Below are 72,089 nucleotides of genomic sequence, written 5' to 3'. Positions count from 1 at the left end.
AACCTCAACTTCGCTGGGCGCAACAGCCCAGCCGTCTCTCCTGTAGATGCGGCTCCTCCCTCCCTGCCCCCTCCGGGCCCTCAGGAGCTACCCAAAACGGGGACCACTATCCTGCCTTGCAACCTCAGTCCTTACCTCAACTGCTCCAGGGCCAGAACCGCCTTGAGAGGCACTGGGGAGACAGGGATGCCCGAGTAATACTTCTTCATCAGGTCCTGCAAGTCCCAGAGAGACAGTGTCAAAGTGGGCAAGGGGCACACGAGAGCTGTTCCACCCGGCCCCGAGACAGGCACAACTGCCACACACCAGCCCCATCACTTTCCCATGGAAGCACTGCAGAATGCAGCAGCTGGTGCACCTAGCCCGCTGCCCAGCCGCTGCCTGCCAGCACCCAAGGTCCCCACCAGCTGGAGACGTGTGGCTGTTGGACACCTGTATGCCCCCAGGGAAGCGAGCCTTGTGGTGCAGCCCAGAACTCCTCTGCAGACAGCCCTGTCTCTAGGCACTCACCATCAGGATCTCCAGCAGCTTGCTCTTCAAGGAGGGGTTAAAGCTTGCAGAACCAGCCACAGCTTGGAAGGCACAGCTGCAGTCGGTGATGCTCTGCAGCAGCGCGAGGTTGTTCTGCAAGTCCTGAGGAGCAAGAGAGAAGAACATGCTTTGAACTGCAGGAAGGGACAAGGGCTGCAAGAGGGACACGGGGAGACAACACTAAGGGAAGGGCTTGGATCTTCATGTGGACACAAACCCTTCCCCGAGGGACTTTGGAAAGGAAAGGCCCATCTCAGCATCCCCCCCCCCCCCCCCCGTGGAGGGGTTGCAGCGGGGCGCTCTGACACCCTGGCATGCTTCTTTGAGCTCTCACCCGGCAGCTGCAGCTGTAGAGCATCAGGATGTTGCCCACGATGCCTCCCTCCAGGTGGGCAAGCAGCTGCTCCTTGGAGGCACGCAGTGCCACGCTGCCGTGGGCGAGCATGAGAGCGCTGCGTGTGGCATGAGCTCTCGTGCTGTCCAGCTCCATCTGTGTGGGAAGAAATGCCTTGAGACACTCGCTAACGGCCCCCAGTGCCCCGCGATGCACCTGGGCTCCCAAGGCAGGAGCTGCAGGGAAAATAAGGCCGAAGAATGCCAAGATGGAAACCCGTAACGCTTTACCTTCTTGCGCCTGGAAATCCTGGCATTGCGGCCTTTGCACAGCCTGGACGCAAACATGGTGAGCGTGGCCAGGACTGTGTGGAAGTTGTTCTCAGCAGCATGGCTGAGAAGAGAGATGATTCCCTGCGCAAAAGAACAAGGGGCCGTTGGCACAGGCCTGAATCTACAGCTCCTCTCCTGAGCAAAATGGCAGCAGTGAGGAGACAGAAAGGCCTGGAGCAGGGCCAGGAGAAGGCCTCTGCCCCAGGGCCAGAGCAGGGATGCTGGCTGGAGCTGGAGGAGAGGAGAGCTCACCTGGGCCTCACGTGGCTCCTCCGCGTTTGCCTCCTCCAGGTGCTGCAGCAGCTTCTCCTGCACGTGGAGGACTCCCTTGCAGGATCCCAGCACTGTGCCCAGAGCCTTGTACAGGAACGACTGCATGGGAAGGGAAGGAAGAAGCTGAGCTGTGGCAGCAGCTTAAGCTGCTGCGGGAGGGCCAGCTCCCACGCTGGGAGTCGCTGAGAGCAGCTGCAGGGCCCAGCTTTAGCCATCCCCGGGCAGATTGCAGGGAAAGGCCTCTGCGGGGCACAGACTGGGAAGCAGCATCAGCATCCCGCGTGGGCAGAGCAGCAGCCGCAGCCCCAGCCCCAGCTGGACACCTGCAGCTGCACCGCTGGGTAGAGCCGGGGGAACTCACCTTTTCTGCAGAGCTGCTGGCAGAGCTGCTCAGTCGCCAGCTCAGCTCACTGCTCAGGGCCTCGGTCCACGCCTCATCATCCACGGTGTCCACTGACGCCCTCAGGAACTGTTGGAGAACAGGAGAAGACAATGTTCCCTTGCCCTTTGCCTCTTCCCTCACTCCCAAGTTGCTGCAGCCCTCTGGGGAGAGGTGTCAGGAAGAACAGTCCCTCTCCCAGCTCCCCCAGCGTTCCCTCCATTAAAGCCACCCGCCCTCTTCTCCTCAGACCCCCCTGGGCTTGGGACAGAGCGGAAGAGGCAGCGCCACAAAGGCGTGCGGCCGCTCCTCTCCGCAGCAGCGCTTGAGAGGCTGTTCCTGTCCCACAGTGGCTCATGGGGGAGCGGGGCTACTTGGGGCAGGCAAGCACTCCTCTGCACCGCGCCTCCCGGCAATGCTGTACCTTTAGCAGACGGCGCTCAAACTCGGCAGTGTCCGGGAAGCTCTCATCTTTCCCTGCACAGCAATAGGAAGAAAAAGACCCTGACTTGGGATCAAGGCACAGAAGAAGAGCTGCTGCAAACCTGGCTTGGCCTGGGCACTTGACACAGCCTAGCTGGGACCCGCACCCCCTCCACAATGACCTGTCCCTCCCCACAAACACTGCCTCCACAGGAACACAAAACTAAGTGCTCCAAGACTGCCGTCTGAGGGGATGTGAAGGGCCCATCCCTGTCCTGGAATGGGCAGATCTCTGGTGGGATAGGTCCCTGGGCCTCGGAGCTGACTCCCAGGAATGGGAACAGCAGCAGAGCAAGAACTGGGCTGCAGGCAGTGCTTCCCCTCTGCCACTCTGCAGAGCTGCATTTTCACGCACCCCCTTCCCTTCCCTGCCTCTGCCTCTTCTTCCCCACCAGTACTTTACCTTCAAGGCACTGCAGCAGCAGGGGGATCTCAGTAGCCCACATGGCCCCCACAGCTCTGTGGAACCTGCTGTGGAGGTTTTTCATCAGCAGTAAGGCAGCGGCTTGGAGTTGGCTGCCTGCTACAGGGCTGCCTGCCACCACCTGAGCGAGAGCAAGGAGAAGGGTCACTTCTGCAGCAAGAGCAGCTGCTTCCCCCCAAAAAGGAAGCAACTTGGCTCTGCCCTGGCAGGCAAGGAGCAGCCAACAGCTTTGCCCATGGCCACGCTGCTTCCTCCTGGCTGCTCGTGGCACCGGCCTCTGGAGCATCTACTCACCAGCAGTCGTGCAAGCAGTGTCTGGGGCGTCAGCAGTGGGCCTGCAAAGAGAAAAAAGTGCTGAGTAAGAGTCCAAGACACTGCGCGCCCAGCCATGCACATCTCTACTGTCCCTTCTGGGTGCTACCACAGGTCAGCAGAGCTCACTGCGGGAGTTTTTGCTCCTACCTTGAAACATGGAGCTGACAAAATGGGGATCCAGGTGTTCTATCGGCCGTCCTGTCAGCTCCTCTTTCTCAGCCAGTGCACAGACACAGCGGGAGACTGGGATCAGCATGCCTGTGTACTGCGCTGGCACCACAAACAGCAGCAGCCGTGGCCACAGGAGCTGTAGGGAACGAGGCAGTTGAGTAGGTCAGCATTCCTGCCTCTGCTCAGAGAGGAAGAGGACTCTGTGAATTCACTCGAGTCCTGTGTGCTTCAGAGCACATTGGAGGAGACAGTTGGGGTCTTGGAATGGGACGAGGAAGACGTGGTGCAAGGGCAGGGAGCAGCAGCAGGGCAGAGCGTGACTTACTTTGGACATCCCTCTCACAGAGACGTCCAGTGATCCCAGGATGTCCATGCACAGCTCCTGCAGAGCTCCTTCTTCCTGGGCTTCCCGGGCAGAAAGGTCTCCGGATGCCTGCACAACAGTTGTAATGAAACACTGGTTATGCTCAGTTCTCAGGAGGCTCAGGTGTGGCCCCAGCGGTGCTTCTGTGCCACCCTCCGAGCAGCACGGGTCTTCCAAAAGAAGATGCTGCCCACTGTCCTTACCCTTCTTGCCGTGGTGCGGCTGAACTCCCTGAAGATGTGCCCCACCACATCCCAGGCTGAGCAGCTCCAGGTGTTAGAACTGAGCAGCTCCTTGATGAAATAAAGAACAGCCGTCCTCACCTGCAAGGGGTCAATTGTGGGTGTGATTTTCCTGGTCAGAAGGCAAAGGGAAGCCACCTGCTCATCAGGGCAGCCCTTTGGGCATGAGCAGAGAATCAAGAGCAGAGGAGAAGCTTTGGCTTCTGACGTGAGGGCCAGGCCTTAGCGCCAGGCTGTGCGCTTTCCAGGCACAGCACAGGGACCTGCCCGCTCCACTCTGCCTGCTCTCCCCACAGGAGCCATCAGGACCGTGTGGCCAATGCTCCAGCACCTCTCTAGTCACCCCAGCCCTGCCTGTGCTGGCAGCAGCATCACCACCCCAACAGCACTTTCCTTTCCCAAACCAGCTCACCCGGATGCTGGGGTCGCTGCACAGACGCTGCACAGCCTCGACGACCTGGGGCAGCTTCTCTGTCATCATGGGCTCTGCAAGAGATGCACAGAAGCATGAGCGGAGCCACAACGCAGATGGCAGAAGGGAGCCCTGGCAGTCCCAAGGCGTGGTACTGAGCAACCCGTGGTACTGACCATCAGAGCGAGCCAGAGCACGCAGCAGACCCAGGGCTGCCGCGCATCCAGGCTCCCAGTCATCGCCCAGCTGCGACTGCAGAAACAGGATCATTTCCTCTGGGCAGATCCGGGCTGCAGGGAGGAAATCCCACACCATGTTAGCAAGAAACTCACACCCATTCCTGAGGTTTGTGAGAGAGGTTTTGGCCAGGGCACCGCCAAGCATGGCCAAGGCTCCTCTCCTTACCCTGCAGCATGATGCAGTGGGTCAGCTGTGCACGAGCAGCCTCGCTGTGCTGCTTGCTGTCGTCATAGAGCTGTGGGAACAAGGTCCATTTGAGAAAATCACATCAGCACTGAGGACGGAAAAGACACTGTGCTGCCCGCTCTCGTCTCCCTGGGCACTCTCGGGAAGAGGACAGGCAGACAAAACCCAGCCCGCCCCACAGCATCCCCGGGAGTACATGCACGGCTCTGGAGCAGCCTTGAGCATGCAGGAGCTAAGGCTGAGCCGCCTTATTCAGGGGCTCGGAGCTTTGCAGTCCTCCTGAGACTTAGCCACGAGGGAAACTGCTGTGGGCGCAAGGATAGGCTCCCCTTACCTGGTAGAACACGGCACTGGTGACGTCCTGAAACTTGTCCCTTGGAATGACAGACTCAGTGCCCCCTAAGGCCTCCAGGAAGACTGTGAGGCTCTGCAAGAAACCAGGAGAGGAAGAAAGGGATGAAGCCACATCTAGCCACTTGCGAGTGGAGAAACTGTTTCCCAATTGTTTCTCTGCAGGGAGAAGCTCCTGCACAGGCGTTCTTGTTTATCCCCCACCACCCAGCAGCACCAAGAGAGTCTCTCTGCTCTCAATCGAGCCGTGTTTGGGCATCATTTGCAGGCATTTCCCACCCAGCAGCCCACTTCTCCCCCATCAGATGCAACTGCCTGTGGTCCCCTCCGTTGTTAGCACACAGCTCCTCAGGCACTCAGAGCCCCACCACCCAGGTGGTGGTGACGAAGTCTCCCATCCCCAGGAGATGAGCCCCTGTGAGTCTTGGCTCCCTCCTGGCTCTCGTCCAGGCCATTCCTTCTTTGACTGAAGAGCTCAGGAAGCCTCAGACCTCCCTTGAACACCCATCCCTTCTTTCTGCAAGGGCTCCCCACCTCCTCCCTGCGTCCCCCTGACCCCTCGTGGCACTTGCACGGGCCCCACGTCCACCCTGAGCCCTGCACAATGCCTCACCTTGGCCACCCTGCAGGTGTCTTGGATCTCCTGACACGGGTGAACGAGCCAGAGGAGCTGCTCCCAGACGTGCTCTTGGTGCCGCTCCTCTTGCAGGAGAACCTCCAACATGGCAGCCACAGCCCCAAGGACGGCCTGTTTGTCCTGGAGAGGATGGCAGAGGCCCGCTATCAAAGACTGAAGGCCTGCCCTTCCTACACAGAGGGCCTTCTCTTTCTCTTTCCCTTCCCCTTCCCCACACCCCCACGCCCAGCAGGAGATGGGCTCGCTCTGGAGGGCAGGCAGCTTTTCCCCATACCCTCATCCCCAGCTCTTCCTGCCACAATGCTGTCACATGCAGCTGCTCCCTGGCACACAGCCACTTCAGGGCCCTTTGCAGAGCCAGCCCACTCCCTCTCATCACCCCTCAGCTCTCAGCCCACTGGGCACAGACAGAGCTGCCGACATGGGTGCCCCTGCTGCCTTCCTGGGCTGGGAATGCAGCAGTGCTCACCTGTTCCTCCTGGCAGTCCTGCCAGTTCCACATCACGGAGAAGAGCAGCTCACGAAGGTTTTCATACATCTGCTCTTTCTCCATGGCAGGCCAGGGGCATTGCATTCCTGCGGACAAGTGAATCTTCACGCCATCCAGCCACTGTTTCACAACTGAAAAAACATGACAAAATACTTAGACAATAGTAAGAATATTTTTTTGAAAAAGGGAGTGAGAGAAAAGGGAGCCTGTGAGAGTCTGCAGCAGGGTGAGGTGCAAGGGCTGTCCCGAGGCCCCCTGCTCTGGGGCCAGCACTCACCAGCACAAGCGATGCGCAGGATCTGGCCACTCTTCACCTGGCCCACCACACTGCGCAGGCCTGCCAGCATCAGCCACACAAAGGGGATGCACTGTGGAGCTGCAGAGAGGAAGGAGAGGGCCACAGTCAGAGTCCTGGCAGCGAGGGAGGAGGGGCTGCAGCCCTGCATCCCCCAGCTCAATGCAGATCACACGCGGAGGGCAGAGACCCCTTTCCCTCCCGGTTGTTCTAGATGTCAGCAGGTTGAGGGTACTCTACCATAGGTGCTGAAGAGTTTGCTCAGGGTGACGAGCACCAACTCCTTGCACATGTCCCCCGTGGCCTTCAGGTGGCTCTGGAGCTCAGCCATCACCAAGGTGAAGTGCGTCCGAGCCAGAGCCACCAGGACATTGCTGGCAGCTGTCCTCACGTTGCTGCTCACGCCCTGGAAGAGAGTCACTGGTGACACGCGGCACAGGAGACTGCCTGAGGCCCTTGCAAGAGCTAAGCCACCACCATCCGCCAGCACAACACCAGCGTGGGCAGGCGGTTCCCTTTGCCTTTGGGAGGGAGCCCTCACCTGGGCTGCCGTCAGGTCCCGGGACACCTCTGCCAGCAGCCGGTTCACCACTCCGCACGGCGGGCGGCTGCTGTCTTGGCACAGGGCGCTCTCCAGCTCACAGTACGCCTGCGCTCGGTCACCCTGGGGACAAGGATCAGTCACGCTCGCTTTGCCCGCTGCCACCCATCGCTCTGTGGATGCGCTGCCGGGCCTGGCACCCACGGCACCGTGGCCCTGGGCCAGGAGGGCAAGGGTTGCTGGTTGGATGCCCCCAACTCACCTCCTGATCTTGCAGGCGCTGAAGCAGTAAGGTCGCGGCGCAGGTCGGGACAGGGCTTGACACCCTGCTTCTCTCCCTGCGACGCATCCGTCTGGGCACGCAGCCCACACAAGCAAAGAGACCTGGAAGGAAAGAGCAGAGCAGCTGCTGCAGGTGTTGCTTGGAGCCAGGGCCGAGCACCCGGCCAGCTCTGGGGGGAAAACGCTCCTCCAGCCCCACAGCGTGGGGCTGCGTGTGCTTGGCGGGGGCAGGGGAGGGAGCTTTCCCCTTGCTGGGGTGCTGGGGAAACCACGGTGGGCAGCTGCACTGGGCAGAGCAAGGACAGTGCTGCTGCACGTCCTAAACAGACACTGGAGGCACACGTGTGCTCGGGCAGCGTCGTGGTGTCCAGAGAGGTGGAGGGACTCACCTCGAAGGGCTCTCAGCCTCTCCATGATAGCAGGATGCCTCCAGATAGACGCAAAGCTCTCTCTGGTTCCACTTCCTGCGGGTCCCACAAGCGGACTGAGCCACCGCTCCCACCGCTCCACAAGGGTGGATGACGCAGCCACTGTGACACCACACTGCAGTGTCACCTCACAGAGAATGAATGATGCGCCCCGGGCTGGGGGCCAGGCAGGTCCCCAGGGCAACCCTGCAGGCCCTCAAACACAGCACGTTTTTGTGACGCAATCGGCTCTGGGGTTCCGGTTCCATGCTGACGCAGGGAATCACCTCAGCAGGTGATGGAGAGCCCCTGCCAGGGAGCAGCTGCTGGGCACCGTTGCCCGGCATTGTCTTAGTGACTGGGGACTCCATGCCGGGAGGCACTGAGGCCCCCATCTGCTGCCCGACAACCTCTCCACAGAGCTCTGCTGTCCACTAGGGGCACATGGTGTCAGAGACATTAGAGAGACTCCACCGCATCTGATCAAACAAGAACACCACCATCTGCTGATTGTCATCCAAGTAGGGTCATGGGAGGCTGCCACGAGGAAATGGCCGAATATCAGAAAGAGACTTTGCATCCCATGGAAAGACACTAAAGGGGTTGGGAGCACCAGGAGTGTCCTCCTCTGTCCTTCTGACTGGAGGCTGCGTTCCAGAAGGAAGGAGGAGAAGAGAGGTGGTAAATTATTGGCTGATGACTGGGATGGTGTTGGGATCAAGGTTTTGTGTACCTTGATCTTGGCCAGGTGTGTGGGCATGATATGGAACACAACTGAGCCTGAGTTGGGGCCAAAGTGTTCTGGAAAGCAAGCTGGCTAGATTGATTAAACCACATTTGATGGAGGAATGGAATGGAGTTCCTTGTGAAATGAGGAAAATAAGTTAGGTTGGAAGTTCTATGCCTTCATGAGGTGCTGAATTGGCAGCTACAGATCTGACCTTTCTAAGCCAGGTTTTCGCTGCCGATAACAGATGCTTTTATACAGACCTAGAGAGTTAGTGCGGACAGCGAGTCTCCCGTTTCTCCAAATAACACTGTTAGCTACCCCATCTCTGGAATGCAAGGCAGCAGGCTGGGCAGCAAACCACAAATTAGCAAAGAAGCAGTGGATGAAGTTGATGCTGATAAGAGGACCGTTCAGAGCCAGGCAAGCATCCTCCAACTCCACCCAGGCCAAAGAGTACACAGCCAGGAAGACAACGGCCTTCATCAGAAAGACCACCAGATGACCAGGGAGAAATGCCTCCCATGCATCAAAGAACTGAGACTCAGGGCGGGGAAAAATGTCAATCATTCTGGGGACTCGCGGCAATAAAACAACCTTTTCTTCGACATCCAATGCATATGTGAGCAGCTTGCTCTTTAGGCATGTGCCTTTCTTGACCTCCCGTACGCAGGCTAGGAGGCAATACCCCCCTGCATCCAGCATAGGTGCGCAGCTCTGAGTGAACATGCCTGCTTTATGACTGCTCTGTGGTGATAGCCTTTGATTCCGCATGTCACTTGCAACAGAGAAGGGCCTGGGAATGATGTCTTCTAAGTAAACTGTGGAGAGAAACCTCCAGTTGTCCAGTAGGATCTTGTGAGGACTCCTCAGGGAAGACAACATTGCCAAGAGCCTGCCTTAAACCTTCCTGCATCCCTCTAGAGATTCCTGCACCCTCTGCTTCCCTACAGTGCCTGTATAGCAATGCACGCTGCGTGGGGAATAAACAGGCAGAACTAGAGATGTGTGCGTGCTTCCAGGGGTGTGATGTCATGGCAATCACACATGAGACATGGTGGGACCTGAGTCTGTTCATCCTGGGGAAAGGAGGGCTGAGGGGGGGATCACACAAATGCTTTTGAATATTCTGGGAGTCCTGGTGGATGAGAAGTTGGATATGAGCAAGCGTCATGTGCTTGAAGCCCGTAAGCAACTATATGCTGGGCTGCATTAAAACAGGGGAGGCCAGCAAGGAAAGAGAGATGGTAGTCCTCCTCTACTCAGCTCTTGCGAGGCCCCGTCTGGAGTACTGCATCCAGGCCTGGAGCCCCCAGCACAAGAAATATGCAGAGCTCTTCTATCAGGTCCAGAGGAGGGCCGCTAAGATGATCAGAGGACTGGAACACATCTCCTACGAGGAAAGGTGGAGGAAACTGGGCTTGTTGAGCTGGAGAAGAGAAGGCTCTGAAGAGACCTCACTGTGCCCTTCCAGCTCTTGAATGGAGCATATCAACAGGAGAGGGAACAACATTTTACATGGGTCGATACGATAGGACAAGGGGGGGTGGTTTTCAACTAAGACAAAGGAGATTTAGGTTAGATATGAGGAGGAAGTTTTTCACACAGAGGATGGTGACACACTGGAACAGGTTGCCCAAGGAGGATGGATGCCCCATCCCTGGAGGCATTCAAGGCCAGGCTGGATGTGGCTCTGGGCAGCCTGGTCTGCTGGTTGGCACCCTGCTCAAAGCAGGAGGCCTGAAGCTATGTGATCTTCGAGGTCCTTTTCAACCCAGGCCATTCTATGATCTTGAGGGAGATGGGAGGCATATGGATGAGGCCAGGCTCTTCTTGACAGTGTTTAGCGATAGCACGAGGAGCATTGGCTTAAAACTTACCGTACTAACATGCAGAAGAACTTCCTTATGGTAAGGCCCCGAGACAGGAACAACTGCCACACACCAGCCACATCACTTTCCTGGAGTTTCACAGATGTGAGGGCGAACTGGCTGTGACATCTTTCACCCCATTGACTGCTAAGGCTGATCTGGCTGGCTTGGTAGGTATCTTCTTCCTCTCCACTGTTCCATGCACATCCCTCCCAAAGCTGCTTACTTAGTGAAAGATGATGACTTTCCCTGATGGAGACATCCCATTCATTGCTCAAGGGTATCTGGTAGCTGTGTTCCCTTGCTAGAATCTCCAAACAAGCTCAGGGTCCATTTGTAGAAGAACATAGGGTAGTCAAGCTTCTAGGACTGCAGTGCATCCAACTGAGGTACTGTATGGGGCAGTCTGCCATCATTCATTAAAAATCATGTTGGGTATTAGAAAAAATTTTTCTGTGAAAGAGTATTCTAGTGGTGGAATGGGCTGTCCAGCGAGGTGGTTGAGTTACCATCTCTGAGGGTGTTCAAGAATCATTTAGATATTGTACTTTGGAACATGGTTTAGTGGGAAATACTGGTGGTAGGTGGGTGGTTGGACTGGATGATCTGGGAGGTCTTTCCCAATCTTGGTGATTTTACGACTCAAGAACCTGAATCACTCATCCACTCATCTTTACTGATGCTAGTGCCCATCAGCTTGAAAAATGGAGACTCCCATGATAAATGAGGCTGTAAGATTGCCACTTTAGGCACTGGGAAGATGTGTCCTGTTTCACCTGCAGATCTACAGAGGAGACCAGGAGCACATCTTGATAGGTCAGGTTGCAATAGCCATGAGTGTAGGAGCTGTGTGGCCTCCTGACAAGAGGAGAGTTCTTGAGGCAGAACAGATATAGTCAGTAGGTCAGCATCTGTTGGTGCAGCAATGCAACTGCAATTCAGCTTTCATTCAAACCTCTAAGTTGGGACATACAAATATCATAACACAGGCCAGTAAGCTGGGTGCATTTTATACTTCACTAATGCCTGTGTGGTCAAAAGGATTTTTATTTGTACTACATCTTGGGAGGCCCCAGGGCTGAAAGTAAAACTAGGCTTTGTTTGGGTGAAAAGAAAGAAAAAAGCTTGCCACGGTTGAAATGGAGAACACAGACCTAAAACATCCCATCTTGCTGCCCTGGGTATTCACCATTGGGGCTTCTGTTTGCTTCAGTGGATCAACAGCAGTCAGTACCTTCCACTGCAGAGGAGGGCAGTAATGGGCTTGGCGCAGAGCTGACTTCAGCATTCAGGGCTGGTCAGAATGAGGATTGCCCCGATGGCGAACGCCAAAGCACAGGGCTGCATTCCATAAGCCTTCCAGGGACCGTCTGCCAGCCTGCTGAAGGCATCTTGCCATCTAGTACACCTTTCTATTCACAACTTATGCTCCTGTGTAAGATCAATCATCCTGCTTGTGCTTGTATCTAAATAGCAAGCTTTTTGTTCCAAGTTTCTAACAACCATGAACATCTGCCCACTTTGTAACAGACCACGGCTTTTGTTTGGCTCTAAACTGAGATTCCTGTGCAGTCAGGCTCCCCTCTCCATCATCTTCCACCAGCCATCTCCTGAAGGCAAATTGCTTGTGTTGTTATCTGGGCTTCATGGACACAGGGACAATCCCAACAGCCCTGCTGTGCTCTGGCCACATCCAGATCTTCAGGTGCACAACACACAGGTACAAGTTACTACCCCACCACAGCCACGGCATACACACCTGCAGGGTAGGGCTGTACTTAGGGAAGCCCTCCCTGGCTACTCTGTACGTATGGCACTCAGGCAGCGCACGACACCAGCTTTGACGCCACAGGGTTGACAGTATGTGCACACAGTTACAGATGGCACACACAACCGGCTTTGCTGAACACACACTCCTTAGCTAAAGCATTTCTGCTCAGGACATCCCCAACATAGGGGTACACGCTTGAATAAGCAGCAGCTGCCTGCACACACTGCTTGTCAGGTGAGACCAAGAGCCTTTCCATGCTAAGCAGCCACGTGCACCCTGTGGACAGCCCATAGATGGGTGCAATGCAGCATTAATGGGGCACCCATCAGCTACTGCAGCACAGCATCTACGCAATACCCACGCAAGGTTCTCTCTCAGGCTCGCAGTTCGGTGCCAAAAGCTGTACAATATATTCCAAGTGAAATAGGATCTTTTAATATCACATATCCAAACAATAGTTCTCATTTCAAAATGCAAAATAGGTCTTTTGAGCGTCAGCCGCTCCCAGCCTGGCCGAGCAGGGTGCGGTACAGCTGAGCGGCACAACTGAGGTCAGACCTCATTTCTTTGGTAAAATACATGCCATGAACAAACGCGAATGCAGGCTTGTACCAAAAAAAAAAAAAAGCGTCCATTTATAAGACTACTCGTTACTCCACGTCCCCTTATCATAGATTTGCACTTTAAAACAGTCATATACATTAAATAGCTCTCCAACTTCTACACGGCGAACATCGGAAGTAGCACATCTTCTGCCACCCCAGCGTCTTCTCAACGAGCGACATGTGTGGGAGCGCAGGGAATCATTAAAAACAGGCTGTCTGTCTCACACAGTTTATTTAACAATAGGTAATAAGAAATCAATTTTTAACAGTCTATACAGTGATCGAAAGTTCGTATTTATAAGTAATCAACTTTAATTGCATGATTTACAACATTTGAGGGTTGTTTTTTTTTTTTGTTTTTGTTTTTGTTTTTTTTGCTTTCTATTTTCAAGTTTTACAGAAAGTGGGAAGAGGGTGGGAAAAAGGGCAGAGGAGAGAGAAAGCAAGCAGAAAGAAGAAACCCCAGGGACTTTTTCTCAGGTTAAAATCATCCCGTCGGAATTGTTTCTTACCCTCTTTTTTATTTTCTTTTTTCCTTTGTTAGATGTAAAAATAACAACAAAAAAAAAAAATTCTTTCAAGAAAACAGAAACCACAATATATATACTACATCCATTTGGCAGCTGCCCCTGTGTATTTGCAAAAAATGTCGTCTTCTCTCTACATGTACAAATTTTAATACTTGAAGTTTTTATTTTTAAGCTCAGACTCTTGTATAGAAAATTCTTGGAGGACAAAAGTAGACTTCAGGAGGGGACTGAGTTATTTAATATTTTTACATTTTTTTTTTTTCTCAAAGAATTGACATATTTCCAACCGAAGAGGAAAAGATCGGTATTTACTTTTATATATATATATTTATATATGTAATGTATTCTTAAAGCAACATTAACCCCTTTTGTCCTCCGGCTTTAGGAAAAGTTTCTCCTCTGGTGGTTTTTTTGATGTCGTTTTTTTTCACTGTGGTATTTTTCTTTTTTGCGGTGACACGAAGAAAAACCAGAATAGGGAAAATGTTTACCATCTGCCTCAGTAAATAATAACTATCAATATTACATATTTTCATTAATTTAAAAAAAAAAAAAAAAAAATAAAACCTATTGGAGGCAACGAGTAGGGCGTCCTTTGGCCAACAGCCAGAAGATCACCCTCTTCCCCCGACCTCCCCAACGCACACGAGGAAAAAAAAAATAAACAAGAAAAAGGACTGGTTATGATTCCAGCCATAACAAAAATATATTCTTTGTACTCTACTGTCCCTCAGGTTCGTTGTTGGTTTGCTTTGAAAACCACAAACTACTGCTGCAGAGTTCAGATGTGTCCAGGGAAAAATGTTGTTTTAGCTAAGAAAGATTCAAAAAAATTCGTCTTCAGTACAAAAAGTCTTGAGAAAATAAGTTTTTTTCTTTTTTCTTTTTTCTTCTTTTTCTTTTTTTTGCTCCCAAAATGCTACAATGTGTCTAGTGTATGTCTAGTGTACTCTGTGAAAGATTTGAATTCAAGTCTGAGTTCTCAGAGCTGAGCCCCAGTTCTGTGGCGCTTGTACCATGGAGGCCTGCCATACCAGGATTGCTAGCAAGCTGGGAAAGCATTGCACTCTGGTCCGGGCTGGCAAAGTGCCCTTGATCCATGGGATTAGCCTGTGCAGCTACCAGTCCTGGATGTGGGGAGCTGGTCTGCGGGGAGACGTGGTGCGGAGAAGGCTGAGGCTGCATCCGGGGGGATGGGCTGGAATGGGGGGGCTGGGACTGGGGGCGTGGGGAGGGGACAGGCTGCGGAGAGCGCACTTGATTGGTGAGCGACGAAGGGAGCTGCTGACCCTGTAGGTGCGGGGACTGGGCCTGGTTGGGCAGCATGTGCTGCTGGGGGCTCATAGGATTGGGCTGAGCCGGGGACCCCATCTGCTGCTGGAGCAGCCTCTGCTGGAAAGCCTGCTGCAAACTGGCTCCTGTCTCTGCACTCATGGCCTGGGGAAGCTGGCTTATCTGTCCCATGTTTCCTTGCTGCATCTGTTGCATGTGATGCTGCATCCGTTGCTGCTGCTGCTGTTGCTGCTGCTGCTGCGGATACCCGACTCCCTGGGGCTGCTGGAACTGGTTGTGGTTGGCCATCCCTGGCCCCAGCGCCGGTCCCACTCCTTGCTGCTGCTGCTGGCGCTGCTGCTCCATTATCTGGTGCCGCCGCATCAGGAGGTCTCGGAACTGAGGAGCCATCCCCGAGTGATTCATATTCATCTGCTGTGCCTGAGGATTCATCCCAGCCATGGCTTGCTGCGGCTGCTGTGGCGGCTGCTGCTGCTGTGGCATGCTGGGCCTCTGCACCCCCCCCTGCATAGGGTTCATGTTCTGCATGGCTGCGTTGGGGTGCACCCCTGCCTGCTGCCCCTGCATGGCCTGCTGCGGTTGGAGCCCCGGCTGGCCCTGGGGCATGCCAGGCTGACCAGGCATCCCCTGGGGGTTCTGGGACCCCGCGTACTTGGCGGCCCGCTGCTTGATGAAAGCAGCCAGCAGCTGAGGATTGGAGTGAAGGATGTTAAGCACCTGCTGCTGCTGCATGGGTGAGCTGGGAGACCTGAGTGTCCGCAGTAGGTTCTGTAAGGCCGCCTGGGGCAGAGGTGGCTGTTTTGGCTGGGCAGCGCCAGGTACCTGGCCCATTCCTGGCTGAGGTGCCATATTCATCGGTTGACCTGGCTGGGCTACTGACATCATGGATGGCCTCTGCATTCCCGGCTGCAGTTGAGCTTGGGGCAAGCCACCCTGCACCCAAGGTGGCTGCTGCTGGATCCCCGCCGGCCCCATTCCTTGATCTATGTGACCACCAGGACCCCTGGCTATCTGCGGAGGATTCATTCCCATGGGCGGCATCTGGGGCATCTGGTGCTGAATCGGCCTTTGGAAAATCTGAACCTGCGCCATCTGTCGTTGGGTCTCCGCCGCCCTCTGGATCTGCATGGCCATTTCCACCGCTGCTGGAGGAGGACCCTGGACTGGCGGCTGAGGCGGCTGGGGTGGAGTCGGAGGAGTCACCTGGCCGCCTGCCTTGCCCTGGGACACAGCGCCGGGGGGCTGAGTTCTCGGCATGCTGTAGGGCGGCATGCTGTTGGGAGGCGCGGGCTGAGGCTGCGAGGCGGGCTGGGGTGGAGGCTGGGGCTGGGGAGTTTGCGGCGTCGTGGGCTGCTGGCCTGTCGGAGTTGTCGGGGTGGCTGGCGTTGGTGAGGGCAGCCCCTGCTGCTGGCCCACCACACCGGTCCGCTGCATACTTGCCATCCTCCTTCGGAGCATCTGAGCTTGCTGCAGACGGTGCTGAAGCTGCTGTTGTCGGAGCTTGTGTTTGATGTTGAGGCAGAAGGGCACTGGGCACTTGTTCTCCTGGCAGTGCTTTGCATGGTAGCAGCAAAGAGCAATGAGTTGCTTGCAGATGGGGCACCCTCCGTTGGTTTTGCGTTTGCAGCCTTTGGTGTGTTGGACAACCCGTTTCATCTTCTGGCAGGATGGCAGCGAGCAGTTGGCGTTACGGCACTGGCAGGCATGGACCAGGGACTGGATGCAGCGCTGGATGCTCAGGCGGCGGGAGTCACCTGGGCTCTGGGTGGTTGCAGTCTGCTGGTTGTTGCTCTCATCATCTAGACCAAGGCCTAATTTCTCCATCTTATGGTCATGATTCTTAGTGTTATAGCAGGTGATGCACAGGTCATAATCCTGGAAAGACAACGAAGGTAAAGTTATCAGTGTTCCTGTTACTCCCACGCAATAAGCAAATGGTGTATGCCATCTCAGCACATTACTCCCAGACTGTTCTGAGCAAATTAATGCTTGGGGGAAAAAAAAAATAAAATAAAATAAAAAAAAAAATCAGTCTTTCAGGCTACGCTGAGGTAGCAGAGAGGAATGAATTGAAACTATAGCCAGGGAAAGTGTGCAGGAATATAAAGGTGTCTGAAGTTTACACAAACGTGTATCTTGAATAACAAGTTTGCTCTGAGTTAATAAGTCACAAGTGATTCAGCCAGGCTGAAAAAAATCCCTTTCTTTCCTGATTTAAAAAAGGAGAAGAAAGGCAAGGATCAAACAGCTGTTGCATGCTGCTTTTTCAAAAGAAGGGGTACCTTTCCTACCACTCTTACTCAACTTTCGAAGAAGGAAGAACGAAAGCTGGGCTGTCAGGTGAGTTGAACCCAAAAGTGTGCTGATAGAAGAACAGAATAGCATTTACAGTCTGTAAAAGCAACAGCAAGAATTTGGGCTCAATTTATTTAAGATGATCCAAGTTATCCAAGGGATTCAATTAATCTGTAAGAAACGTAGAATTTGTTTTCCAATACCTACTTCAAAATGAGAATATAAAAACTTAATCAGAACTTTTCAGAAACAAATCCACGGCAATCATTTACTTCTAGCAGGCTAAAAAATTAAGTTACAAGACAGATTTAAGATTCTTCCAGATTCTGGGAACAGGCCCACCGGGCTCGGTCTTCAAACACTGATACTGCAAACAGTTCTGAGAACAAGTATGCTGTTTGCTACTACAGAGTGACAACAGAACAATCACCCAAGAACAGAAATCTGTTTTATGGTATAGCAAAACCTCTGTATCAGAAAACTGACGGAGAGCCCTGTTTACAGAAATACTGCAGCACCACAGTTTGGAAGAACGAACACATTGCTCTTCAGAACAATCAAGTAATTACAGCCCAAGCAACCATTACTTTTTCCAGCTGTTTAAGCAGCAGCACTTTAAATGAATTACAGGAAATGCAATTCTGCTACTTCAGTTTTGAAAGCTTGAAAGTAGAAGACAAAAATTTCACTGAGTAGCCAACTAGTAGTACTATCTGATAAGAAAAAACATCCTTCTTTCCTCACCTGCCAGAAGGTGAACTGTACAGATCTTTTTTGTAACATTGAGAAAACTCTGGGCACAGAAATATAGGGATGCCAGTAGGGAAAACTTCACCAAGCGTACCTCACACACAGTGCAGTGCCATCTGGTCTCCACGTGATGCTTGCACTCGTTGCAGGTGTAAACAAAGCGGTCTTGGCTCTGCGTGTGCAGCTCCACCAGCATGCACATGGTTGACCACTGAGCTCTTCGCAGTGAGGAGAACTCCAGGTGCTTGTCTCTAGCAAGGGTAAGGAAAGCATCGCGCCCATCCATCAGGTCGCATGGAATGAGTGGGTCAGGCTCAACGATGGGGGGAAGGGAGTTGGCTGCAGGGCCAGCAATGAGACGGATGACAAAGAAAACCTGAGAATTGAAATAAAAATAATTAATGCCAGCGCTTATCAAGACTTTTTGTTCAAACTCCAGTGTACATTTCTAGGCCCAGCTAACGCCTGAATGATGTGCTGCTACAGTAGTGTGTTCTTAAGAACTGGGAAACTTCAAACTTCTGAGTGTGCTGCAAGTTGGTTTACCTTCTTCATAGCAAAGAAAACAACCACTTACTGGTACTTAACTCTAGTGTACCACCCAACTCCCCAGTCAAACCTGTATGATTTACAGCACACAGTTCTGCCAGAAGGACCAAGGTTTTGAACATCTGTATACTTCAAAACAGTATTTCTCATCCTATCAACTCTCACCTCTTTGTGTTTCTCCATAGTGGCATACAGCTTTTGGGAAAGGTCATTGGACACATTCGGCATGCCAGGCTTCTTCTTATTGCCACGACTCAAACTGCTCTTGTTCTTACTTGTCTTCTTATTGTTCTTCTTTTTGGCATTTTTGCTGTCTCCTTTGCTCACCTAATAATTTTAAAGGCATTTTATGTCAGGTACCTACATCACACCACACCAGCATTTTATTACTTTCACACCTCTAATAGCATGACTAAACATACTTCACAGGCACTTCAAAGACACTTACTGGGGTTCCCTGAAAGATTAAATTAATTCAATTGGAATTACTCTAGAAGATAACAAGATCCAGGTATGGTTGCAGGAACACTAAAAGCATAAATGTTTAGGAATTATAAGGGATAAAGAATGCTAAATGATATTTAGTGAAACCCATCTGCCTATGATATTTGAACACTGTAGAATCTCCTGGATAATTACCAATGTGTTCAGCAAATGGCTCTTAATGCAATTCAAAACTAAAAACAACTGAAAAGCACAACTGATACTGCACTAACCAGAGGTAAGGCAGACTTACTCCACCTAGATTTTGTTTGTTACAGCCCTCTGCCCAACAGATTGTATCAAACCAATTTTAACAAAGTTTTTCTTCCCAGTCCAAAAAGCCTTAGTAAGGTAATTTCTAGTATGAGGACATGATAGGAAGGTGCAGCAGTTAAAACAAAACAAACTTCAACTAACTTAGTTAATGCAAATTTGGTATCAAGTTGCCTAGCTCCCAGATGGCTCATAAACTTAAGTCTATTCAAAAGCCTTTCAGGAGATGTTGCAAGGACAGCAAAGGAGAATTACAAATTCTAGTTGTAACAGGCTTTTTTTGATGCAGAAATCTTCTAGACAACAACTCTAAAGCAGAACAAAATTCTAATATCTGTATCTATATCAGTGTTCAGAGCTAACTAGCAAGTACTACTGTGTGGGCAAAACTTCACCCTGGATTCACCACCTATTCCATGAAAGCTCAGAAGATCAAGGAAACAATTTCTGCATCTGTTCATTTATGAATTTGTTTGTGAAAAGGCATAACTCTTTTTTGTTCTTTGTGGAATGTGAAAGCACATTTGTTGTATGCTCTCCAAAAAGAAAATGGCACAAACAAGACACCAGCAAGAAATTGTTGTAGCTTGAGTAGCCCTACAACAATTCAGTCTTATTTTGAGCTTCAGATCTTTGATGCCTGAAAACCTCCTACTAAAAAAACCCAAAACCCTATGCTGGGTGAATTACTAAATCAGAGCTGTGTTTCTCTGGTGCTCTGCTAAGATCATTATTATAACATCCAGGTTATTAAGGAAAGAGTCACTGTTCAAAAGCGAAAGCTTAAGGAAAAAGGTTTCCTAGCCAGGCCAAAGTTGCAGCACGAATCTTGATAACAGTTGAATTTCGGTAACAAAATATTCAACTAGCAGCTGTTTCATTTTTAAAAATGTTGGTAACTAGTTAGGTTTACAGCCATGTGAACAGCAACCACTAATACAAATGTAGAGGGTATTTTAACAGCTTTAACTTATAAAACATAAATTTGAGTTTTGATTAGAGCAAAATATGAAAAAGCCAGCTCAATGAAGAGCCTAGGCCCTTCTTCTGCTTCACTTAGGAACAGGAAATCACAACTTTTGCATGACGTCATGAAATAACAGAAGCACTCTTACATCTGTGCTTTCATTACTAGTGTTCTCTTCTCTCTTCCGCTCTTCCTCCTCTTGCTCGAGTTCCTTAATACTCTCCTCCAGAACATTTGGCCAGAAGTCCCCTTCAAAGTAAGGTAACTCTTTTGCACTTGTCAGACGGTCTTCTGTTGCTTGCTTAAATATATCCTAAATAATTAACACACCTGGTTACCACTACAACAGTTGAAGTGAGTAAAGGTAAGCTTTTTGATAGATGATTAAAAAAGGCACCAATAAATCTGAATTAAGTTTGTAAGAGTATGGTCTATATACAGATTAAACACTGCATCATTTACAGAAAATTCCTCAGACACATTTCAAGTATTCCCACTCATGTAACCACCTCATAGACTTCAATGCACAAACTTACCCCACAGCTATATTTAACACAGGAATAGTAGAGATCCCATAAGTTCTTTCTATTAACAAAAGCGAGGTTTGCTCTCTTAAACAGCATTCCTCAAGAATTTAGTTTGTTCTACCTCATCACTTAAAATCTCTCGCTAGCATTAATTTTAGAAGCTATATGCATTGAATAGGATTGTTTTTTAACTCCAGGATTTTAGTGATCAAATCCCTTAAATGTAGCACAATCCCAGAATCAGACAAAGCATAGGCAAGGAAGAAACCAAGATGAGGCTGGTCAAAACCAGCCCTTAACACAGACAGTCATCCAACAGACCTTGTAGTCGTGAACAATGCGCTCTGACACAGATTTGTCCAGCATCTTTTTGTACCACTCTTGCAGTCGTTTGGGTTTGGGTATCTTTTGGTCAGGAGGATGGCAATGGAAAATGTAGTCATCTCCTTCGCTTGGTGGGCATGCCCAGATATGTCCAGTAGTATACCTAGCATCATTAGATAAAGAACAGTATATGTTGGCTCTGAGTTATTAATAGAACTTGCTTTCTTCTCTGCCACAAGATGGAGCCACCTCAAAGTTGGCTGACATTAACAGATGGATAATAATAGCTCTCAAAGATTTAATTCTAGTGCTCATTCCAGCTTAACTCGCATAGATAATGTTTGCATTTTTTCACTGACTTTCAGAAATTCAGCACTGTATGCAGAATAAATCACAAAGTGAGCATGCTTTCCAGTCAAGGTAAAATCTAAGCCTAAAGTAGACCTGCAAGTGCCACCTGATAACTAATGAGAACGTGGAGACAGCATAATCATTCACTACTTAGGAACATTTAAAACATGCGTTTACTTGAACAACTCATTTTTCTACTATAGTTCCTTTTTAACTTTGAAGACCTGTTTTAGAAGGTTTCACCATTATATCCGAGAATAAAAAAGGTAGTCACTGAGCTGAGTTGACCTCAGCTACTGGGTATACAAACACAAGTACTATGAAGACAAATGGCATCCAGATAGTAGCAGCTGCAGAAAATAAAATACCATGAAGATCACTTCTTCATTCACAGTTCTTCTCTATTAGTTTAAAAAAAAAAAAAACTCCCATTGGAGGAATGATCAGATCTCAAGTTAGAGAAAAATAACCATCCTTGGTGTGCTAATTAACAGCATTACCTATTCCACAGAGAACAGCATTAAGTAGAATTGAGGCTTGAGCTCCATGCAGCAGTTTTACAGATTCCCAGGTCAGAAATATACAATAAAAAGTGGTAAAAAAAAAAAAAAAAAAAAAGTCCAAAGTATGCCTTCAAAGTTCACACATTCATCATTTCTCTGCAGTACTGAAAACAGTACAGTACCACCTGCCTCCATTCTGACTCTCCCAATTTTTCTCGTGCAACTCATCTCCCAAAATTTCTTCATGAATAACTGCCAAATGATACCAGATACCTTTGACAATAGATTGATGCTTATTTTACTGGCTTTTCTACTTGAGTAGTCATGATCATTTATGATCATTTCCACCGTTCTTATTTCACCTGTTCTGTATTCTCTTTTGCGCTGCCTCATGCATTTTCTGTTCTTTTGCACTGTCCTGTGTATAATTTCCTTCCCCTCCTCCAACTTCTCAGTTTTTCACAATTTGAACTGCTCTTTCTGCAAGAGATTTCTTAGCAGCCTTGCACAACTGCAAGAGTTAATCAGTGCGGACAGAGGAAACTTACCTCTCTCACACCAACAAGCATGGGTAAGAACTTGCCAGCCCAAAGGAATGACCCAATTGAAGCAGTGCCATTTCTCAAGTACTGTACACAATCAGCACAGCCACCAGAATTTCATAACCCAGACAGAAAGGTCAGTTTTTCCACTTAGATTTAAGGAAGTTTAACATCAGTCTGGAAACTCTTTATATACCTGAAGTATGTGAATGAAGCCTCTTCTGAAAGGCCTGTTAATCTCCTTTCTGTCTTTTCTCTTTCTCACCTGTACACAGGTATTACCAGTTTACTCTGTCACTTGGTATGATATTTGGCACCACATTCTGCATAATAGGTATTAGTAACTTGCAGTGAGAGCTATGGAACACAAATCTGCACAGAAGGAAACATTTAAAAAGAATACTTACCCTAATTTCTTGACATATTCTAGATATCCAATTAGGATTTCATGATAGACAGCAGTCCTCAAGCATTTAGGGCGGAAGAAATGAACACTGTCAAGGTAAGATATATACACTCGCCTAGAAAAAAAAAAAGAGGGCATGATCAGAAACAGATTTTAAGTTAGTTCTAAATTTTTTTTTCATGTTTTACATATTTGAAAGATCCAGTACAACAGTCCTCAAAATGTCTAATCCTAATTTATGCCTAGAAACCAGCTGTTAATATACTAGCCTCCTCTGTCTAGAATCATCCAATCTCTTCTCTTAGAATACTGACAAGTGATCCCAAAGTCAGCGCTGTCTGCCAGCCAGCATCTCCAGTAAAAAGTGATTCTGAAATATGTCCTCCAGGAACTGTTTTGTTTTTGTTTTTAGAGTAGCATCAAAGCTTTTAGAGCTTTGTTTCACAAAGTTTCACAGAACTGAAACATTCCCAAAATAAAATTAGCAGTTATCAGACAGCTACTCACCTTTGATTGGGTGGGGGACAGTCTGAGCCATACTCCTGCACATGCATCCCAAAGAAGCACAAATCTACACCGTCAATCTCCTCAAAGGCAAAAAGTGCTTTTGTTCGATAGGGGAAAGACTCAGCCATCTCTCCATTGTCTACAAATCTGCAAAGTAGAAAGTAAAAACAGAGTGTCAAATATATTCACGTTAGAAAATACATATCTCTATGTCAAAGGAACAATGAGGGCTACTCCAAGTGTAATTTTTGTGTAATTTTACACTTAAACGCTTACAGATTACTGAAATATAAATGCATCCACTTTTTGCTACAAAAAAAGAGGACATGACAAATAATGGAAGTTCCTGTAACACCTGTTCATCAAGAACTGTTTAGTAGTGAGTTTTTAAACTCAGTAGTCTTTATCAGCTTCTAAAAGATAGCATCAAGTAGCTTCCCCACCTTCCCCCACAGCTCCTCCTCAAAAGGAACCAAAACTGGAAATGGACAGAACATACCTTGCTTTCATTCCTGGCTTTACTTCGACAGTTTTGTCAGATGCATGTACCACCCTAACTGTAACCTCTCCTGCCTCTGGGTGATTCTGTCGCTTTAGGAAATCATTGACTCTGTTCTCTAAGAAGGTACCAAGTCTTGTAGCCGGTAACCCTGCAGAAGAAGTAAAATCAGTTCTAAATACATACAAAATGGAACTGTTCAAATGTGATTGTGTGATTTCTCTATTCAGGTGTCATACGAAAAGCAAATCAATGCATGCAGTTCATTACTATAAATTAAATCATTACTGTTGAACGCTACTCTTAGATAGAGATGAACTGTCTTTCACCTACAGGCACGCTTGTAGTTTAGACATCACTCAAAAGAAGAAAGATTCTGTATCTCAAACCAGTTCTTATCTATCTTACAAGTCAATTGCAATTAAGGCTCCTCCTGAAAAGAAGCGTTTAAGCTTTTAATTACTTAAACTAGATTACAAAACATTGCTTTCAGACACAGGAGAGAGCAGACATCGAAGTAAACTCTGCCACAGTAGCCAGCTTAGTCTCTCCAGTTACCAAAAGAATCTATGTTGACAAATAACTACTAAACATGGCTGACTGCAAGTAATGTAGTTTGTTCAGAAGTTTCTTTTTTCCTTTTTATTTTTTTTATTTTTTTTATTTTTACAGTTGGACTTGATGATCTTTAAGGTCTTTTCCAATTCTATGAGCAATTCTATGATTCAACCAAAATTTGGACAACAGAGCAAGCATACAGGTAACTGACAAAAACCTAAAGTTAAGAATGAGTTTAAAACTTATGGTGTAACAGGGTTTGTCCCACTGCTATTCACTACTTCTGTTAGTGTTACATGCCTGTTAATCAAACTCTTACATTTTACAGTTTAGCACTTTCCAGCAAAAGCATCACTATGTATGCTAAGTGCGCAACACATGCAGATTGCTAGAAACAGAACTTAGTAGGTAACATCCACAAAATAATCCTTGCATAATTCCAATGTCCTCAGTGAAATCAGCAAGTTTTGATTTTGGAAAAAGACACAGACTTGAAACCTTTGAGTTCTTCACTTTCCATTTTGAGAACAATCAAAGAGAACAGGGTGTTTGACAGAACTGCACACCACCTAGCAGTCTCCCCCCACATTTCAAGACAATTTACAGAGTTGGAAAGACCCCCTCCTCTTTTCCAAAGCAGCTCCTTTAAAAGTACTGTGTAACACTAGTTGTACTTATGGTTGAATCTGTATTCAAACATAGTGATTTTCTAGGGTTGTTTTTTTTTTTCCTGGAGGGGAAGGGATGGAAAGGAGGAGTATGGCAAATATTAAAAAAAAGTAAATAAAGAAGTTTTTGAAAGATTCTGTCTGTAAGACAGGTTGATAGTAACTGCACAGATTTCCTCCTATATTACCTTCAGACCAGCTACCTTCATCATGAGGAAATACCAAGTTTTGTGTTCACATGATGCAGCTTTCCAAGCTTTCAAGAGCAGTAACACAGTAATAAATGTGTAATCGTAGAATTAAGTTAGACTGTAGTCACACAACTAATTCTCAGTGATGTTAATTACATAATAAAAAGACCATGCACCTTACACTAGCAGGACCCTAACACAGCACATAAATCCTGTACAAAGGCAGCATCTGGGAATGCAAACATTCTCATCAAGAACTCTTGGACCAAGCTGGCCAAATGTATACACCAAACTCAAAAGACTGAAATAAATGCAGGACAAGCACAGAAGACATCTCTTCCCTATTCTTAAATGGAGGTATTGTGGTGCAATTACAAGAAACTTACTTTTAGCAGAGAATTTGTTCTCTTTCCTGGTTCGCCCTGTTTTCTTCAGGCAGCCATCGCAGACAAAGCTGAAACAGAAATATGAGAATGTGAAGAACACCCCAAACCAGACCATAAATCCCCTAGCATATTAAGACTGGAAGCAAAATCTTTCACCAGATAAGGTCTGGAAAAGACCTTAACTGACATTTGAGCTGAAAGACTGCAGAGAAAATAGTGCCAGCAGAAATAGCCCATTTCTTAGTTGCAGTTGAGTAACTAAACATCAGGGGGAGCAGCTGCTGTCAGCTACCCCACCACCACCTGCAAACTTCAGCTCAGAAAGCAAGGGTCTTCTCTGGCAGATCTGACAATATGTCTAACTTAAAGTATTCCCAGAGCAAACAGTCTCAAATTGGTGTCTCTGATGAAGATGAAGTACCAAATTACGTAAAGCAAAAGCCTGATTCAAAGACGACTAGATTGTTTTTTCAGATTTAATCTGATTACTGAGGCCAAAAAACAAGTGAATTTGTCTTAAATTCTTTAGTGGTTACAGAATTTGAAAACAACAAAGCATTCTGAGTTATACAGAAAATAGATTGGTAGGAAATTATTACAGGAACTACAAGTATCTTTAAATGTAAACAAGGCTGAAAGATTCTCTTCTCTACATGGGAACATTCAAAACAACTTCTCATGTAACAGTAATATATAATTTCTGAATTCAAGGTTACTTTGAAGCTTTGAAGGTTACCTGTAAGCTTTTCAGGTGAATGTGCAAGTTTTTGCTTGGATAGGGTTTTATCAGACAAATTTTACACATGCACTAACTCTAGTAAATCTATCTTATAGTCAAGGAAGAGAAATTCCTCACCCAGAAGGCCAGATTATCTCATTGTGAAGAACACAGATCTGGTGCATTTTTCTTCCACACTCTATACATTCAACAAATCTGTAGAAAGAAAGGAATCAAGGTCAGTAGTACCATTAATTGCTTCTGTGTTTTGTATAATTGTCAGCTCAAGTCTATGCAGGGATACATTATTACCATTTGCTTCCTTTACCTCCATCCACCTCGCTCATTTCTTAAAAAGAAACCCTTCTAATGATCAAACCTGTGAACTGCTTGTTGCTATAATAAGGAAGAAAATTCATTCACTGTGTGAGAAGCGAGGAACCAGGAGAAACAGTTGTCTATTATTCACCCCACTATGCCTGAAGCCTGAGGAACACTGCACATCTACTGCAGAAAAGTGGGAAAGAGGGAAATAGTAGCAATGTCCAGATATCTTCAGATTTCTAGAGCAGATTTCGGGACGGCTCTGAGCTAAGTTACACAGCTTGCTTCACGAAAGTCAGTGAATGTAGTTTTCCTAAATACCTAAAAGTTGTTTCACGTATCAGGACAATCTGACTCCTTTTGAACACATCTATTTGTAAGTCGGATTTAGAATGAATAGTCGTTGTTTATGTAGGGCACAGAGCATTTAGGCTTGTATTTTAGTGTTGGGCTGCATCTCCACAACAACAAAGGGAAAGACAAGTTATGAATCAAGTTATTATTCTCTTCTTCCCACAGCCCTTGAAAAATAGAAGAATTGGCTGACCCTTACATCCTCATAGAAAGATGGTGTGGGAAGAACATGCTTCCTTTTTGCTCATTCATTTGAGAATGAAGACAGCATTTTTCAGAATTGCAGCATAGGTGTATAATGAAGGAGCATAAAGTAGCTTTAAAAAAAAAAAAAAAATCTGGAAAACAAAGAAAAGCAGCTGAGTCACCACCATCTTTATCAAATGCCTACAATTCTGCTTCCAGAGCAGTGCAGAAGGACCAGATTGAACAGATCTTTTCCTTGTGCTACAGCAGAGCCCCAAAAGCAGCTATAGCTAAGTGACCCAAATGAGTTCTGAGACGTAAGCGCTTGCTGCAACAGGGTTTCAAAGCTACCTGCATTCATCCTTTTGTTGGATCTACATATAAGACAACAAAATGCACTAATTTCAGGCCATACATATGATTTCACATTTTCTGTAAGGACAGCTGTTGGAATTTGGGGTTCTCAGGACACAATGCCAGATATGCCGCTTAGTTAGCAGCCCCTATGGGCTAACAAACGGTTACATGAAAATTGCAAGATGATGAAAAACAAAGCTGGTAAGCAAATGAGTATCATGTCTTTTACAAAGGAATTGTGATGAAATGAGGATCATTCATAATGAGACAGCATTACTTACAGTTCAGGATCCAGTGTATCGTTTTTCCTTTTTGAAAACTGTTCTTTGTTTATCGTGCTATGGAGAAACAGGCAACAAAACTCAGTTTTAATAAAAGACATATTCATGTTATACCACACACCGGGACAAAAGCAGATTTTTTTTTAAAATACAAACTCTCACTAAGCACTGCAAGGAAAGGTATTTTATTTTATGAAGTGATGGACAAAGTGTGTACCATCCTTGACTTTATCCATAAAAAAAATTCTTCTCTATGAGATAACAGCTTGTGATCTCTCTTGTTCAGTTTACCAAAGTAAACGGTAACTTGCTGATTCAATTTTTGGACCAGCTATATCAGTGTTCTTACAGTAAAAGAACAATTTGATGTGCCCCTGATATTTTGAAGACAGAGAATGTCAGTTATCTTTCATTACTGAAAAAAGTTATCTTGATTTCAGATTCTTCTAAAGCCTTGCCTTCCTCCTATGTTAATTTCAAAGGAGAATTTTCAGCTTCCAAATGCCACAGCCCTAACATAGCCACCACTCTATGCTTTAGCTTTGCATTCCCTATATCATTTGCTGGTCTAGAAACTCCATCTTTTTGACAGTTAGGTCCCAGGTATTATTTGACACCAGTTTGCTTTGAAGTAGTCCAGAGCAACCATGTAAGAACTCTTGGATCTCTGAAAGATGGTGCTTCATAATAGCATGAGGTGATCAATACGTTCCTCCCTGGGAAGTAATGACAAAGATCCAAACCAATTTGCGTTAACCTTCCTGTCCTTTTATGTCAGTGTTTGCTCTGAATACTGTCACCTGCAGAATTCCTCAAGCTTATTAACTTATAAACCATGGTTCCTGCAATAACCTCCCACCAAAAAGAGCATTACAGCTCAAAACCTTCAGAACAATTGCTTGGTGCTCATCTTTCCCTCAAGGGCTTCCTTAGTCTTGCAGATATCTGTTTCAAGATCTCTGAAGGAGGTGTAAAAAGGGCACAGTGGAATGGAAGACTGTCCCAACAATGCTATTACCATATAAGTAAAGGCAAGTAAAGCCATCCACAGCCTTTTAGCATTACCTGCTCAACAAACGCACAGCATTTCTCATGAGCAGATGACACTCCAACAGTGAAATACTGTTGAATGACAAATGGCAAAAAAACATTTTTTACTTCTGATTTAGATGAGAAGCAATCTGAAGCTGAATACACGTTTAATAGTACGCCCAGTCTATAAGCAGAACGGTACATTCAACTTTTTCAGACTATGCCTATCACCTACCTACCTGCCTGTAGGCATGGTTATTTTTCTCCAATAAAGTACTTTCATGTTTTATTCAGAAAAATAGTGATTCCACTCTTTCCCCTCCAGCGGTATAGCTGTAATTTCTCTTTGCTACAGTTCAATCAGTCCAAACATTAAAGAAGAAACTTAGAGGACAAGTCCAGGCTTTCCAAATAATATCTTGTCTTCTATACCCTGGCCTAAGAAATGAGGAAGTTACCTAAAACTAAAACTCCTTCCCTTTGAGAAGGCACTTTAGACCATGTCACAGCTTATGAATGCAAAACCGAAGCAAACATAAGTGACTCACGTTTGAGGTTGTGAAGGGTCATCTCCCAGAGAAACGCTCTCCCCTTGGATCTCATTGAAGCACTTCTCACAGAAATGATACCTGTCAGCAAGAAGGCCATATTTGGGTGAACTGCTCCGTCCATGCAACACAGCACAAGCCAAGCAATGGAACCACCAATCACAGCCAAGGAAAGGATAGGAGCAGAGAGCAGATCATCAACGGTGACAAGGATATTCAAGGATGCAGATTTACAGGGTCTGCATTAGGTTTGGTAGGTTTTTGTTTTGTGTGGGTTCTTTTGTGCAATCAAAGCCAAATGCAGACAATGACAAGCATGAAGGAGAAAAATATGCACGTGAACAAAGAAATGTGGGGTAGCCAGGACAAAAAAAAAAGCAGGACAAGACAACACAACGCAGAAAGCCAAGGCAAAGCACAGATTAGCATTATATCTCTCAAATGGGCTCTCAAGCAGTAAACGATTAAAGTAAATTAAATGAGTTTTTCTTTTCAGCACACCCATACCCTCTTCATTTTAATAATCCATGCCATGTACAGCAAAGAATTAAAATGAGAAAGTGGAAAGAACAGAAAGAAGGAAGAACTGCCACTCTGATGTGTGTATCAGCATAGCAGTTCTGTTGGCAGGAAGATCTGCAGGGCACCAATGGAAGAAGGGCAGTCTTCCATCTTAGATGTACAAATTCTGAAAGGCTGCAGGATTTTCTCTCACTGGGAAGGCGAGGTTAAATATCGGAAGTTCTTAATAAAATCAGTCCTCAAAATCTTTCAGATACTCATTATCAAACTGTCAAACTGCACATTGACAAAATTCCTAATGTTAGCTGCATACAAAGTGCTCTGCACTGATACAATTCTGCCACAGTCCTGAACAGTCCAGGTACCAGTAAAATAAGCATCACAGGAAAAGATTTAATTCACATCTGAAAAAAAATTTGGTTGATTTAAGATTCTACCCCAGCTCTCAAATGTTTTGAAACTGTGGCCTCTCTCCTACTGAAGTATGTTAACTGAATGCACAAGGCATCTAAAAATAAAAGAAGTTGCAACAGTTAACTGTAAAGCCACAAAGCAACATTACAACAGCTGTTAAGCTAAGTCAAGAAGTCTAAACCTTCTCACCCAGTCTTCACCTGAGATAACGCATAGAAGATTACTTCTGGGATGTTGCACTTGAGTCTACGGATGTACATGCACGTACATATATAACAATTTGAAAATCACATGTGCATGTCTTATAGTGCAAATACTCCATTTTAAAGTTTCAAAACATTAAGGGATGCCAGATTTTGCAATATTGGTCTTCTGGTCTATCAAGTGCTATAATGTAGAGTGTTTTGTATCTTAAATCCAGAATTACAATTATTATGCAATTCTATAACTACAGATTCTGGAAACTTATTTTCTACTTCCTTGCTCCCATTCATTGCTACTGCCTTTATTATGCCTAAGAAGGTTAAGATGTTACAGCTCTTAACTGTTAAGAAGGTTAACTGTTACAGCTCTTTGTTGCTTTTGCTTAGCCAGGTGCTTAAAAAGTTACAATTGTCAAATCTTCTTGGCATTCAAGTCTTGGTGGTTATTTTTCGTTTGTTTCGGAAGGTGAAAGAACAGAGCAGGAACTAAACTGATGGAGGTGACATAATTTTGAGGTAATCGGCCCTCAGCTCTAACTGTACATTCTGGCAATAGGCATGAGGACACGAGAGCTTTAAAACATGTATTCTTCTGCTTCTTCCTGCCTCACTTTTCTAGTCAGCAAAAAGATGCCCTCAGAAGTCAAAGACGACTTGAATTCTGTAATAAAGCCTCTGAAGACTGTTCTTTTAAGGTGACTAAGGGACAAAAAGAAACCAAACTATTCAATATATCAATATATAAATCTTCACTGAGGACTTGTGCCACAAAATAGTTTGTTCTTCAGTTAACATCAAAGAAAAACAAAAGCTTGCCAAGTGTAATGTATATACAAACGTAACATACTTGCTCTATTTTTTCATGAAAAATACTGCTAGATGGTAGCAAGCAAGTCAGACTCGTGTATGAGTTCTAGACAACTAAAGATTTGGTTAACAATAGCTTAAAAAATTAGTAGAACATTACACATTTCTGCAAGCAAAAAAGGAAGAGCAAAGACTGCAGTGAATTTTTGCAAAGAAATTGTTTACCCACAAGGGAAACTACTCAAGGGCACTTTCAGCAAATTTTTTCTTATAACACAAAGGTGTGCACATATGAAGAGGGTGTATATGTGTAGACATGCATGCCTTTCGCAGATGGATTGCGTCATGCACAAAACTGCACCAAGCAAGTTTTCCTTACCTGTTCTGGTAACTGTAGTAAGTGGCATCTCGAGGGATTGTGCATAGCTGTTTGCCATAGCAACACAAGGTCTGTGGCGAGAACTCCAACTGCAAAAAGGAATGGGTCGTCTTAGCACATGGGTCACCTATGCTTTTACTTGCTCTCCGTGGGAAGCAAACATAACCCAACCCACCAACCATTACCACCTTATTCTGTGCACAGATCTCACAGCACAGCAAGACTATGAAGTGCTAGAGTCAAAAAAGTGCTTAGCAGGCTGTTATTCTCAAGTTAGCTTTTCTCCAAAAATGGAAAGCATATCGAGATCATGGAAATACAATGCAGTCTTGATATACACTGAAACTGAGAACGCTTCTGCAAAGTCTTTTTCACTGACCATCAATGTAATTCTTCAGATGCTTAACTTCTCTCCCCCTACAAGGGCTTATATATGAATATATAATTTAAGCAACAGATAGTATTAGAAGATACATAAATTCTGAAATCAAGAATTATTCAAGATTGCTAAACGCTGGTAAGCATTCAGAATTTCTGACCCAATGTAGCTGCTAACGACTGCAATTGCTGTTATTTCCCCTAAGCACCAGGGAGCAAGAACCAATCTAGGAAAAAAAAAAAAAAACAAACAACTCCCACCTTTCTTCCACAGCAGTAACCAAGGCTCTGCATAACTGGATCGATTTCTTGCTCAAACACCTCGGCCAGTTTTGAGCAGTACTTATATACCCGGGATGTTTTGCGGTTGTAGAGCCAGGCATTATTGAACATGAGCCAGATGTCATCTACATATTGCCATGGCTCTTGATATTGTCCTGTATCTAGCTTCCTCTTGATAGTAGAAAGGTCCATGGGATTCTTCACTATGTCAAAATAATCCTGAAAGAGTAGCATATCAAAATGCTGCTATAGAACCATGTTGTGAAATGTCAGCATACACATTCTCAGCACATACATCTTTTTGCAATACATCAAGAAAAACAGGTTCCTCCCTGACTAGACTGTCAAGCTCCCTGTGACGTGCACTGAAGTCTCTAATTCTGTATAACTCTCCCATACTTCCTTTCCATTTTTCCTGTATTACTCAGGTTCTATCAGTCCTCCACTATCAATGAAGTAAAACACTAATTTTAGTCTGCAAAACAAAGTACTACAGAAAGAAGAAAATAGCAGTACTTTTGCAGCTGCTGTGATCCAAGGACACATATAAGAACATTAGCAGGAAGAACTGTTCTTAGTAGACCAGCCAAATAACAAAACCTAATGCGTGTACTAGATGATAAAAAATTCCATGTTTCCTCCTATACATCTTCCATCTAAAAGTCTTTTTCCAATCCCCCTCATCAATTATAGGATTGTTTCTCTTAAGAAAGTCCTCCAAATACAACAACCAGTTGAGAGCTTGTTTAAGAACATGAGAAATACCTATACTTGCTTCTACTACAGAAGGCCTTGCATTTTTGCAATTTAAAAAAAGCAGTAAAAACCAACAAAGTCAACCAAGTGAAAATATTTCAGACAAAAAATGTCACTCATAGCATTTAAACAGGACTATGTACACGCATAGGTGTATAAAAATGCAGTGGTGTGGTCAATCAAGAAGTTTTAAAACACAGACCCTTAAAGGATACTAATGTCTGCCAAACACAGCTCTAAAGCAAGTGCAAAACTCAACACAAACAAGGAGCTCAGTAGCCTCCTCTTTGCTAATGTAAGCTTAATCAGTGAGTATTATCTATTTCTGAAGTGGTCTTCATCTGCTTAAGTTTTTACATAATCAGTTTTCTACATATTTACATACATTGCATTTCATAGGTGTATCTCATCAATAGAAGTATCTTCATAGGAATGAAGAACCACAAAAGGCCCTCAAAACATCAGGATCTGTCAACAGCCACCTCAATGAGTGGCATGCGTGCTTATTCATCAGAAGGTAAACAGAACTGAACAAACCTTTGAAAAAATACATTTTCTTGACTCAAACATCATATGTTCCACTGTCTAAGTCAAACCTACTCAAATGCATCAACACAGAAAAGGAAGCAAGACTGACTTCAGTTGGTCTGAAGTAGATGTTCTGAGAACAGTTCTGAGTTAAAGTCAGGAAAGTATCTTGCTAAGACACTCACAGGAATTCCTAGTAGTTGGGGATCCACAGGCTGTCGAAATGGAAGAGACTCTGGGTCCTGACGGTAAAGTGCCTCCAGTGTTGGCATAAGTGCCTGCCGCAACTCTTCTGGCTTGAAAACTTTTGAAAAACAATCAACATTAGAAAGATAGAAACAGCTGTAAGGAGGAAGAAACATGCTGGAAAGACGTGGTGTGTAAAAAGACTACAGGCAACAAGTATAAGACACTTGCAGGGCTTGTTTATCCTTATAACACTGCATTCTGAGAAGGATATTAAAACAATCATCTGAACACGAGGAAATGGTGAAATACTTAAGAAGGATTTAATCAGAGAACGACACCATCAAATTTAAAAGCAAGTTTATATTCCTTCCTGATGTCACAGGAATAAACTTGTCTAGAAAGTCTGCCACAGTCACTCCAAACTCTACTGTACTGACAGTTTCTCTAACAACATAATACTAGAGCTATAAAGAACTTGACAAAAGACAATTACGTGTATTAAATATTTGTTGTCCAAGAGTCACAAAAACAATTCATGTAAGCCTACTGAGTACCGACGAAGAAAGCTCCTCTCTCTCTCAACACTTCTAAGGGAGATAAATGAAATTCAGCCAGTGTTTCTACTTACTTTTTTTCTTAGACTGCCCTGCTGCTGGAGAAGACTGAGTAGCTGGAGTTGTAGGTCTTTCCTCCCCCTCTGTCATTTCAGTCTTCACTTCTGTTTTCTTCTCTTCTTGTTCCATTGGGTCTGGTTTACATTCCTCCACTGCTGGTTCTACTTTAACCTGGAAAGTAGATTAGACCCTGTCACAGCTGCCTGTAGAGTCACCCAAGTTTCAGTCCTATAAACCTACATACCACTTGCCCACTGCTCTTTTCTAGGATTAAGGCTGTCTACATTGCAATCGCATCTTGCCTAAAACTTGATCCAACGTGCCAGAATATATCTTTACCACCACAGGAGTGGCAGTGATGGGCTGCTAACCAGTTCTGAGCTGCAAGCAAGCAAAGAGGTACGGATCTTGCTGCTCAGGCAGTTCTGACTGTCTCTCCTGCACTTCAGCTGCAAGAAGTCACACTTCCAGTTGTCCTCACAACAAATTGTCACAACCCACTACAACGGCCTGTCACATACACAGCCACTACTCTAACAAGAAAGAGTGCCAATAACATTGAAAGGCGCATCTTGAGCACCTTCTTACATTAGCATTTACCAAAAAGCTTCACACTTCCAACCACATTATCACAGCCCTTCTTGTGGTCGCTGGTTTCTACCATAATTTCACCACAAAACAGAGACCCTTCTTTAGAAAGAGGTAAGGGAGGTGACAAAACCACAGCAGCAGGTAGCATCCAATTACCTCACTGAAGTCTAGAAGGACTACCTTGCATGGAGACCAAGGAGCTAACAATAGTAGATATTCTCCCCAATAACAAACCAAAGTCACCTCAGATTTCTCCTCCATCTGCAGCTCTGTTTGTTCTGGTTCCCCTTCATCTGCTTTTATCTCCATTTTCACTTCCTGCAAAGGTGGCTGCTGCTGCTCTGCTGCAGTTTGCTGAGAGTTCACTTCTGTGCTGCTGGTGGATGGGGGGTTAGACACCTGCCCATCAATGCTTACAGCTGGTTGTGACAGCTGAGAGGTAAAAAAAAACAAAACAAAACAAAACAAAAAAAATCCATTACAAACAGGCTTCTAATTAACCTATTATTTTTCTCTGCTCTGATCTACCTCTAATCTACCTGATCTACCTATAACCTTATTTCCATCAAGTTTAAACGCACTTTTATACTTACACTTGCTTAAATGAAGTGCATACTGCTAGCACAAGTCTAGTTACAGAAGAAAACACAACAGACATGCACTGGAAGGCCTAGTATATAATTTCATATTGTTTCCCTACTGTATGCTATCACTATGCATACGCAGACATAACTAAAGGCCTTGTATGTACACTTCACTGTGGATTTCTCAACATGCATGAAAAAATTACTTCCCCTGTGGGAAGACCAGATCCTAAACCTTACATCTGCCCATTTGTACAAATAAAATATTTACTTACAGGTGTTGTGGGATGCTGTGGCTGCAGTGGTGCTGTTGGTGTGGGAACCGATGCCGTCGTACTCTGCTGTGACAAGGGTTGCTGCTGCTGCTCTGCAGAGGGCGTAACAGGAACTGGAGGCTGGACTTGTGGAGGCAGCTGTGCCTGTGGAGGTGTTGGAGTCTGCCTCTGAGGGGGATGCATAGTTTGTGACTGCGGTCCGGGTGGCAATGCCTGAGGAGTAGGGGTGGGGACAGTGGTAGCAGCTGCTGCTGCCTGTTGTTGCTGCGATCCTAAGCCTGGAGGTGTATGGTGAGGTGTTGGGGTTCGACTGGGTACTGGAGAAGGAGAATTTCGGTGCATGGGAGGCTGTGGAAGAGGTGGGCAGTGAATGTGACTCCCTTGAGAACCTGGAGCCATGGCAGGAGAATTCACAGGACAGGAAGAGCTGTTCATTTGTGCCTGTGGGAAAACAAGTACACATCTGCAATGACTCCAAATAGAAAAGGAGTCTAAGTACTGTTAAAATGGCTGCTTTCCCACAGTTACTGGCATACTTTCTCAAAAAGTGACAAACTTAAACATCTACTTCAAAAGGAGAAACAGGCTTTTTATTTTGCATCACTTGAACATACAGCTGTTTTGTAGTGTACTCAGCTCTAAAATAGAAGTTTCAGAGTAAATAATACTCATTGATACATTCAAAGAACAGCACGCCTACACTTGCAGTTTGCAAAACATTTCTTTCTAAAAATGCAGATATATACATCCTGAATACGGGGCGATACATCACAGCAGAAAGAATGGATTCAAATATAGTGTGCCCACGCCCCCACCCCCAAGACTAGAAACTAGATTTATCATCAGAAATACATATAGCTGTAACTGCACTATGAGATTACAAAAAGATGTACTGGTTAAGAAAAAAAGCTGTCACTTCATAATAATCTTGCCTGCAAACTAGGAAGAAGCATCAACGAGAAGCAAACTGACGTTCCCTACTTCTTCCTGGCCTGAAAGGTTCTCACTGAAAAGGGAGAGGGAAAGGACAGAAAAGAAACTGCTAGACTGGAAGTTCCAAGCTTTAGTAGTGACAACCCTCCTATTCCCCAAACGGCAGCAAAATACATTTGATGGCTGTGGTTGGACATGCCTTTTTATGACTTATTCTTCCAGCTTCTTTTAATTTCTCAGGCTCTACTGCTTTGCTGCTCTTAACTACTATATGCTGAGCAACAAGTTCTTTTCTTCACAGAAACAAACTTAAGTAATTCTCTCCACTTAAACTTAAGCCTGAGAACAAGCCAATATTTCACCCTTGCCACTACCAGCACTACAGCCAGGAAAATGCTGAGTCTCAATAAATGAATTCAGTTTATTATAGATCCAATAGCATCTTGAGAAAACAAATTATTCTTCATTATTACAAACTTGAACAATAAAAACAGCATATGACAGAGCCTGCTAACACCACTTCAGAAATCAGAAACTTACTTGAGAAACTGGTGTCTGATTGCTAGTTTGTGTCATAGGCATGCTTGCTGCATTCATTCCTGGGGAAGAAGCAGGGAATGGGTTCTGCTGCAGAAATTGACTTTGACCAGAAGGTTGGCCAACTCCTGGTTGTTGCATACGTGAAGGAAATCCCATCTGTTGGAAAAGAAAGAACTAATTTCATATACTTTTGTAGTATTTTACAAAAACATTTATCTCACGGCAAAAATGGTTGCTCGATACTTAGACATAGGATACAATATTGAAAGTCTAATGTGACTCTCAAAAGATAGAAATTATGATATCTGCCAACCAAGCAAAGGGATCCTGATTTCAGACTGGGACTTCAATTTGTTCCTTGTTTCAGGCAAGCAACAGCCCCGAACTCCACTTAAACTTAGTTTTCAGCAAAGGAAATTATACGTCTTTTTAATTAAATCACCAAGGCTGACCACAGACCAGACACATCTTCTGCTGCACTGCAAAATAAGGAGCCAAAGTGCCTACAGACCACAGGAATAATGTTTAAAATCTTATTTTCGTTTGCTTATTGTAAGGAAAGCACAGCGGCAGCAAACCCATGAGCTGAATAGCCAGGATGAAGGGAAGCGCACTGACCTGGTTCATGGCCCCGGCCTGGCTTAGCTGTCCAGGGTGCTGAAGAGGAGGGGTTTGCCGGGGTCCCATCGGTGACAGCTGCATGTTCATGTGGCCAAACTGATTCATTCCTGTGCATTTGTGCCAAAAATAAATAATCAACAACAAACAAAACCCACTTATGAACAGAGGCCTGAATTATCCTTTGGGCACCACTCAACGTTTGGAGAATGCTGTTAGCTCCTTCTCTATTTTTTTTTTTTTTTTAACTAAAAAATTTTCGAGCATGCAATGGAAAGCACTTAATGAAAATATCCTATCAGCCAGTTAACAGAACAATTTTAAGTACTAAGTATCCAAGCTACTTCAGAATACATACTGGCTTTTTTCCCCTGAAAAACTTTTTCCCAAGTACAATTTGTGATAGTTTGCATTATCTTAATTACTAGAAGTTCGTTTCTTGGAAATTCTGACTGTGAATCTTCATTTAAGTGCTTTTTATACTGGCTGCAATACTCCTTGAAAATGCAACCAAGGTTCTACTCCAGAGCAGCAATTTTCAGCATCGTCCCTCTGCTTTGGACATGCCCTCACCCTAAGCTGATCTCATGTTCACATAGAAACGTTTTAAAATAAATAAATAAATAAAGTTCCTCATTTAACAAAGCAAGCAGCTAACAAGAAACACATTTCCAAGAAAATGAAACAACATTGTGCACAGAAACACACAGAAATATATCTGTACACACACATTTATGTATATAAAGTACAGATCTGTTTTCTTGGTCACACAGAATTGTAAGGGTTAGAAGGGACCTCAAGAGATCACTGAGTCCAACCCCTCTGCAAAGCAGGCCCCCTACAGCATCCTGCACAGGTCAAATGGGAAAATAGCAGGTGAAACAAAGGCTGCCTAATTCCAAGATTCTTTTACCATCACAGTCACAAATTTTCTTATAACATTTACCTGTCTGTGCCTGCATGCGATTCATCATCTGGTTTGGCACATTAGCACGTATCAGTGTTGGGTCAGTTATAGGACCATCTGTAAAAAAAGATACTGGAATAAGATTACAGCATTTAGAAACTACCAGCTTTTTAACTGAGAAAACATTCTAGTGAAAATGAAAATCCTCCTGTAAAAAAAAAAAAAGTATGGACATTGTCCAGTAATTCTAAACATACTTCAGAGTTCCTCAAGTATGAAGCAAAACCCAATTGATACCCAATTGACTAAAAACATTGACTTACAGCCAGATTTTAGAAACGTGGACAAATATGAAATATATTATTGAGGTACAATGACAAACTCAGCAGCTTGCGAACATTCCAGACCACAAGAATTTCTACAAACCACTCTACACTGTTATTCCACTTCCTGATTCAAAATACTATAAAAATGGGATGGTTTGAAGTATTTATCAAGAAGTCTGAAGTCTGATAATTCTAGCATATGGGATAAAGAACCAAAATATCACATTTACTCCTGAAAGTAGTATCCTATCATCTAGAGGAAGTTACTGCAAATAAATTCATAGTACCAATCTTCAAGGCCTTTACTGCTTTTTGGTAAGGTATCTTGGTAAATCCAGTTCTAAGTTCAAGTATGAAAAGACCCAGACTAGAATTACCAAGACACATTCATATTCAAAAAGGAGAAAACCCCCTCAGATTAAGCTCTTTGTAGCATAACACTGGAACACTGGAACTGGATTATCGTGCAGCATAAGAAAAATAATCCAAGATTCTTGCCTCCTCAACTGTCTAATTCTGATTTTGACTCCATGTTCTTTAAGACAATTTATTATAGTGTCATTGACAGCTATACATCTATTCCAATTAGATGTCTTCAGAACTCAGTTCTTAACTGTGAAGTATCTAAAAACATGCAGGAATGAATGAATGGAGGAGAAATATCAAGTGCAAGAATAAGTGTTACTTGTTTTCACCTATTACCTGGCAAAGCCTACTGTGTCTCATAACTTCCTAATGCTGTAAACAGATAACGGTCTTCAGTAGCATTACAATTTTGATCATTAGCTCCTTTCCAAAGTCATTTTTACTCTAATATGCAACTGCCTGGTTATAAGGAAATATAATAATAATAATCTGTTTAGAATTAGGAGTGTCAAGTAACAGAACTACTGTGAAACACAAGACAGCTACACGGGGAAAAATACTGAAATCTGGTTGTTACTGTACGCTGTAAGAGTTATCTGTTCAAAAACCCAAGCCAAAACAGAACACCAAACAGGATAAATAAATATGGCATAGGGCAAGCACTATCTAAACTTTCAAAAGCGTAAGTAATATAAACTGGGGAAACACTTCAATTATGAGAACTCCTGCTCAGCAGCTATAATAATAGTTTTAAACACCAGACAGTTACATACTACTAAAACATGTTTGTTAAAAGTAACTTCAGTTACTATCAATCAATTCTAGAGGTGAGACTAATGAGACTGAAGTTCTACAATGTCCTCCATTTCCTCTAATCTAGCATAAAGGGTTAGAATGCTTCAATATTATTGACCCATAATATTATGGCCCACAAGACCAAATAATTTTAGATAATCCATGGTCATTAACTAACAAATAAGCAAGGCAAAGATTTTGCAAGTACTCCTAAGCACAGATGAATAAGTTCAGTTTAACTCTGCAAAACATTATATACTTGACCCACACCAAGCAGTAACTAACCCAACTGTTCTTACTTGCAGACATCCCTGGCTGAGGCTGTCCCATGTTGGGCCCTTGATTCACAGGAGCCTGTGGCATGCCCGGAGCACTTGGTATCATATTTTGCTTCTGCAGCCTGGTTCTTCGCTTTTCCTCCAGCTCCTTCTGAATCTTATAGATCTTCTCAGCTAGCAAGTGATAATACTCTGCCTGTTGGGAGAGGAATATGATCCAGGAAAGGGAAGGAGACATGTTAAAATAAGGCAACAGGTCACACTGACATCCTTCCACATGCACATTCCAGCTTAGAAGGGAGGAAGCTTCCCCTCTGCAGGGCTGCCAGGGAGGTTGGTGGGCAAACACAGGCATTGCTCAGAGCATTTCTGGCAACCATCAGGGCACCACACAAAGTTTTTCTTCTCATCCAGAACGTTTCAGGCACAACACTGCACAACAGGCACCACCCCAATTCCCAGCACACCTGCAAGCTAGCTGGTTCCTAGACTCAAGCCAGCAGCCCTGGGACACTCTGCTTTCCACCCCACTTTCTCTCCAACCACTACCAGGTAGGATTAGAGAGATGAAACCAGATGACAGAGGACAGCATCTCACCCTGCTATTTGCTGATTCATACATATCGCCTTCCACTTTCCGGGCATATGCCACCAGATTCTCCATACGCCGATCCTTCAATGCTGCAGGGTCAGGTGTAGGAAATATGGCTTGGACTCTGAAGAAAAAGCATGCCAGCTATTAGGATGTCTCCAAACCTGGACCTTAGCACCTCAGCACCAACCCCAACTGATGGGAACACAACGCAGTAAGCAAATTTTTGAGGGATTGAGGCACTGCTGCTGTCCCCAAGCAATGCTCCTGGTGTGTTGATGGGTTGAGTATGGAATGGAACATTTCCAAGACAATAACCCCAAAGCAGCACATCCATCTTCATGAAGCACATCCATCACGCTTCTTGCCTTGCCTTCTCACTGACCCTTATAAGCTCCACATCCCAGCCCCTTGTTTGTTATTAGCTACTCACAATTTATGAACAAGATGATTTCGGAGATCCTGAGTAATATCTTCATGCCACTGCTTTCGAATTCCTGTATTGGATGGCTGAGCTGTTGGCATAGCCCCCAGACTAGCAACATTGGCGCTTTCACTCATCATGGAGCTTCAAAAACAGAGTAAGAATTTGAGGATGGAAGCCCAGCCCAAGCTTAGTCATCTTACAGTCAGAGCCTCTTTTAGAATAATGTTTGTACAAAGTGCTAGTTCAGCCATTCCCTAATCAATGGACAAACTGTGCAGAAACAGCAGCACAGACACCAAAACAACGCACCCCTCCCAGGATTAAAGAGGGCCATAGAAGAGTACAAGCTGTGCTATCCAAGGATTTTGAAAACGGGAACAAAAGCTACAAAATGCAGAGGGAGAGACAACAATCAGTGGAATTTATCCCACTGTTTATCCAAAAAGTGCCACGAGACTATTAAGCACAAGGATCATTTTTACACCTCAGTGATTAAGTTGCCCCTTAGCCCCATTGCAGACCAACAGCAGACTTATGGTATGCCATCTCCGTTAGTAAATGCAGCAGTGGGTGCTTCAGATCTGCCCAGTTACTAATCTAGACAATGTCTGTAACCTCTGTGGCTTAACAAAATCAGTTTGCAAGCATTTAGTGCAAAAGTTAAAATGGACACACAGATCTCTAGAAAGGATAAAAACAAAGATATAGCAACTACAAGGCTTCTTTTTCAACTGTCCTTAGCAGCTACAATCAGCTCTGACCCTCTCAAGTATAAGCACACAAGATTTTAACATACACCTTTTTCATGTTCATCTCATTTGTTACGAGCAATCATTAGCAGCTGTAGCTGAATCAAATCACTGGATTGCAAAGAGTTAATCAACTTACTTTTGGGAATTCATGGTTGAATGTAACATTGAGTCAGGCAGCAGACTGGGGGTTTGAACTCCTACTCCTCCATTTACCCCCATTGGATTTGCACCTAGAAAAAGTAAGTAGTGTGAAATGAACTGCATAGCTACTGTGCATGATTAGCAGCTGTTCAGCAATAACAGAGGTCTAGCCTTTAAACTCCTTTCACAAAATGCAAGTACTTTAATTACTCTTTACTATTTACCCTCTTCCTTTTACCAAATTGAAGTCCAAGGCACAGCACAGTGTCCTCCAAGTGAAACATCAGCAATACTAATTTTCTGCTCATCTTCCTGAACTTTTCAGCAATTTTCAGCAACAAGCAATTTCCATTTTCTGCAATAGTATCTACCAGAATATTCTCCTGCAGAAGGTTTGTGTTACAAATTCTGCTGTTTCCTTAGAAGCTCCTTCTGTGATTCAGAGGCTTAGAGGACATATACTCAAAGGATTCGAAACAAAAGATTCAGCTACAACCTGTACCTGACAAGGTTCGCTCTCATCTGTTCCACAGCTAAGGATCCTACAACTAATCCAGTGCAGGTATTAAAAAAAAAAAAAAAAAAAAAAGAAAACTGGCAATCCTTTATAGGAAAAGGCTCTAGTAATTTATCTACCACCATCTCTTCTGAATCACAGCAAACCTCAATCGCCATAAAAAAGTGCCCACACACACCAGTTAAGATTCAAGAGAAATGCAGCCTATTTCTGACTGGAACTTCTGAATAGATGATTTAGTGAAGCTGAGTAGTACGGAAGCCATTATCAGTTCTTTATACGTGTTCAGGACACCCGAATCCTATCGAATCTGTACTTCAGGAGCATTTCTTACACATACCTTTCTTTAAGAGCACAACCAACAGTTTAACAGCCTTTTCTCAGCTGCCTCTAGTTCCTCCCCTCACTCTTTTTTTTTTTTTTTTTTTAATAAATCCTTTCCAGACCCACTTTGCCACCTGAGAGCAAGGTGGTGTTGGAAGACAACTACAAATCTTTGCTTTACCTCTCTCTTTCAACTGCCAGAAACAATTTGTCCATCTACTTAGGTCTGCATCTCTTCAGATCAGAGCCCTCACCAAATCCTGATTTTTGCCCAAAACATGCCCTGCTGTCACACAGTTCATGAGCTGATGCCCACAGGTGGATGCCTCCTCCCTAGAGGCATTCAAGGCCAGGCTGGATGGGGCTTTGAGCAACCTGATCTAGTGGGAGGCATCCCTGCCTGTAGTACAGTGCTTGGAACTAGATGATCTTAAAGGTCCCTTCCAACCCAAGCCATTCTATGATTGCATGACTCCTACCTCAGCCGTTTTAATTCCCCACGCCTAACAATGAAACAAGTGAAAAGTTTACTCTCTCCAAGCTTATCCTTTCTATGGTAAGCTTCACTTCTTCAATCTTCAAAAGCTTTTTAACCCATCTATTTGGCTTTTCTTTTTATTAGTGCCAAAAGGAGTATCCAGTAAAAAGGAATAGGCATTTATGTCTGGAAGGAGGAACAAAACCAAAACACAAACACTACATTTGGGGAAAAAAAAAAAAAAGAAAAAAAAAGGGATTACACACTACGTCCAATTTTTCAGGCCCCTCACTACAACTTCCTGGAGCTTCTAGAAATTCATCTACTTGTAAAACACTAATGAAGAATTGAAAACAGTAAGTTTTATCTAGTTGTTCTAAGACTCAGCTGTCAGGACTCAATTTAAAACACTTTACATTCTGGAAGGCAAAGTTTTAGAAGTATACAAGCTGCAAGAAACCTGTGAGGATCAATCATTTCATTAATAAGTCTACACTATCCAACAGTCTTTATGAGTAACTCCTGAGTACAACCTCCTTTGGTGCAGAGACAGCACAAACTGCAATCTGCAACCAGCTGCTACTCTTCTTGGCAACCTCTCAGTTCTCCCCCATTGGCACTCCTGTGCATGCATGACACTCACAATGTACATGAGCCTGTCATGAGGCATATGGGCCTGATTGTAACTCCACACAAGATTGTGACAAATGCCTACCAGTCCATCTATCCACTTTTCAATTAAAGCAACTCAAGCTAAGAACTGAGTGAGAAAAGTTCCCGTGATATAATCTCAAGCTATTAATCTTAGATTTGATGGTTAAAGGTTACTTTGACACCAGTGATAGCCAGGGCACAATTAAACACACATCAAATTTAAATTCCTATGCAATCTGGTGTGATTTTACAATAAGCCACGCAGACAGTTTACAGTTACATGAGTCTATATGACAGAATTCAGAGAGAGAGGAACGTATTGCTTTTCATTTGTTAAAACTAACATAGCAGATCTGAGAAACAAACACAAAATGCTACTGTTCAAGTGACAAGGAAGCATCTTGGAATGCAGGCATTCTAATGCGTGCATTTCCAATTAAAAACTCAAAAAACTCCTGACACTGACATAACAATATCATTATAAAGCTGCAAGACAACATTAAATAACATGCTTTAGAAAAATTAGTTCCTTTCCCCAAAAATATTTTTTCCAAAAAAACATGCTTTTCCCAGAAAGTCTGTTTTCCAAGAGAAGGCATTTGGGCCCCCTAAAGTCCCCTGTTCCACTGAGCAGATTGATATTCCATATCTAAAACACTGCAAATTCACACCTTTTGCACGTTAACTATCTGTAATTAGGTAGTAGGTAACAAAATTTCCATCAGATATAGTGCAGGAGAATTGCCTGTAGTTTGTATTTAATCAATTGTCAGTGTTAAACTTACTCATAGGATTCATTGGGCGCAGACCCTGGGGTGACTGTCCTTGTTGCTGATTCTTCACTTGAGCCTGAGACTGCGTCTGCATCTGGTTCCCTTGATAGGTTAGTCCAAGGGCTGCATAGGCTCTCTCGATGGAGCTGGGGTCTATCTGACTGGTAGTGCTTATGCTGGGCGTAGTCTGCTGCCCCACACCCACGGAGCCGGTGTTTGCAAGTCCTACTGCAGCTCCACCCAGTAGTGCTGGAAGAGATGCACCAAAGTTAGTAAGGACAGGGGGAGGTAGTCAAAGAGGTCTACAAAAAGAGGAAGGAGACTACCGGTTGTTCAGAACCAAAATGTCTCCTTCTAGGACTATGCAAGTAAGATGCCAGGTCTGGAAAAGCCATTGTGAAAACGGAGAATAAATTTTGGCCCAAGCAGTCATTTCATTAACGTTGTTTTCCTTCTGAGCTGCTGAAAAAAAATCCTTAAGTATTTAGGACATTGTTTGCTCAATACTGAGAACAGAGGCACATGTCACAGAGTTTAAAAGCAGAAGGGTTCAGCTCTTCAACAGCCATGATTTGTTATTTTCTTAGAACAAGAAATATCCCAATTCATGTCATGCAAAGAGCCCAAAATAACATTAAGAACCATGAGGATATAGTTAACGAAAGGACAGAAGTCATGCAAATTTTGGCAGGAAGACCAAGGAGTTAGAAAGGGGAAGAGGAAAAACAGGAGAAGACAGAACATCAATGCTGAAATGGCACAACCCTCTCTGTGCGTGTCTGTCTCCAGAAGATCATCAGCTCCAAAAAGTGGCAGAGAAAAGCAAATCAACTGGTTGAGAGCACTAGAGTTCTTGTCCACCCTTACTACTCTCCTGCTAGAAAAGTTAGAAAGCTTCCACAAAAACTAGCTATCAGCTGCAGAAAAATATTCTGCCACTCCAAAGCATGATGACAACTGTACTATCTATTCCCAGGTCAAAGAAGACCATTAGCAGAGTACAAACAACTCCCAACATGCATTTTATAGTTTATCCAACATGCAGAGCTTCCCAGACTTACATTGTTGGTTTCTTTTGTCCCCAGCATTTTTGAGTGGCAAACATACAGGACAGTCATGTCTTGTACAGTTCTTCCAGTGCGAGATGATTTGTCGAGAAGATGCGCAATGTGCCACTGAGAAAAAAAAGGGAATGAGAAACCTTTACAAATTAATGCCAGCACCTCCACACAGCTAATACAAACTAGGTAGGGAGTAACTATTCCTCTCAGGGCACACATCGATTTCACAGCACAGTAAAGGATTAATTGACATAGTTCAGTATTATCTAGCCCTGAATATGTAGCTAGATTGCCTTAATTAAATTTCCTTGGAAGCTCTATCTTATATTTCTAAGCCTAGTTCTGAGAACAACACCATGTACATAAGGAGTTAGGCACATGGAATCAAGCAATTAAGATGCCAGCAACTGGCACAACCCAGGCACAACTAGGCTACCAAAAAGAGCACACATCTCCCTTGGTTTCTAGGATAGATTAGGAGTTCATTGGAGCCAGAACCACCTTAATTCTGGGCTAGCTATTGCTTAAGATTTGTCCCTTCCATTTAGGGGAAACAGACTCCTGCTTACATATTTCTCCTTTGTGCCTGCTGTTATCAGAAGACAGCATCCAAAAGGTACTGCAATGAGTTTGCAAGTTAAGCAAAACACTTTCATTTGTTTCTTTCTGTAATCTTGCCTTAACTTGACCAAACTTTTAAAAACTGAGGAGGAGGTTATAACTTGAATCCCTAAGGGGACAGACAGGTTAAAAAAATTCAGTTTCCCAAGCCACCCACTTGTTCTCCATCTTTTACCATAAGCCCTTCTGGTCTTGCAGAGGTTGACCACATCTATATAACCACTCCTCCCCCACTTACCCTGGCAAGATTTGCCAGCCTGACAATGTGTCATGTGGTTCAGGACATTCTTCATGGTTCGGCAGTGAGGGAGGTTGCACTGCCGCACCTCGCCGTTGGCCTGTTCTCGCCGTTGACACTTGTGAGCGTGTAAGAGGAGAACTAGTTGTTGCTGAATGAGTTTGCGTTTCTCTGGATCTGCTGTTGGAGCTCCAGACCCCATTCCTTGTGAAGCTGCTGGCCCCATCCCAGCTTGCTGAACTTGAGGAGCCTGCTGCTGACCCTGGACGAAGGAGAAAGGAAGTGTCCAGAAATAAATCTATTTAAAAATTGCCTATTTGGCATGGAAACACCAAAAAGAAACAAATATATGAAGAACTGCTACATTGCGTGATCAAGGGAATATCCCACCTACCTGTAGTTCTGGATGATCCATATTAAACACCACCTAATAACAGTGCTGGCAATACTTCACTTGCCAACCACAACGTCCTCCTCATGTCATACCCTCTCTATTTCTAGCTCTTGCCTTATAAAGGACCAGCAGAACTTCACTTTGCACATGCTCACAGCTTAGTGTTTCCTGCTAGCCCAACTACGAAGTATTAAGACTACTTGGGCCTCAAAACATCTTTTGAAAGCTATGAAGTTGCATCCATAATTCTTGCCTGAGTGGAAGGCAAAAATCAGAAGGAAAAAATTTTCCCCCTGCTTCCACCAAGCACTTCACTAAATTCACTAAAGTCAAGTATGGCAACACCTACTACTTCTTCCATACTGACGTTTATTTCTTCAGACTTCCTCTTTCTTCTAGATGAATTGTGACAAGCACTCAACAAAAACAAAAACAACAAAAAAAAAGAGGCAACTCTGTGTTGCTTGTTTTACTTCAAAAGCCTTCAGTTTGTAACAGGCTTTTCACTTACAGAATGTTTTAAGGAACAGTCATGAAGATTTCCAGTTATTTTAGAGCTCAACTACCTGCATTCCTAAACTCCAGTTCTTCCATAGCAGCATTAACCTTTCATTTTACAAGGAGACTCTACCAGTTATTCAGTCCTTTCAGGGCTTTTCTAAGCTCCAGTACAACCGTAGCTGGCTTTTTGCAGTCTGTCATTCTAAATGACAAGAGAGATAGCAGCAACTCTTCATTCCCAGGTCCAGCTGGGTAGCAACTCAACTTCAAAAGAGTTACATGCTCTGAATTGAACAGAAGCTTGACAGTAAGTTTTGGCAAGTTCTTTATTGGTTAATATAACCAACTGGCAGTACTAGGATTCTAGCGTTTCATGCTCAACTTAATAAACAAATAAAACCCAGGGAATCACCCTTTCTTTAATTCAGAGATACAAATTTACCTGGGAGTGTTTTTTCAGCAAATTACTTAGGTCAAGGACTGAGTCCCAAGAGATAAACAATCTAAGATCCGAAGCAGTGACAAACACAAGCTAAATTCAGAAGCACAGTTTTGTTTCACAAACAAGAATATACATATGACAAAAAAAAACACAACAACAATAACCCAACCCAACAATAGTGGGGCACTTTGCACGTCTTCATCCTAAACAATTTAGGCTCTTAGAATAAGGAAGCAAACTCATTCAGCCCTTGCTCTTCTAGAGCACTCGGCACTACTGCTGAATTCAAGCTAGTGAATCTAATGCTTGTAATTTATAAGCCTGGGACATCCACTTTTTCCACCACTCACTTCCCCTTTCTCCAAGCCTTGCTGCAGACTCAGTGTTGAGAGCAATGAGGGAACAATAGCGCTACCACAGTAACATGAGGACCATTGCATATGCTCACATAAGAGCACAACAGGAATTAACACCCAATTGGGACTTCTATACACTACCACATGTAATAATACATTTGAGAAGAACTACTTCTCCCAAAAGCATCAGAAGTATGAGCAGAAAAACAATCCTCAAGACAAAACCACACTGAGAAGGAACCCAGTGAACCAGACACAGGACAAGGGACGGGAGAAGAGAGCAGAAGTTCCCACACAGGTAGCAAAAGGTAATTTTTGCTGCTAATGGGGTTTCAAGGGTGAAAAGTAAAGGTGCAACTTAACAGATAGAGCACAGCTCAGCTCTCTCCTCCGTATCAGCCATTTTAGGAGCTTAAGCAAATAAGTAATGTGTAGATTCAGAACATGCATTCACAGCTGCAAAACTTCTAACATGGCAGCATCTGAGCACTGCACATTCTTCTGCTTTAGTTTGCCACAGCATTTGTTGGAGATATCTTTCACTCTACTTACCATGTTAGGCATTCCTGCCCCAGGAACTGGCTTCTTGTCCATTTGAAACTGTGGTAAGCTATTTTGCAGTCCAGTCTTATTCTGCATCTGAGGTCCAAGACCACTGGCTCCAATCTGCTGCCCAGTATTCTGACTATATGGCTGACCATAAGGACTGGGATTGCTCATCATTCCCATCTAGGAATGAAAATAGCAAGACATTCAAATAAGAATGTTGTTCACAATTCAAAAGGCAAATAAATATTTCAGAGAAGAAAATGATATCGAAGCCATGAAACAGCTGCAATGCAATCCTGATCCACGTGCTTCCCTTGCTCCCTCATGTGCATGTATTTACACCTATCACACATCATTATCTTCTCAATCTGATTGCTCCTATAAGCATTGATAGATTGGCCTTTCTGTGTTTAAGTCAGTTTGGTTGGAACTGCTCTGACTCTTCAAAAAACAAAACCAATAACCACATAGTTCAACAGATTTCTCATATCAGTTTCTCAATCACAAATCTGTACATTGGACTAGAGAAGGAATTTTCTGCTTCCACCAAAAGGAGACAAATACCACCCCCCATTCATATCAGCAAGGTTTACCCCAAATACTTCCCACTCAACTGTCAGTACCCCCACAGCTCCTCTTCATAGGGCTATAACAATTCTCATCTGCATTTTCAGTAGACAACAGCTTTCAATTTAAGAACACACTACAGACACAGGTAACACCACAAGCACACAGGCACTGCAACTTGCTTGCAGCGAGCACTACTTGGGGTCAAGCAAGACAGCAAGCAGGAATGCTGCAAATAAAACAAAGCTATCAAACCATACCATGGAAGCAGACTGATACACAGTGTTTGTTCCTTTCTGCACTATGTATCAACTATTTGCGTACTCCACAGTTTTAGCATAACAGAATACACAGTTTGTTACCTTGGAGCACTCTAGAATCTATGGAACAGGATCAATCCTGCCCGTGAAGTAGTTTGCCCTCTGACTTCCCATTCTATTCCCTTTCAGTTTTCACAGAAAATTTGGTCTTCAGAGACCAAACAACTGGCAGGAAGACCAGGAAAACTGGAGTTTTAAGACTACCAAGCTCTCACCATTAGTCAGCCAAGATCCTCGTGCAGCCTTAGCTCACAGTAAGAAAGGCACACAAGTACTGCAGAGAACTGTGACATTTCAATTCACATCAGTATGCGACTCAGCATTCAGGCTACTGGATGCTTGTTTGGATCCATGAAAATACCCAGACTTAATCAAGAAGTGCACACAAACTCCTATGGCATGCATCTGTCCACGTACTCCCATTGCTCTCAGATCCTCCTCCCCTAGTAGAAGGACCCTGTTCCTGTTCCTCACAAAGTCTCTCCAACCCACACAGAAAAGTAACTATGAGCCCACAGATTACCTGTTATCTGTGATTACCCAAAGTTTTCTTTTTCCAGGTTTTAATTTCTGCTAATCTATTACTGCAGCCTTCAACTCGCATTTGTAAAGTAAATCTGAAACAAACCATTGCAACAGGAAAAGCGGCACAAACCTTACTGACAAACCCGACACTTAGAGGAAATTCACTGGTCATATACCTGATAGCAACCACTTCCCCCCACTCCAAGCACTAACTATAATCACACAGTGATAATTCATTAGAGAGAAATGAAAAGAACCTCTACACGTGGCAGATAAGTTGTGCAACAATGAGAAAGAACTAAAATGCTTCCTTTGTCTCCTGTAGCACTGCCACTGCCATGTCTCAACTGTGATGAATGCACGCATGGCAACAGGCAACTGCTGCCCAAAATGAGACAGGTGAGACCCAAGCCTTCGCTGCTACAGGGAGCCAAGTGCACTGGAACCTTTGAGGACATCTCCCTGTTGCCGCTGCTGCCTAAAACTGAGCAAAAGATTCACAGCTCAGGATAAGACTGTGGGAATTATTTCCTTAAGAAAACATGGAGTTAGCTCTCACCAGGGCACATACTATGTGCTAGAGCATATATTATGCTAGCCATCGCTAACACTGCCCCACAGACTTTGTACCCTTATGCTGCTATCAGACTTTAAGAAAACTAACCAAACAATTGAGATTTGAAGGCTGATAGCACGTTTTCAAACTGTGATGTCACTGGGTGAAAACAAGATGCTCAGCTTAAGAAAATTGAGGGACTTCTTCCACTGATATCAAAGCATCAGATGTTCTGATCCTGCTGACAAAATACAAAGATTTTCAAATATGAGCCATTGGCACTGCTTGGGGTACAACATCAGCCCCTCCAACAAGGGGGCATGGCCAGGTCAGAGGGCAGGCACTGCAAAGTGATCCCAAAAACCACACACAGGCATCACCTGAGAAGGGTCTTAAAGCCCCAACTGCTTCAGTCTCCTGGAGGAAATAAGCAGCCATCCCTTGGTCTGGGTGAGACTGACAGCTGCCAGATCCACAACCAGGCTTTGCAGCGATGTCCCCAGTCCTGCTGTCACTGACCCACTGACGTGAGACAGACAACGTGCACACAGCTCCAGGCTGAGTCAAGGGAAGGGGCAGGTGGCAGCTTCTTCACAGTGAGATCACAGGGTCTCATCAGTGACCCTGGCACTGGAAGAGGGAGTACACCAGTGTCACTTGATGTGACAGACTGCGAAACATGGATAAGAAGGGGAAGTGTGTGTGTATAGAGGGGGGAGAACATCAAGCAGCAAGAAGCAAGCAACCTAATAACTAATCATAGAAGGAAGATTAAAAAACAATCCAGTAGGCTCAGAGTGCATCAGTTGGAAAAAAAAAAACAAACACAGAAAGACTGACATACAGTTCACCATCAAATTAGTGAGTTATTGGAGGCAAGGGGTAGGTGCATCATCAAGCATTGAAGTGCCAATCAAGGCAAGGCAGTTCTGGTGGCACTGCATGAGATAGGCACAAGGCTTCCTCTACAACACCACGTAAAAACATATGTGGCTGCACTGTGGCCCAAAGTCAGCGAGTTCAGAATCTGCACTCTTGGCCTACCTTCTTCCACTGCTCTTCCCACTGCACTTCTTCATCTACTCCACCTGCCATCCACCTCTCTTTCTCTCCTCATAGCCTCAGGTTCCTTCCATCACACACATGAGGCCTTCACACACAGCAGAGCAGAGGCACATTGCAGTAAAGGAGAGGGATAAAAAGCAACAGATAATGATGCATGGCTGCTAGGTGGCAAAGGTAATCTCAAATGTTTATTCCTACACACAGCAGAAAACAACTGTGCTCAATTTTCCTTCCTCCACCAGCTGAGTTTTTATAACATCGGTTGAAATAACCCAACATTTGCACTATCAGCTATGCATCTCTACTGGGGTAACTGTAGTACGTGCACTAGTTTAAGAGCACACTGATGTAATCTTTCCATATTTGCAAGTAGAAGTTAATTAACTTTCCTAAACCGGGAAGTTATTTTTATTAAATTCCAGCTGGCTCTTTAAAGAGGAGATCTTGTAACTGATTTATCGTACATCGCTTTCTGGTGCCATTCAACTCTCCGATAGAGCTCACATACAGTCTAACAAAATTGCGCCAGAGATATCTGCTACAATCTTTCCAAGGATTGTTACTGATGGTTATTCTCTGCAGATGATCTCATTATGTTTTAAGGTATCTACTGCAAGATACAAGCATCATTTCACTGCCATTTGTGTGAGAAACTCCCCTATCCACTCAAACTTAGATCCCCAAAGACAAAACCTTCCTGCTTCCTTTCTTCCTCTAACGCATTCTTCCCATAACTGGGACAAAGTGAGCAATTATCCACCTTTTACAAAGAAGAAAAAGCAAAGGACCATGACATACATCTACACTTGCAATTAATTAGTACTTGACCACAGGGCACACTTGGGGCACAGAATCTAAATGCTATGGGTACTCTCGCACATCGAGTCAAATGATTACTGCAAATAAAGCAACCGAGAACACTGATCTGCTGCTGCCCAAAGCGTGACATGCATATACTAACATTAATGCACATACATTGGTTTTTAATTTCTTTACTTAAATTTGCTTTACCTAGATTTTGGAGAGTGTCATGATTTTCAGCCTCTGCAACTTTCAACACGACATTTCTGAATGTTTTATTTAAAGGAAGGTCTAAATAATCGTCTTTGTAAAATATGGCAATTGATTCTTAACCCAAGTGCTATGCACTGATAAAACAGAATAGTGCCTCCTGTTATAAGAAGAGGGAGCTCTGTATATACTCAGACAATAAGCCACATTACTAAGAATTAACACCACTTCTAAATGTTTAGAGTAATCTCACACACAAGTGGAACGATCCAACAGGAAAGCCAGCAGCTCCCCTACTCACCTGGATTGCCTTCAGGTCCCTGTTGTTGATGAAAGAGCATTGTGGGGATCAGTGGGAGACCCAATGTAAATGGCCTGAAAGTCAGGTGGACCTGTGCACTTTGTGAAGGGTATGGCCTTCTAACAAAAGGCTGGACTGTAAGACTCATCAATAACTGGGAACTGCAGGAGCCAGGAGGAAAAGCCACACTAAGGTTTTAACTATACATATTTCCAAATGAAGAATGCTTCAAAACAGAAAATATGAACTTGGTCTTAACTTATTACAGAGCTTAAGTTTGCTGTTTACTCTTGAATCAGAACTGGAAGGCTAGCCAGTGAAATAAAATGCCTGAAAAAAAAAAATGCCTGAATGGTGAAAAAAATCAAAGCATTACAAATAGTTTCCAAAACTCTATTTTAAGAGTAATAGGAGTATCTGTCCCCTGCGCGCTATCAAGCACCCATCAAACAAAAAGCTATTCAACAAAGCAAAACTTGTTCTAAATCCTTTCCTCTCCAAACATTCCTTTCAGGCTGAACCTTCCCAGGTGTTTGGAAGCCATCCCAATACGACTGCAGGGCCCATGCCCTGACCACAGCACCCTCTCCTTGTGCCCATCCCCTCCCCTAACTTCAGGTGCATCATAAAAATCACAGAATGGCCTGGGTTGAAAAGGATTGCAATGATCAGCCAGTTCCAATCCACTGCTATGTGCAGGGTAACCAACCAGCAGACCAGGCTGCCCAGAGCCACATCCAGCCTGGCCTTGAATGCCTCCAGGGATGGGGCATCCACAGCCTCCTTGGACAACCTGTTCCAGTGCTTCACTACCCTTATGTGCATCAGAAAACTCATTCAAATTACAACTTTTTTTTTTTATTCCAATGACCAGGTGAGTTTCAAGCCTGGATTCATTTCCCACATTAGCACCACTGCTACAGAGACAGGAATGCCTGTTTGTACTCCAGAAATGGCTTACAACATACATACAAGCTACAGCATGGGACCACGCTACAAGTGGCTGATGAGGACAATTCAAGTTTTTGTGTATCTGCTGACCTCAAATCAATTGGTTACGGGCATTTGGGATTTCAAGCACAAAAATAAATAAATAAATTAATAAATCCACCAAACAACAACAGAAGTTACACAACTAGGAAAGTGAGGAACATGCCTACCATGCAGAGCGAGCGTCCCACTGCCACCAGCTGCTAAGGAGAGGAAGAAAACATTTCAGCAGCTCCATAGAACAGCAGAACAAAGCATGACCACCCTGCTGCTAAAATCCAGGACCACTGGGAGCTCATCTTTACCATTAGAAGAGCACAACCTCCTCCCTCCCAGTAAGTTAGCATAGCACCAAACATACGGTACTGTCTGTAAAAGCCACGGCGGATGACACACCTCTGTCTTACTGAAGGACAACTCCCAGAAGCAACCTCCCACCACATAAAGGGCCAACTCTGCAAAGCCAACACAACATCGCTGAATGCGGCCCAAACGTTTTGCCTATTTTTTTTCCCCTCCTACTAAAGGACAGCTCTGAAATAATGCCCATTTTCACAGCGATGAAGGAAACGTATGAAAGTTACTCCACAAACTCCCACGTTAGCAGCGACACCGTGCTAAATTTATCAGTTAAAAAAAAAAAAAAAAAAAAAAAAAAGGCTTTTGAAAACAACTGCTTAGGGTCCTATGTTTTCATCCACTTTGTGAAGATTTGTAGGTGGGGGAAAAACAAAAGCAGATGGGTGGGGAGATGAAGCGGTCCGACATGCCTGTTGTCAGACTGCGCTAACTCCACTGCACGAAGTGAAACACAGGCTCCCTGCCAGCAGCCAAACCAATTGAAGGCATTCTGGAATTTCAGCCTCCATTTCAGACCGTGCTTTCTCATCCGGCAGCCGGGGCTGCTTTACGCGGGCTGTGCCTGCTGAGCTCACCCTATGAGTCTCCAAGGGTTTTCTCAACAATTAAAGAACTTTACCTCCAGCTTACCCCCCACACTCCCCCTCCTTTTTCATCTCTCTTTTTTCTATTTAAATCAGGCTGAGACTACAAGCAAAAAAGCAGAAGTTCTGCATTGGTGTAGAGATTCCCCAAAGCACAAGGTGCTGCTTACTTTAGATGTAAAGCACAAGGCAGGATTTTAAGAAGCAATGAAGATGTCTTCATTTTGAACTATTTCAGCCAAAAACTCAATTTTGTGGCCTTCCTTGATATCTCCTAGATAAAGAACATGGTGTTTCGTTGTTGTTTTAACAGTTTAAAGTTCCACTTTAGGTACAATAAATAAGGATTAAGATGTTACATTTCAGCCTGAAATTCGGTGCATTAATTTTGGATCTCTGAATACAGGTTTTTTGTTTTTTGTTTTAATCAAAATTTAATAAAGTCAACAATCAACTAATTCCAATACAAAAACACTTCCAAGTATTTCTTTCCACTATGAATTACATCTACTGTAGCAATGGGACTTTGCAGCAAAGCATTGATCAAGCAAAGCTACATGAAATGAACAGACCACAAAATTAACATGTTACCAGTCACAGCTATCAGAACCACAGTTAGCAGCACACTGAGCTCAAGCAAGCAGCTAAGATCAAGAAAGATTTTAATAATGCTCATAAGACATTAACATTTTATTTAGTACATTAAAACATAGCAAAATCATCAACACAGCAGAATTCAGTCCTTCTAAAAACAGTTTCCACTCATTAACCAATAAACACAAAATAGCCCCATCAAATGAAATGAAATGTTTACATATTTTTGAGGCTTTTTAATCAAAACTCAAAAACTTATGCAATATTCATCTGTTTCCCTATGCTAGTGCAGCTATTTGTGCAAGCTAAGACAAATTTTAAACTTGTAACTTAAATCATTTGGTCTTCTCTCACTTTTCCAGAGCAATTACACAACTGCTTCATTCAAATCTCTTACATTACAAAAGCACATCCATTCCCCCTCTCCCCCTCAATATATTTTTTCAGCTTTCCAGTTTAGAAAAAGGTAGGCAAAACCTTTCCAAACTAAAAACTAGAGCTGGGTGCAACTGGACAGCTGTTAGGAACCCAACTCTTGTTTGTAGGTATTCACACAAGCATTCTTTCTCCAGTAACTGAAGCATGTATTTTTCTATAAATCCAACATATGTCCTAAACCATGCAGCACATCAGCCCATTCCAACTCGTATTTGCCTCTTCTCACCTGCTGCAGCTCAAACCAATACTCATCTGATCACAGGCAGCAAATACTCTCATTAAGTGTCACACAGAAAAGCATCACAACTTCTAGAAGACCCCATTTTGTTCCCATCACACTCACCAAACTAGATGAGAAGATACAGTTGTGGACAAAAGCACAAAATAGATTAAATACTATGAAGTTAAGTTTGCATTAACATTGACGATCTATGCTGCCACAGAATTAAAAAAACAAAACACCACCACTTAACCTAGGAAAAACTATACTTACTGAGTAACTTCTTGTTTCCCCTGATTGCCATAAATACCACTTTGGCAGTATAGTAATTATTTAGCACAAGATTCAGGACTCTTAAAAGACAAAAAATCCTATTCCACAGAATCTCTACTGCAGATGAAATAAAATGATGTGAAAAAAGGGTACTAAAGTCAAGCTTAGCTTGCCTTACCTTGTTCATGGCTCCAGGCTGCGGCCCCCTCAGTCCAGCCTGTCCCCCCATCTGCGGGGAGCCTTGCTGCAGTGTCTCAGCCAATAAGTTACCAGCAGTTCCCATTCCTGGGTTTGGGTATGGCATATTTGGTCGCCCTCTGCCTGCTCCAATCGAACCGTTCATGACTTGCCCCTGCATCACCCCCTGTCCATTGCCTGCTGCCAACATCCCAGGATTCATGCCAGCATTCATCCCTGTGTTCATTCCCATGCCAGGCTGGTTAACTGGACTGTTTACTGTTGGCATCATTCCCGCTGTAGATTGGGCTGAAGGACCCTGATTTGGTCCACTTGTACCCATCGCCATACTGGGAGAAGTCAACCCAGCCTGCGCCATGGGGCTCTTCACCATGCTGTTCAACATTCCCATTCCAGGGCTATTTTGTGGAGTTTGGCCGGCCATGCCCTGCCCAGGGCCACCGACCCCCATATTGAGATTTGGGGAGCTACCAGCCCGTAAAAGTTCTGACAGCTGCTTGTGTTTAGAGGCAGCATCTTGTGCCAGGCCAAGGCTGGTCTGCAGCTGATTAATGTCACCACCATTGGTGAGTCCCAGTTCTGTGGAGCTGATCAGTTCATCTGGCAAGTCATGTTCCAGATCAAATAGCGATCCAAAATCTGAAAAACAAGAAGTTTTATAAGGTCAATGCAAGCAGCAGCAGCAGGTTTCTTCTTGAGTAAAAGCCTTGTTTATCAATTCTTTTTCATTGTTCATTTAACTATCAAAAATTCAATCGCTATGTTCCAGTGGAATTCCTCTATCATTTATTATTGAAAACTACCCCGATTAGTCATCATAAAAGTCATTCCTACACCTCATCAAGCCTAAATTGGAGACGGCCATTCTACTTGACTTTCCTGCAATGCCTTATTTTGAAAGAACATGATCTCCCAACTTGTGAAATTTGAAGGGAAAGGAGGGAAAAACTATTAACATTCCATAGTCTGCCAACAGAATTAGACAACTGTTATTAACAAGAATTAAAACACTGATGAGAAAGCACCACCTTAATTTTTAAGCTTTCACTGAAGTATCCCTTTCAGGAAGAGACAACTAGTATCAATTCGTGCTTTTCAGAAAATGTTTCTAAAAACAAAACAGTTTTGTTGTTGTTTGGTTGTTTCTTCCAATTTTCTACACCCAGTCCTTCCCAGAACAGACCTACACAATTAAACTGAGCTTCATGGAATAGCCAGTATTTTTCCCCACAATAAGCATAGCCAGAAAACAATCAAAATAACCTTCCTGGCCACAAAGCTGTAAAAACACAGTAGGATTTAGAAAAAAACACTTAAATAAAATTCATATCACAAGACTCCTTGCAAAGTATACTGCAAGTAATGAAGTAGAAGAAGATTACTATTTAGGATACATAGATAAGGGAATATTACACAGTGTCTAACAAATTCATCAAGAAAAGAAGTTCCAACGTCTGCAGAGATAGCATTCACTTGGTGCCACCTTGGTATTTAATCCAAGGCAGCTAAAACAAAGGTGATCTAAAAAGTTTACTGTATGACGCAGCTACGCCCACCAACTGGGCTGTAAAGCTTAGCATTTGGAATTTGGGAATACACAGTGAAGGGTTTTTCTGGTTTTGTTTTTTTTTAAGTTCTCAACTATGGAAACAGTTCAGCATCACTTTTGAAGAAAGGTCATTTCATGGATGCTCAGTAAGAGGTCTTCCACTGCATCTTCAAAAATTTCAGATCTAGACAAGGACCTACAATACCACTCATTATTTCAGCAATTGCTAAGAAGGAAGTGTCAATTACAGTGAATTTTACAGAGGCTGGAGGATGACTTGTTCCAAATACTAATGGAGAAAGACTACTGTAAAACCAGCATGCAAGTCAGAAAAGCTGAGCAGCATAAGAAACATGTTAAAAATGTTTCATATAACACTGAATCGAAACTGCAGAACTCCAGTACTAAGGGGTTTTAATGGTGATTTATTTTCTTCTTCTTTTCTGAAAACAATTTCTCAACTATCATCACAGATAAGACCATAACTTTTTAGAATTCTGTAAATATATAAAAGGTTAGCAAATATTCAGGTATACCAACACAGAGATTTCAAGAGGAGACTCCATAGCTCCACCTAAGTATTCTTCATCAAGGCAAAGCACCAGAGATGGAATGAGAGTTTCCACTAAAGAGCTGTGTCAAACTGGTAAAATCAACTAGCCCACCTGTTGAAGAAAATGTTCTGCTAAAAGTTCTGCTTTCTGGTACGTTCTAAGGATTCATCTTCAGTGATGCAATATTTTTCAATACAATCAATATTTTTTGAAGTTTCAAAATGAGAGAGGCAAAAGAATGTAGTTCTGTCAAAGTTCTTCATCATTTAAAACCTGGTAGCAGATGGACAAGAACTTCTACTCCAACAGGTGCAGCCTCCGACACAGAGCGAGTCCCAGAACCAAACCCCACTTCATGTCCCCTGACAACAGACCACTCCATACCCAGCCATTCACAACACCACCTGGAAAGTGGTCAGCAGCCATCTGAATACAAAGAACAGCCCGTCTTTCAAACCACCACTGGTATTTACTCAGAAAGACTTATTTACATGATTTCACATATAACACTGCGAAAAGGCAGTGCCATTTGTGTCTTGAGAGAGAGAAAGACTTGCTCATCCTTCTGCACAAGACAATATTAACCTGCCTCTCTGAGGAGCTCGTTCTTTCAAAATTCCCCCTCGTCAAACAAGTGGGTACTTCCAGCTGCTAAGATGACTTGCTCTCATCCAACCCAAGAGCCCTGGTGCAGGCTAACAGAGCTCCTTGGCAAAGTGGATTTGATGCAGACCCACCAGCAGGAAGCAGAAAGCCATAAAAACGCTGTATTCTTAATTAACTTCTCGCATCACAACATACCAACAGCTCCATATCTAAACAGAACAACTAAATGGCTGTGAGATTATCCCATTCTTTACACCCAAAAATTTAAATAAGAAAGCATCCTGTTCTTTCCATATGAAACTAACCTGCAAAGATTGGCAACCACAAAGAATGTGCAATGGAAGAGTTGTGATACAAGAATAGAGCACCTACAAGCCAGAATCATAATGCCAGTGAAGCACCACTCTGACGTGGTTTGCCACTTTCCCCTCTTTTTTTCCCAAGCCTTTTCCAGAGCACAAACTTCAAAGTCTTCTCCAGCCAGATTAAAAGAACACAGAGAAAAATGCTCAGTTATCTGCTCAGCTAAGGAATCACACTTAGGAGTGTGGCAGGAGGCAGAAGACTTCAGATACAAGACTGAAACACGAACAGTCTCAAAGGACCATACAGAAAAATAGGACTTTGTGTGCACATGGCACGCGTTACAATCCATTCCAGTCCTTTACATGTACTGCTCCCTTACAGCCTGCCATAGAGACCTACCTATGGCCACACCAAACGTTGACAAGGTGAGGGCAGACAGCTCTGTGTACGTGACAATCATAGCAAATACATCCACACAAGAGCCAAGAGAACAGCTTAAGATAGAGGTGATAAAAACACATAGAACTGGCTGGCTTTCCAGTGCCATTGCTAGCCCTGCAATCTTTTATCATTGAAGGCACACATGAAGATTTCTTACTAAAAAAACAAAGCTGGTAGTGTGAAGGGAAAGGAGGCAGAACAGTCCTGCAAAGGTTTCCCTACCTGATTCATAAACCTTAGAGACTACGGTGCGTAATCACAGACAAAGAGAAGCTGGGACAGAACAGAACAGATAAAGACTGACCTAAGAGCTCATCAGGATCAGCAAGCAGTAAGTGTTAGAACAGGGTGATTTCACATGATGCTGTTAATGGCATTATGAGTGCATCTCACAAATAAAGGAGAGTGAAATAGATGCTCCTGCCATCTGAGATTACAAAAAATGGAAGGTACCTGTGAAGCACAACATCCAAGTAGGTACTAAATGTTAAACCGAAACAGTCTCTGCATGCAAAGGCATATAATAATTCCCACTACAAACTGTACTGCCACTGAATGTCAAAATGAGTCTTTGTAGAGTGAAGAAACCAGCCAACTCACCATGGCTGCATTAGATCTGTAGTAAGAAAGTGGGTGAGGAAAGTCAGCAGATGGAACTGGTCCATTTTTTGTAGCAGCAGCCCAGCTCACCTAGATTTAGTCACATGAACTGCATCCTCTGCTTTAAGAGTGACTGCAAAGATCACCATGTCAGCTTTTCCTTGTCTGTGGTGCATTGCTTCCACAGTTTTGGACCCTACAAACACTTCTGCTAAGTTTGCCTTTGACAGCTAATCTGCATGACACAAGGAGACTGCCAGACTGGGGTGGAAACCCACCTGACACCAAGAAGGCCCTTAAACCCCTACAGATTCACGGTGAAAACCCACAAGTCATTAAGAAATCAGTGCCCTTTCAACCAAGTCCCAAAGTAGGTATTTCAAACCAGTGTTACTGCAAGAGCGCCAGGCAGTGATAACAGCTGTCAAAGCACACAAGGTAGACATTTCTGATAGAAGTGCTCACAGCACAAGGACAACATATTCCTACTAACTATCAGCAAAGAAACTCACATATGGATTTAAGTGGCATGTGTTAGTTTCTCTTGCATGCTTTCTAGCCTACAGTCAGTAGCCTTCCCATTTCTGGCTTCCCACCACCTTTCAGAACAAAATGGGAGTTTCTATCAGTATGGAGATCAGCCAGCACTAGCAAAAGGACTACAATGAATCTGGTCAGTCTTCTGAGAACTTGCTTACATGCTACAAAACAGCCCAGAACACTTCAATTTCACATGCTCTGTACCACAGCCTCAACAAATCTAAGCACTCCGTCTCGAAGGAGGTGGTATATCTGAAGAAACAGCACCATTTGCTGACAGTGATGCCAGAAGAAGCCTTCACATCAGTCACATAAGCCAACTCATTCCAGTGCTTATTGCTGACCATAGAGAGGGAATGAGACTTTCGGTTTCTGTCCCTGCATCCCATGGACTACATTACATTCTGAACTCAGACATCAAGCTGCTGAGCAGTCCCCTTTTTGCACAAGCTCTCCTGGGTTCCAGAAATGTATCAGTGGATCAAATACTACCACAGTCCTTCGGTTCACAATCAGTCACGTGGGCAAGGCTCACTACAAGACACTGAACACAAAGTATGCACGTGACAAGGTTGACAGGAGCTGTGGATGATGACAGATTACACAGAAGACATGAAACCTATGCTATGCTTTCAGACAAATAGCAGCAATAAGGTGCTGAGCACAGTATCTTCCCCACATGGCAACATCAAAGCTATCCAGGAATTGAACAGAGTCAAAGTATAACAGCAGGAAAGCCCAGCAGATACAACCAACGCCCAATAGTAAGCAGCACCAGTAGTACAGGCCCTAAAAGGCATTGCCTGAAATGCCCATAAAAACAAAACAAAAAAAAAAAGGGGGGGTAGGGGGGGAGGCAGAAAACAAGAAGTAAAAGTGGCAGAATGGGACGCTGAGCTGCATTCTCACCAGGCAACTCTGAGGTATCCATGAAAGTGCAGAAGCAAAGGTGAAGCACAGACTGGTAACAAAGCACTAATAAAAGAAAATCATCAATTCCCACGGCATCTGCAATGGCAGAAGATGAAGCCAAGCATGTTCAGGCAACTTCAATGGGGGAAAAGCACACTAAGAAAGAGGCAAAAACTCTCAAGATTCCTACCAAGTGGGTGTGAGAGAGTTTTGCTATATTTTGGAGACCAGATTTACGCTTATGATTAAAAGCCTTGAAAGAGAAAGCTTTTCACATAAGATGGTCTGTGAAGCCACAATTACCCAACGGTAACGAGAACTTTGCCAAACCATTTTTCCTACCTTAAATTGGAGAGTTTAAAATAATCCACTAATTTGATTCAAGACAAAAGGGGGAAAAAACTATTCAGCATCAGCCTACACAATTAAGGTCTAGATTCATCATTGCTACTACTGCTGCTTCCAAAATCCTATGGCATCAGCCTCTGCATAACTGTAGTCATCATACACAGCTGAAGTGGAAGCACAATGTGGAGGTCTTCACTACTGCTTGTGCAAGAACAGCTGAGAATTCTTATGCTGTATGACAGTATTTCAATAACAGCCTTCGCAATAGACTTAATTTTTAATTCTGTTCCCTGTGAGAAACTGGGGAAGCACTGCCTCCTCCTTCCTTCCTGCTAATCCAGTGAAGACCTAAATTTGCTCACCACATCAAGGAACTTGATAACTTGAAGACAAACCACAAACAAAACAAGCAAAAAATACATCTGAAAGGGACGCATGCTACTCATTCTGAGAGCGGGCTCAGCACCCCTAGAAGATACCATGTGCAAAGGCACAAAACATGTCAGCAAGTCATGCTAGCACACAGCTCCAGGCATCAATTTTTAAAAACAACCAGAAGTTTGTTGGTCAAGAAGTGCAATTCATTACCTAGAACACACAATTTCATACTAGTTAGCAGATAGAAACATCAGAATTTTGCAAGCATAAAAAAGTCACTTTAAACAAGTAGCCACTTATTGCTCAACATCTATTGAAGGTTATCTTAGGACCACACTCTTCCTTAATTTTTCAAGTTATTCTCAACCCCTTTCAACTTACATTTAGGAGAAAAGTCTAAATTCCATGCAGAAAACTAATCTACAAGTTTAATTTATACTCTACTCCAGCTAGTTTACAGACCAGTTTTAGTAGACTCTGGATAACGTGAGTCTTGCAATGCTAGATGAATACTGTGTTTTCATTTTCATTCAAAGCTTTTTACAAGGTAGCATTTAGAGATACAGATGAGTGCAGTTCGCTGCTGAGAAAGAGTGAAAACTTAATGATTCTGGAACATGGATTTTGCTCTAGGGAAACTGAAATGTGGTAATCATATATGGAAGACATTACTTCAGGTGGAAGTTCAAAAACACTGTTCTTTGTGCAGCAGCATACTCACGCTTTTATGTAATACAGCAAAAAGGTACCAGCCATGCTGTCCTTGATGATCCAAATAAGATGAAGCGCTGATATTTCAATTCCAAGGTGCTGAAGTCACACAGTTAACCATTAACTTGTGAGCGTGCTGGTGTTCGCACGAATTTCATTGTGCTACCTTTCAAGTCCCAAATTAGTATTCTCACTCCCAAGAGTATCCTGCTTTTGGATGCCACTGAAATTCCCATAGGGCCACGTTAGGTTACATACTGCTTGTCTGTGGTATTGTTAGAGAGTAAGAAAAGCATCTTAGCCAGGAGTCTGATAAATGCTGGAGCATCACACACACAAGTCTGGAAAGCTGGTGGTCTCTGCAGTCTGAGAGCTGCTGGTTTGCTACACTCACAAAAAAATGGGTACGTGCAGATAGGAAGGGAACACCTTTACGTCTGCAAACGGACATCATCAGCTTCATTTAAAAAATGGTTACAAATCAGTTTCAAGGAAAGAATGAAGCTGACTTTGTTGTCATCTCCAACTCTGAAATGATGCAATCTACATACACAATTAGCAGAGTGAAGTCCGTTTTCTGACTGACTTGAGTTCATTCAACATCACTCCTGAGGAAAACCAGAAAGGTAGTATCAAGTTCATAGATACAGAAACCAAAAGATAGTAGCTGATCAGACATCAGCTTCAACCAGTAATTCAGCTGGAGCTCCTGATATCCAGGAACCTCACAGTTCTGCAAGGAAATAAATGTAGTTCAAAATTCCACTTCTTCTGGTGATGCAGAATAAACGCAGTACAGAGGAGTTTTGTACTGTCAAAAATGGAAAAGAGCTAAAGGTTTATCCAGCCTATTTTACAGTCATCAATAATAGAAAGAGATCTGCATAGTTTCTGAAAATCTTGCAATCAACTTTTACTTTTTTGGTGCAAATTCTAGCTTAGACCATGGTTTTGTATCCGCGCTGTTCCTGTAAGCACAGCCAACTAAGCCATGAGTTACTATGAATGGAGTAGTGAATTTATCATTCTTTTTCCTGACTTTCATCAGAAAGTTCTGTAAGAGAAGAGTGCTTGAAAAAGCAAATAACGCATTTTGCAGAACTCTAAACACGTTCATATGCCAAGGCATTTTAAGCAAACTTGTTGCTATTTAGGAAGCAAACAAAATCACGTTGGCCGATAATATCAGTCACTGCTCAGGGAGAGGACTTCTGTGAATTGCCCTGCATCCACTTCTACTTGAAGCTCTACAAACTCAACCTAACCACGGATGTGCTGTCACTGCATACAACCATATGCAGAGACAGATGTATTTTACTTCAGCCTGCTGCTACAGTGTAAGGAAAGACTGAAAACCCAGGTCCTTGGAGACAGGTGCGTGGTGTTTATCTGATGGTGAAAACGACACAGCAAAAATACCCTGTTTGCCAGATAACAACTCCGAGTGACTTCTGGCCAAACCCTCTCTAAGGGGGCACTACTTACAGTGATGAGCAAAGTTAAAGTAATGGCATTGCATTGTTAGAACATGCACTGAAAGGCTGCTCCTCTGAAGAGCAGGCAAAAAATACACATGAAATCACAGCAAATTAAAATCTAGTAATAAAATCACTTTGAACTTTTCCTGCAAAAACTTTTTCCTGTACCTTTGTAATTTGGACATTGCTGATCGCCAGTACCTCATAAAATGGACATTCTCAAAAAAGCTCCAGATCCCACTACACTCTCCCCAGATAAAGCCTGCTGAAGGGTGGAGGGTTTTTCGTGCAAATACAGAACTGACCAATGATCTGAACTAGGACCTGCCTGGACTAAATCCTAACCCTGCTCTGACAACGTGGAGAAAAGATGCAAAAGTTAGCAGGGTATTTTTCATGACCTGTGTAAGATACACCCAACTCAGCGGAGTAGCAAAAGCAGCCGCACAGCAATCTGAAAGTGCAGGAACAACCAAAGCCTGTAGGATTTCCTTTGAAAAGTTACTAAGCGCCATCAGAACGGTCAGTTTGCAAAACATTTAATAAACCTTCCTCCTAATGCAGGTACTCTGACAGCCCAGACAACTATAAGGCAGAGATACCCCTTCACTCTCCCTGGCAGATGCAGTGTCTGCTCCTGGCTTGCAGACAATCTACTGCAACACCTGGTTTACAGACTGTATTATCCAACAAACTCTATTTTAAAGCATTTCTCAGCTCACTACAAGTAATACTTAGGAGAAAAAAGAAAAAAGTGGTTCAACAGGAAGGAATAGAAATATTGAACTGATGGCTTCAAGCAGATAATGACTTGGTCTTTGACACTGGTCAGAAAACAGATTTGTGAAAGTTATTTAAAAGATGTGCATACAAACTGTAAGAAGAAAAAAAAAAAAAAAAAAAAAAATCGATAGCAGAGCGAAAACAGAGTTGAAAACCTTACAAGTGCATCTGGAAAAGGCAGAAAGACAAGATCAGTAAGATTCATTTCAAGCAAAGAAACAGTCTGATAACATTTGGAACAAATGAAAGATGAGGATCAGTCAAAACTGTAGCAGTCCAGGTGAGAAGTTTGGGTTTTGTTTGTTGGTTTGTTTTTTAGGGTTGTTTTCATGCAAGATTTAAACCTTTGCTGTAAGGGAGAGGAAAGTTTTAAAGGTCAAAAGCAGTTCCTGAAAGAAACTAACAAAACAAGATGACAAACTGTGTGTAAGACAGGTTCTGAAATGGAGAGACTGAAGATGCGTTAGCGCTCAGAAAAATGAGACTTTTGGATACGTTAAAGTGAAGGAAGTTAAGGCACATATCAAATTGGCAGTGATGTCTGATAGAACGTGCGCCAACTAATTAATCGTAGAAAACTGACTTAGAGCAAGTCAGAAACACTAAGCACTTCCAATCCTATTTTCAGATCTAACAACCAAAGCAGCGATACCGTACCAGCATACTGCAGTGCTGCGTATATTCCATTTTTATTCCTTGATGGAAGACAGCAGTCTTTGGAGTCTGCAGCCCCAAAAGCTTTCCCAGTATACAGAACCCAGGTCATTTCTAAGGGCAGTGAGCACTGTAAAAAAATGATTAACCTCATCCTTACTGAATACACCAGGTAGAAATTTGTATGTGGCAATCTCAGCATCGCCGCAGGAAAAACTGAAGCGATCACAGATAAAAAGGACGACATGAAATCAATGCTGTAAAGCATCCAGTTAAAAATGAATTGTTATGAGGGACTTCTACTCATTTACTCAAGGAGATCGTTTCTCAGGATGCACTGAAATTATGCCATTTTAGCGGCGAAAAAAAACAGACTGAGGTATAAATTCATTTGCTAATATAGTGTTAAAAAAAATAAATCTTCCCAGATCAGATGCAACATATGAAAACAGTGTCTCTACCAGAGAGGAAGGGTAAGCAAATAAAGCTACACTGGCAAATTTTCTCAATGTAGCTACTCAGTACAGAAAAGTTGCTAGCACAGTGTCAAATTTACATGCTACACTGAGGACACCGTGCCAACCAAAAGGTGAGCCCACGGTAAAGCTCTGAGCCTTAATACCTGAAAATAATACATATATGATTACCATTCTTCTATCCAACTAATTATTTGAGTTTAGTATATTCCCAGTGCCAGAAAATGAGCAGCATCCTGAAATGAAAACGTGGGTGAATCAGAGGCTCAGTCACCAACATAAATACACCAAACTCCTACTGGGTTGGGAGTAAGTTAACTTACAGCCAGCCATCACTTCCACGTACCTAACAGGCTGAAACTGTATTTCACATTAAGAAATCAAGGCAACAAGTCCACAGCAAAAGAAACACACAGTCCCACTGTGCACATGTGCTGCAAAGTTTGATGCACCCTTGAAGGTTCTTAACCTCTCTCCCTCCAGGTTGAATATGGAAATCAAACCCTGAGTTTAAAAAGAGTGCTGGAATAAACACGTGAGCGCCGTGTTTCTGATTTTCTATAATGAACTCTGGAGTGGGGACAAGCTAACAGATTCGCTACGTGGAATTTATGATAGAAGAGCTGCTTGCACTATTTTAAAACAAAGAGCAGATAGTTTAACCTATCTGGTTAAATGGCAATTTGAAAATCGCTTCCCGCAACAGCAAAAGCGAGACCAAAAAAGGAGCCACGCAAGCAGCAACTGAAAAACATAACCTTCAAAATATATTTATTGGTTCAGCGCACTTGATTTTATTTCATTAGAGAAACAGGTGTAGTAAGTTAAAAAAAAACAAAATGGAAGTGTCCCAAATGCAGGTTAAAAACTGTCAGTGAGGAAACCAGCAGGGTTAAAAACCCTCTGTGTAGTATCCGTGAAGTGTCTGCAGCACTACAAACCTCTGCATTGCCACCAGATGATGACCACCTCAGTGAGTCTACAAGAATTTTATTCCATTTTGTGCTGCCACTTCTGAGTTTCTGCTCAATACTCCTCAGTGTTTCACTGTAACTAGAAAAAGTTCATTTATTAAGCTGCTCGATAAGCTCACAATTAAAAACCAACACATTAATTCACATTCAAAAACATAAGGAGATCACCACTGCCAAGGCAAAGTCAAAATGGTTACTGCTGAATTAGGCACTGGTTTCCAAGCCCAGCAGTCAGCTCTGGCTAAAGATTCTCCAGCCCTCTTCTGCTCTCTCACCGAAGACCTGTTGATATTGGGGGAACAGTCATTTCCTCCAGTCACACACTACCCTTCCTAGATCTAACACACTCTAAAAGTTGCACACAAACTTTTCAGAACTAAATACGTCATTCACCAAGTACAGGGAAGACAAAAGTCACAATCTGAACGTGATTCCAAGCAGCACCACAGCCACTGTTCAATCCAACTGAATCCTGTAACCTTCTGCTTACTGTCAAGAGACCGATCAATCAGCTACCTTATACTTTGAAAACTGTTCCTTTTTTTCAGCAGCTCTGATCGCTGTCCACATCTCCACAGGCTCCAGAAGACCTAAAGTGACTGGAATGAGATTCCAGGGTACAGGTAACCAAGTGCACTCACAGCAGAACAATACCAAAAGCTTATCTGCTTCTCAAGAGGCATCCAAAAGCTGAACATCCCTTTGGTACACCCTCTGCCCTCCCAGCACAACCAGATCTATCTGCAAGGCGTTAGGACACCCATCGCTTCTCATCTCCACAGCATCACCAAGGGCTTCTGCAGGGACTGCAGAGAAGCCCCTCATCTATCTACAGGGCAATTTCAGACATTTTGGTCTCACAGCAAAGAAATGGGAGATAAGTAGAAGTGCACTCCATATTGATTCTTGATGCAAATAAGGTATAGTAACATTTTGTTTCTTTAAGAGTCCTGATGAACCTCATGTCCTAAACTAGCAATCTGGATTCAGGATTTAAGCTACCGGCTTTGGCAAAAGAACTGTTTGAAGCAAATGAAAAAGCAAATTTTGGATGTTCTTCTGCAAAGAAGAATCACAAAAAAATAATGATAAAATAAGCAGCGTGCACAAGAGAGAGGGAAAAAGGAACAGAGAAATAAATCTAATTTCTAAATGAGCTCTAGAAGAAAAAATACACACATGTATCCACCTAAAATAAGAAATAAGCCACGCATTCGTGCATGTGGACAGGCACACCCATAAATTCAACAATAAAGAGTGCTAAAGATGATGCTTCTGTGCAATTTCAATTTTCTGCAACAGGAATTCAAGGTAGCCGGCTTCGCGAGGAGCTCTGCCATAGCTACAGTGTAAAAGACAAGAAAAGGACTAAATCTCATCAGCCAGCGATTGCCCAAAAGCACAATGCAGCGAGCTGCTTCGCTTCCAAAAGAAACAGAAGGGCAGAAAGACACGAACAGCCTCCTGCGCCGTGAAGGGAATGGGGTCGGGGCTGGAAGGGAGGGAAGCGTGGAAAGGCCGAGGGCAGGCCCGAGGCAGAAGGAAGAAGGGGGAGATTCGGGCAGGAGAGGGGAGAAACAGGGGAGAAAAGGGAGAGAAAGCAGGCCGAGGCCCGAGCCCCCGAGACTGACCTGTGCCGTCGCTGGCGGACACGGAGAGCGCCGGCGAAGAGAGTTTAGGCCGCTTGGCTGAAGGCGGGCCCGGCTCCACCACATTCTCGGCCATTTTTAATTCTTTTTTAGACAATCACTCCGAGCAGAGAGACGGCGGGGAGAGCCCCCAAACCCCAACCTCCTGGGGCCGGGCCCTCGGGGGGCTGCGGAGCGACGATGCGGAGGGGCGAGGAGCGGCCGAGTTCCCCTTTTTCCGCCCCTGGGAGGAGCGGGGCGAGGTGGAGAGCGGAGGGGCTGAGCGAGGCCTCGGCCCGCGGGCGCGGGGCTGGCAAAAGCCCCCGCCAAAAATAAGAATTAAAAAAAATTAAAAATAATTCAGAAAAAAAAAAAAACAAAAAAAAACCCAAAAAACAAAAAAACCCGAGGCTGGTGGTGTTGGTTGGTTGGTTATTTTTTTGTTGTTGTTGTTTGGTTTTTTGGTTGTTTTTTTTTCCCCTCCTTCCAGTGAGATTAATCCCGGCTGTTGTGCTGCTGGTGCTTCCTCGCCGCCGTCACCATCATCATCTTCATCCTCCGGGGGCTCTTCTCCTCCTCCTGCTGCTGCTGCCTCCTCACCGCCGCCATCAGCCTCTTCCTCCTCGGCGCCGTCCTCCTCCTCCTCATCGCCACCAGGAGGCGGGCGAAGGAGGAGGGGAGAGAAGAAGGAGGAGGAAAAAAGAAAAAACGACCGCCGTCCTCCTCCTCCCGCAGCAGCAGCGCCTTCCCCCTCCGACACCACCCTGCGAAAAAGAACCCACCGGCAGCGAGCGGGCCGGGGGCAGGCGGGCGGCCGGGCGGCCCCAGCTCCAACGCGCGTCTTCCTCTCGGTCGCTCCGCTTAATGGCTGCAGCAAGGGGAGCTGGAAGGAGGATGAGGATAAGTCCCAGGAGTCTCCGCTTCACATCTTGTTGTGCAGAAGGAGGAGGGGTTGTTGTCCTGATGGAGGCAGCGCCGATCGCGGGATGGGGAGCCGGGGGGCCGGGTTTCGACACCCTCTGCTTTCCCCCCCTCCCCCTTCTCCTTCCCCTCCTCCGCCCTTTTCTCCTCTTCTTTTTCCCCTTCCTCTTTCTCTCGCTCTCAGTATTGCGCTGCCCCCCCCTCGGGCGCAGGCAGAGGGGCCGAGCCCACGGCAGCGGCAAGAGGAGGAGGAAGGAGCCGGCCCCTCCCCCGCTCTCTGCCTACCTTCCCCCTCCTCCCGGGCGGCCGAGGATGGCTGCGGGCGCCGGGGCCGGGCGGGGAGGGGGCTGCCCGGCTCCGCTCCGCCACGGGGACTCCCTCTTCGCGAGGGTGGGGGAAGGAAGCGACGAGGTTGGTAGCGGGGGGGGGGGGTGGGGGGGGGGGAGAAGAGGGAGGAGGGGGTGCGGCTCAGCGACCCCTCCGAGCTGAATTGAAGCGGGGGAGGGGGGGGATTAAAATTAAAGTAATAAAATCAAATAAAGATTCCGCCGGGGGTGGGTTAAATGGCCGAAGGAGGGAGGGGGAGGGGGGTCCCGGCGCTGCCCGCGGGGGGGCGGATGGGCGGGGGGGAAGAGGGGGGGGGGGGGGGGGGGAGGCGGGACGCGCAGCGGCGCGGGGGCCGGGCGCAGGCTCCCTACTGCCCCTGCCTGCCGCTCGGCGGCCGCCGCTCCCGGGGCGTGCGGAGGAGCGAGCGAAGCGGGGGGGAAGGGAGGAAGGAAGCGAAGGGAGAAATTAAATAGAATGAAATTTAAAAAAAAAAAAAAAAAAAAAAAAAAAAAAAAAAAAAAAAAAAAAAGGGAGGAGGGAAAGAGAAGGAAAAGAGAAGGGAGAAAGCAGGGGGCGGGCGGCTCGGTTCCTCGCTGCTCTCCCCGTCCCCTGGTCGGGCCCCTGGATCTCTCTGCGCTGCCCTCCCCCCGGCTCGCCCCGTCCGCTCGGCCTCTGGCTGTCCCTCCCTCCGTCGCTCACACACAAACAAAATGGCGGCTGTTGTTTCTTCA

At 44.4% G+C, this 72,089-nt stretch overlaps 1 protein-coding gene across 2 annotated transcripts; it reads right to left on the bottom strand.

Moving 5' to 3' along the window:
- Positions 1-14,123: 14,123 nt before the first annotated feature.
- On the bottom strand, positions 14,124-70,207 carry EP300 (EP300 lysine acetyltransferase; the record flags this gene model as incomplete). Of its 2 annotated transcripts, none has more annotated exons than XM_079548237.1 (31): positions 14,124-16,361; positions 17,626-17,907; positions 18,246-18,407; positions 19,952-20,116; positions 20,652-20,817; positions 22,458-22,571; positions 22,964-23,110; positions 23,463-23,613; positions 25,266-25,333; positions 26,122-26,199; positions 27,486-27,542; positions 29,066-29,146; positions 31,391-31,479; positions 32,030-32,269; positions 33,520-33,638; positions 34,152-34,308; positions 34,972-35,160; positions 35,588-36,028; positions 37,061-37,219; positions 37,679-37,788; positions 38,625-38,702; positions 40,372-40,546; positions 40,949-41,066; positions 41,376-41,510; positions 42,258-42,351; positions 45,021-45,257; positions 46,070-46,183; positions 46,929-47,190; positions 49,174-49,350; positions 57,153-57,811; positions 70,114-70,207. In XM_079548237.1, 31 exons carry the CDS (start codon positions 70,205-70,207, stop codon positions 14,124-14,126), a joined length of 7,356 nt encoding a protein of 2,451 aa, XP_079404363.1. The 2 variants fall into 2 exon arrangements, with proteins under 2 accessions (XP_079404363.1, XP_079404364.1); XM_079548238.1 differs by having other exon boundaries at positions 37,061-37,216.
- Positions 70,208-72,089: the final 1,882 nt, after the last annotated feature.

This window comes from Tetrao urogallus (assembly GCF_951394365.1).
Source record: "Tetrao urogallus genome assembly, chromosome: 1".
Lineage (NCBI taxonomy): Eukaryota > Metazoa > Chordata > Aves > Galliformes > Phasianidae > Tetrao > Tetrao urogallus.
The sequence above is the reverse complement of the archived record's forward strand: the minus strand, read 5'-3'. Positions and strand labels throughout refer to the sequence as shown.